This window comes from Suricata suricatta, chromosome 12, assembly GCF_006229205.1.
Source record: "Suricata suricatta isolate VVHF042 chromosome 12, meerkat_22Aug2017_6uvM2_HiC, whole genome shotgun sequence".
Taxonomy (NCBI): domain Eukaryota; kingdom Metazoa; phylum Chordata; class Mammalia; order Carnivora; family Herpestidae; genus Suricata; species Suricata suricatta.
In genome coordinates this window covers 15,867,662-15,938,348 of record NC_043711.1, presented here as the reverse complement: position 1 = coordinate 15,938,348, position 70,687 = coordinate 15,867,662, and the positions used below count along the sequence as shown (strand labels likewise).

The 70,687-nt window shown below is 47.1% G+C and overlaps 2 protein-coding genes across 2 annotated transcripts; one reads left to right on the top strand and one right to left on the bottom strand.

Moving 5' to 3' along the window:
- Window positions 1-18,907: 18,907 nt before the first annotated feature.
- On the bottom strand, window positions 18,908-22,511 carry TDGF1 (teratocarcinoma-derived growth factor 1). The gene is made up of 6 exons (XM_029918679.1): window positions 22,390-22,511; window positions 21,582-21,637; window positions 21,358-21,495; window positions 20,825-20,939; window positions 20,618-20,727; window positions 18,908-19,451 (listed from the first exon to the last, which is right to left on the bottom strand). Exons 1-6 carry the CDS (start codon window positions 22,422-22,424, stop codon window positions 19,336-19,338), a joined length of 570 nt encoding a protein of 189 aa, XP_029774539.1. The 5' UTR covers window positions 22,425-22,511; the 3' UTR covers window positions 18,908-19,335.
- A 14,275-nt stretch (window positions 22,512-36,786) lies between these two features.
- Window positions 36,787-67,827, top strand: LRRC2 (leucine rich repeat containing 2). Its single transcript, XM_029918073.1, has 9 exons — window positions 36,787-36,903; window positions 45,721-45,864; window positions 53,999-54,206; window positions 57,254-57,410; window positions 58,155-58,291; window positions 58,505-58,650; window positions 60,140-60,295; window positions 64,243-64,379; window positions 67,334-67,827. Exons 2-9 carry the CDS (start codon window positions 45,740-45,742, stop codon window positions 67,381-67,383), a joined length of 1,116 nt encoding a protein of 371 aa, XP_029773933.1. The 5' UTR covers window positions 36,787-36,903; window positions 45,721-45,739; the 3' UTR covers window positions 67,384-67,827.
- The last annotated feature ends 2,860 nt before the right edge of the window (window positions 67,828-70,687 follow it).

Here is a 70,687-nt window from a genome sequence, read left to right as displayed (position 1 = left end):
TGGGTGGTTCAGTTGATTAAGCGTCTGACTCTCGATTTCAGCTAAGGTCATGATCTCACAGTTCCATGAGTTCAAGCCCCCGCACGGGGCTCTGCACTGACAGCGTGGGAACCTGCTTAGGAATCTCTCTCCCTCTCTTTCTGCCCCTCTCGTGCATTCTCTCTCTCTTGATATAAATAAATGAACTTAAAAAAAAAACAGCTGGCAAACATCCACACACAGAAATGCTGTAGGATAATAAAAAGGAACAAGCCATTGATACACTCAGTAATTTGGATGAATCGCAAAGGTATCATGCAGAGTGGGAGGAGCCTCAACAGACTATATGATTCCATTCATAGGACATTCTTGAAAAGACAAAATTATAATGGCCTGGGATTGGAGAAAGAAGGAGAGAGGCATTGGTACGAGGGAACTTCAGGGGTTGATGGGAATTGTTCTGTGTCCTGGCACACCTGTACGTTCGATAAATTCATAGAACCAAAATGCACACGAGTCATTTTTTGCTGTATGTTAAGATAAAAATTAAAAAATTGTAAAATAGGACATCATTATCTTTAGTAAAATGTATCTTGGGACGCCTGGGTGGCTCAGTTGGTTAGGAGTCGGACTTCAGCTCAGGTCATGATCTCACCGTTTGTGGGTTTGAGCCCCACATCGGGCTCTGTGCTGACAGCTGGGAGCCTGGAGCCTGCTTTGGATTCTGGGTCTCCCTCTCTCTGCCCCTCCTCTGCTCACGCTCTCTTTCTCTTTCAAAAATAAACATTGAAAGTTTTTTAAAAATGTATCTTGACTTTTTGCTGATTTGATACGATTCAGTCATCAATTATTTAAGCTTATTGACTGTCCCTGAAACACCACGGAGCCCTGACAACTTAATTGTCCCGTAAATCAGCAGCACAGGCACCGCCTACAAGTTGCTGCAAATGCAGAATTCATCAAGACCAAGATTTGAATCAAAAACTGCATTTTCACGAAATCCCCAGATGATTCAAGTGCGTATTAAAGTTTCAGAAGCTCTGCCTCAGAATTACAAAGCCCCAAATGTAGCACATGCTTTCAAGCATCAGCTTCTGAAAAACCCACTGCGGTTGAGCACCTCTGTTTAAATATTCCTCAGATACCATATGTTTGCACTCATAGGTCTAACAGGAGAACAGGAGAAACCTAACAGAGGACCATGGGGAAGGGAAGGGGGAAAGAGAGTTGGAGAGAGCGAGGGACACAAATCATGAGAGACCATTGAATACTGAAAACGAACCGAGGACTGAGGGGGAGGGGAGGCGGGAAGGGGGTGACGGTCATGGAGGGGGGCACTTGTGGGGAGAAGCACTGGGTGTTATATGGAAACCAATTTGACAATAAACTATTATAAATTAAAAAAATATTCCTCGAGGGTATCGGTTATGGCACTGGCACTGATTCCTGGCTTTCTCTAGAGTTTAGCTCATTTTGAAAGCATCATTTAAATATATAGCTTAGATATGGAAAAGCCCCATTAGGATGTCTGTTTTTCCCAAGCAGATGCAAGGTAGGAGGTTCAAAGGGAAAGATAGACCGGGGGGCTGAAAATGACAGGTTTTATAAGGGGTATATCCATTTCACTTGCCCCAGAGAAGTGCAAGATGGACATGCATCCTCCGGCACAATCAAGTTCAACATCGTTTACCTTGGAGATGAATCTGCTGCTGTCTCAATCGGGTAGAAAGAAGGGCAAATATTGCAGCTCTGAGGGTCACAGAGGCCACAGCCTGGTCCTGGAGCCTCAGGGTCCCTACCCTTTATATGCCGAGTGGAGGAGTTACAGAAAGGCCTCAACCTTTCAAGGTTATGTGCACCAAATTAGTAGCAGAATCACCAAGGTCTCATTCCAGGGACACGGTGGCCTCCTTCCTGGTGAAAAATAGTCCCTGTCGCCTGCTCCCCCGGCCCACTCCAGCACAAGTGGCTTCTGCCCTGGCAGGCCCCACAGGGACCATGACTTGGCTTGAAGCAGAGTTATTGTCCAGAACATGTTCTGGATTATCCCTGAGCCCAAACCTTGCTGTGCCTCAGGCAGAGCTGCCCTCCACTCCTCGGAGGGTGACAGAGCCTGAGATGGCGTGACAAGTCACACTTTGAGGTCACTTTACAGAGCGACTTAGAGAGGCGTGTTGTCCTTGGGAGCTGCTAATCCATGCATGGCGCTTGGTGACAGCTTTTTACGATCTGCTTGGTTTCTCCCCAGGGACAGCAGGGACTGGCCACCGGGCAGCTATCTTCCAGTAAAGGGCACCCCAACCGGGAAGGGCTACTCGGCTGAAAGGGACCTTCACGCCATTTCGAGGTGTGTCTTTGGGTGAAACATCTGGAATCGCCCCTGCCTCAGAACAGGGTCAGGTCACCGTTTAACCCAACTGGGTCACTAATAGGCATGCGTATGACTTAGTTATCAGAGTCACAGTGCCAAAGCTCAACCCTTTGCTGTGAATCTTCAGAAAGTGAAGCAAAAAAAGAAAGAAGAAAGATAGAAAACAAGAAAGCGAAGCTGGTGGCATGGCTGACATTGAGCCTATGGAGCTGTTTCAGGAAGGTTTTCCAGATGCACGCGGATGCCCGAGGGAGCCGCAGCAGTGGGACTTTTCATGGGGACAGAGGGACCCGAAAGCCACTCTTCAAAGCACCAGCTCTTCACAATGACATCAGGAGAACACTGATATCACCAAAGCACATTTAAAGATAAAATTACCCATGTTCCAGGGTGCCTGTTCAGTCGGTTGAGCGTCCGATTCTTGGTTTCCCGCTCAGGCCATGATCTCACAGTTTCATGAGTTCGAGCCCTGCATTGAGCTCTTCGCCGGGAGCACAGAGCCGGCTTGGGATGCTCTCTCTGTCCCTCTCTCTGTGCCTCTCTCTCTCTCTCTCAAAATAAATAAATAAACTTTAAAAACAGTACCTATTTTCCTTGTTGTATGTTTCTGCTGGTAAGTGTACAATGCAAGCAGAGAAGGAGAGAATGGATAACAAGGCTAGTAAGATATTTCCACTTCACTTTTTAAAAAATGTTTAAATTTATTTTTTATATATAATTTATTGTCAAGTTAGCTAACATACAGTGTGCAGTGTGCTCTAGGTTTTGGGGGTAGATTCCCGTGATTCATTGCTTACATACAACACCCAGAGCTCATCCCAACAAGTGCCCTCCTCGATGCCCATCACCCATCTTCCCTCTCCCCTGCGCCCCCTACTGTCCACCCGCAGTTTGTTTTCTGTATTTAAGAGTCTCTTGTGGCTTGCCTCCTTCTCTGTGGACTGTATTATGCTAAGTGAAATAAGTCAGTCAGAGAAAGAAAGATATCGTAGGTTTTCACTCATATGTGGAAATTTAGAAACTTAACAGAAGATTATGGGCGAAGGGTAAAAATCATTTCTACTGCACTTATTAAAAATTTTTTTTAATGTTTTAATTTATCTTTGAGAGAGAGAGAGAGAGAGAGAGAAAGAGACAGACAGACAGAGCATGAGTGAGGGAGAGGCAGAGAGATAGGGAGACACAGAATCCAAGTCAGGCTCCAGGCTCCGAGCTGTCACCACAGAGCCCAATGCAGGGCTTGAACTTGTGAACCACGAGATCATGACTTGAGCCAAAGCTGGACTATCAACCAACTGAGCCACCTAGGTGCCCTCTACTGCACTTTAAAAAATACCCCTTTCCTCTTTTAAAAAAATATCCACAGTGGAACTGAATATTTCATAGGTGAGAGATGATCTTGAAGGATTTGTTTTCCACCACCGGGTGCTGGCAAAGCCTTTCTGGTTACATGAGGTTCATCAAACGTTATCGAAGCCATTTGCACGTCCTTTAAGTAAAACTTACTAAGTTAACCCCTCCCCGGGCTCACAGCAATCTGAAAGCCTATTTAATCCCCTAGCATGGAATTTCGAAGTATCCATAGTTTATGTCAAAGAACAGACATTTGTGATTTTCCCAACTCCACCAAACTTTGCATGGACAACCTTCTGAATTTCCAAACTTTCATTCTGTCGTTCGTAATTTGTTTAAGGGACGGATCTCCTCCTACTCAATCAGATTCTTCATTCGAGTGAAACCCTATATCTTTTTTAGAAGGGAGGGTGTGCCTAGGACCCATGCCGTATACAGACTTTCTCTGGGAAGTTTAAGAAGACTTCAGAGATGGGATGAAACTGATCTTTGGCGGGGAGGGGGACACTGATTCTGGCCATGTGTGCGTTTGGAGCCAAGGTCACTCACTTGGACCTGTCACTGATGTATTTTCTCATGTTTTAGGGTTTATGGTCATGTGGGAGAGAAAGAGAGATCCTTAGGGCCAGGTTCTTTCTGCTCTAATACTGGTTTTATTCATATTATAGGCTAAGAAACATTTGAAGTTGTATTTAACAAGGTTCACAGCATAAAAGGGGCCTGGGAATGACAGGGCACCACTATTTTTCCAATTTAGCATCTGTGTGTGTGTGTGTGTGTGTGTGTGTGTGTGTGTGTGTGTGTTTGCAAAGTTTTGCATTTGTTTCTTTGGGGCCTTAATTTCAAATTGTTCTGGTTCACTGGAGTTAGTGACCCCAGCACTGGGCTCCTCTTACTGACTTACAGGGAACCCACTGGAGGTGAGGGTTTTGAGGAAAGGAGGGGCGGCCTCCTGGCCCCCACCTAGTCCTGGAGGACCCCCATTCCTTCTCGGATGCCTGCACTCAGCTGGAGCGGAGCCCCTTGTGGCTTCCTGGACACAACACGTGGTTGACTTTTCTAGAACCGATCGATATTTCTGGCTCTCCTCCCTTTTCTGGACTTGCCCGCAGCTGGGCAGAGCCAGGGAACAAGCCTGAGCCAAAGGCCTGGGAAAGAAGGCACACTTGAGGCTTCGTGGCCAGAGCCCCTGCGGGCGGGGCTGAGACTCTCCAGCTCGCCCCTCCCAGGCCGCCACCCCTGAAGCCCAGGTGGACGCGGAGATGCCGGGGCGTTGTGTTTGACGCTGGGCGGCCCTGGCACGTTGCCGGTACCGTCCGTGGGGGGGTTTGGGAACTGCTCTTGTCTGTCTCAGAGATTTTGGTATTGCCTCCCTGCGGCATCACAGCCTGTGGTGACGCCCACGTGCAGACGTCCCGGGTGACTGTCGGCGACGGGCGGCCCTGGCTGAGCGTGCGTACGGTTTGCGCTGTGGCTCACTCTGCAAACTGCTCTCTCCCCTGCTGAGAAGGAGAAAGTGCTTTGTACAGAGAGAGGAGGGGCTTCTGATCATCACAGCACAGCTGCTCATTTCTGACCCTGGAGCCACTGTCCACTTCTTCCTTGTGACCGAACCTTGGTTTCGCTTGGGTAATTGTCTCCCGTCCCTTGGGGGCTGCTCGAACAAAGTTCATGGACGGGGGTGGGAGGCGCTTATAGATGGCAGAAATTTATGTCTCATGGTTCAGGAGGCTGACGTCCGAGATTGGGGCGCCTGCATGGTTGAGGGGCCCCCCTCCCAGGTGGCGGACGGCTGACTACCTATTGTAGGATGGTTGCTTGTTTCCAGGTTTTGGCTACTATGACAAGTAAAGCTGCGGTGAGCACTGCGTGCAGTCTTTTTTTGTGCGAACTGAAGTTTTCATTTCTCTGGGATAAACACCCAAACACCCAAGAGTTTGATTGTCGGGTCATGTGTAAGTTTCGGTTTGCAGGGAATAGCCGAGAGGTTTTCCAGAAGGGCTATGCCATTTTTTATTCCCACCCCGCAGGTATTTTACTCATCATCTTCACTTGTCATATTTTGTTTTCTTTCTAAAACTTTTTTTTGTTTTGAAGTAATCTCACGCTTAATAGAAAAGTTGTAAGAACAGCACAGAGGATTCCCCATATCCTTCCGAGAGTAACCAAATATCACTACATTTGCTATAGTATTTCCTACATCTCTGTCTCTATCATCTGTCTGTCTATGTACCATCTACCTCTCTCTATCATCTATCTACCTATCTATCTATTATCATCTATCTATCATCACTTCTCTACTTATTATCATCTCCTTTCTGAACTGTTTGAAAGTATTCTGCAAACAGGGGCACCTGGGTGGCTGAGTTGTTTAGGCATCTGACTTCCTCTCAGGTCATGATGTCACAGTTTGTGAGTTCAAGCCCCATGCCGGGCTCTGTGCTGACAGCTCCGAGCCTGGAGCCTGCTTCTGATTCTGTGTCTCTCTCTCTCTCTCTTTCTCTCTGCCCTTCCTTGTCTCGTGCTCTGTATCTCTCTCACACAAAAATAAATAAATATTAAAAGAATAAAAAAAGAAAAAGTACGTTGCAAACATAACACCCTTTTACTTCTAAATACTTTATATCTTGGTGAGCCTTTCCTAAGAACAAAAACACTTACGTAACCATCATCTAGTGGTCAAAATTAGGAAATTTGACAATTATTATCTAATACACAAATGTTTTTCAATTTTTTTCCATGCATTTTAGAGCAATTCCCCCCCCCATGGAATCCCGTCTCAGATTGTACACTCTGCATGCACTTTTCTTGTCTCTTGAATCTGTTCATCTAGAACATTTCCTCCGATTTTTTGTTTCTTTGTTTTTGTTTTGGCTTTTTGTGACATTGACAAGACTATAGGCCTGGGTGTTTGTAGAACGCCTCATTTGCTATTTGGTTTTGTTTCATGGTCTTTCTTCTGAATGCTCCCTAGAGCGCACGCCCTTCCCTGCACCAGCGCGCAGCGCTTCACACACGGCACATCAGTTACGAGAAGTGTGATAATGCTTCGTGGCCAGAAGGAGTGTCAAACTGGTAAGAAGATAGAGTGCTTCGACTTCAGCAGAGGAGGCTGATTTTTGGCTAGAGAGGAAGGGGAAGATTACCTTCCGTTCTGGTTTTCCACTGACAGCCTTGCACGCAGCTGCCATCCTGTTTTACACACATGGAAACCAAGGCTGAGAGACTGGGTGGTGTGCCTCGGGCCCACGCTGTGAATGGCCGAGCTGACGCTCAAATCTGGGTCGTTCTGACCTTGGAATGGGCGAGTGCTCTTGAAGCCAGTGTGTTTGTATCTGGTAGAGATTGACCCATATGTTGGGCGCATAAGATATAAATTGTAGGTATCCACCTAAATCTTGATTAACTGTGTAATTGGAGCCACGTTTGACTAAGACATGTCAACACGCCTGGTTATCATTTTAACAGGAAGGACATAGGGGATTCAAAGGTAAATCTTTGATACTTAAATATAAAATATGTAGGGCCAATGTGGTCAGTTAAAAAACAGATGAACGGGGCACCTGGGTGGCTCAGTCAGTTAGGCATCTGAATTTGGCTCAGGTCATGATCTCACGGTTCGGTTCGTGGGTTTGAGCCCAACATCGGGCTCTGTGCTGACAGCTCAGAGCCTGGAGGCTGCTTCAGATTCTGTATCTCCCTCTCTCTCTAACCCTCCCCTGTTCAAACTGTCTCTCTCTGTCTCTCAAACATAAAACAAACAAACAAACAAACAAACAAACAAAACCGTAAGACTGTGCTCTAAAGAAGAGAAGAGGTGCAGACTTGTCGGGGCCTGGGCTGGTGTCTCTCTGGCCTGACCTTTCCCACTCCTTATGCATGTGATCCACGTCCCATTACCTTCGGATAAGCTGTCCCTGCTGGACAGGGAGGGATGCCAGAGCACAGACTTTCCTGGATTACCGTCCCCTTCTCACCTGCTTTCCCGGTCATTCTCTGAAGACAAGTGAGAACAGAGAAGACCGTCCAGCAGTGCCATGGGGAGGATTATTTTGAGAGAGGACTTTCTGGGGTCTTTACAGATACTAAGAATGGGCTGCTGAGCCCAGTCACATGTGGCCAATCACGTCCTCGCAGGTTCAAGGATACAGCCAGGGAGGGGCAGTGGTGGCCACAGAGCCAACGGCTCTCTGGCCAGTCCCACGGCCAGCCTCGGGGAGGAGGGGTCAGGCTGAAGTGACAGTGCGAGGGGACTCCTTCCCACTCCTCCTCCAGGACACAGGTGAGTGAGTGAGACCATGGCTGCAGGGTACCAGGCCCTGACGCCCTGCCTCTGGAGGACAGCTGGTGATGTGTGGGTGCCACGGGCAGCAGGGGGTGCCAGCAGGGGGACAGATGGACCTCCGCTGTTTGGTCAGGACCCTGTGCTCTCAAGGCTCCTCCCCAGGCCAGTAGCCTAGGGGCATCCTGGGGCCTGACCCTCTCCTGATGACCCAGGTCTGTGCCAGGAGCAGGTGGGGGTGATGAACGGGCAGGCGGGAGAGTCCAGAGTTAATCCTGGCTGGTCTTACAGCCTTAGAAACGCCTTTCGTTCTCCAGGGAAATGGGGGTGTCAAGGTCATCTCCAGCTTGAATACACAGTGGTGTCAGTGTTCTTAACCTTGGGTTAAGAACGGGCTTCATGGGGTCTGGAAAGCCCTTGTATGGACACACAGACGTACATTTTTTCCCAAGTAAAGGCCTTAGCCTCCTTACATCTGCAAAGGGCACAGTGACAATGACACTTGCAGAGCGTGCACTCTAGGCCAAGTACTGTTCTTGCTCTGCATCAGGCCTCACATCAGCCCTCAGGGGCACAGAGAGGGTAAGCAATTTGCCCTGGGTTACACAGTGGGCATGGGGGCTCTAAAGGCCAAGCTCTTGACCTTCATGCTACATGTGGGTACCGAATGACCCTTCCCGAGGGAATCCGACAAAACCCCTGGTGTGTATCCTTGTCACCATTCTAGGCATTTGTACAAATAGATGTAGACTTAAGGCTTTTTAGGTATACATGAAATGTTACATGTGCATGTTCTGCTTCAAGTTCTTCCCGTGTCTGTGCGTGCAGATTGAGGCTCTCCTCATAACAGGTGCATGGCGTGCTCATTATGCATTTCTACACTTTGTTTAATCATCCTCTGACTTACAAGCACTTAGATTATTTACAGAGTTTTGCCTTTAAGAATGAGGTCACCTTCTATGCACACCTTTACATGCACACGCCATTCTTTCAATGGGATAAAATCAAAGTGTTGCCACTTAAATCAGGGACAGGTCCTGCCTGGTTGGCCTGACAAAGGTTCTAGGATCTTATGTTCTCACCACAAACTTCTACGAGGGTCTGCTTTTATAATTTAAAAAATATATTATTTTTAAAATTAAAAAATTTTTTAATGTTTATTTGTTTTTGAAAGAGAGAGAGAGGCAGAACACGAATAGGAGAGGGGCAGAGAGAGAGGGAGACAACAGAATCCGAAGCAGGCTCCAGGCTCTGAGCTGTCAGCACAGAGCCTGATGCGGGGCTCGAACCCATGAACCATGAGATCATGACCTGTGACCTGAAGTTGTCTGCTTAACCGACTGAGTCATGCAAGCGCCCCAGTCTGTGAGGTTCTAATTTAAAATATCTGGGGAGGATAGAGGGTGTCAGGAACTTCTGTAATTTGTCTTTATTTCCCATTCATTGCAAGGCAGAGGGGAGGTGGGCAGGAGCACCCCGAGTGCCTGCAGGGGGATACTCCTGTCCCAAAGAATAAAGAGAAGGCCAGAGGCACCACACCGCCTGGGAAAGGTACCGGGGTGGTGAGATGGGTAGGCTGGTTGATTTGTGTTCCTCATCTTACATGTGCAATATGCCTGGTTCTATATTTGTGAGCTCATGCATTTTATTCACATTTGCCTCTTAAAGACTGGTTTGCAGGGCGCCTGGGTGGCTCTGTTGGCTAAGCATCCAACCTCCCCTCAGGTCATGATCTCATAGTTTGTGGGTTCGAGCCCCGTGTTTGGCTTTGTGCTGACAGCTCCGAGCCTGGAGCCTGTCTTCCGATTCTGTGTGTGTGTCTCTCTCTCTGCTCCTCCCTCACTCATGCTCTGTTACTCTCTTAAAAATTTTTAAAAAATAGATTATACTTCAAAAAAACAAAAGACTGGTTTTCTGCACAGTGCAGATAAAGCTAGGCCAGCAGACTTAACCAAGTCCATGGCAACGCCAGGCACGCTCCACCGGTTTCTTCCCACTCTCACGCATGTCCTATCAGGCAGGGTCTTCTTATCGTCCCTCTGCAGGTGACAGCAGCTGCACAGGTGATACCTGAGTCACTCAGCTCAAAAGCAGGGGTGGAACTAAGCCTCAGAGGCCGGGCTTGCCCTGCCCTCCAGACCCTGGCTTCCTGACTCCTCACCTTGTGCTTGGACCTGGACCTCTCCCAGGACGCCCAGTCACTGCAGTACTGTTGCCATGACAGCAGCTGCTGGAGAGGGTGTGTGGCGGCTATGTGTGTGACCTTTGGCCCCTTGCCGTCCCCTTGCCCCCCCCCCCCCCCCCCCCCCCCCCCCCCCCCCCCCCCCCGGCTTGCTGAGGGCTCTGATGTGGTCAGCAGCTCTAACCGTTTTATGATGAACAAACCGCTGGAAGCTGGCTTGAAGAAGTGAGATCTCCAGACACGAAACCTTGAAATGTAACAAGATAAGGCAGGTTCACTCACTGACGTGGTGTTTTTTTAATTAAAAAAAAATATTTTATTTTTTGAAAGAGAGCATAAGCAGGGTAGGGATGGCGGGGGTGGGGGTGGACAGAGGATCCGAAGGGAGCTCTGCACACACAGGCTGACAGCACAGAGCCCCGAGGCAGGGCTCGAACTCATGAGCCACGAGATCATGACCTGAGCTGAAGTCAGACATTCAACCGACTGAGCCCCCCAGGCACCCCATTCGCTTACTCGTTTAATAAGGATTTGCCGATCACCTGTGAGGTGCTAGGCTTATTTCTAGACACAGCACACAGGATAGGAGACCTGAGCCCTCACGAAGCTTCAGTCCTGATGGAGGGGACACAGACAACCACAAAGTGTGGTATTTCCTGTAGTTGGCACAGACAAGACCCTGGGAGGGAAGGTGTCTCAGAGGAGTGACCTGAGAGCGGTCAGGGGTCCCTGAGAAGATAACATCTCAATAGAGCCCCAAGTGGCTAGGAAGGGTCCTCACCGAGGGGAACCCCCACCCAGTCCAAGCGGATAGCCCACAGTCAGGAGCTGAGTTCAGGGAAGGAGTGACTGGAGTCAGTGCACCACCCGCCTGGTTGACAGGAGACAGGCCTGGTCCTCACCTTCCCCCCAGAGAAGAACAAGCCCCGCCCCCACCTGCCCCGGGGGCACTGGCTTTGACAGGTGCAAACGCTGTTTTTAGGCAAGAGCGACAGAACATGAGATACCCCTGAAGTAGGGAAATCTTCTATCGGTTTTTAGTCCAAAAATTTCCCGAGGTGAGGGCCGGCCACAGGAGAGCCCACGGGTCAGCCACAGCCACGTCAGATGTCCTGCGGTGGAGCCCAGCGAACCGGCGCTGGGCACCCGACGGGCTGCCCAGAGGGGCTGAACCCAAGTCACCGAACACAGCTGAGTGTGTGTCGAACTCTGAAACATGTAACTAACATAACTGCAAAAGAATAAATAAATAAAGGGAAGGAAAAAGAAAGAATAAACTTGCTTAATAACCCAATTATTATGAGAATCTAATCTGCCTATTTTCTTTTTAAAAAATTTTTAATGTTTATTTATTTTTGAGGTGGGGGGCAGAGAGAGGAGACACAGAATCTTCAAGGCAGGCTCCAGGCTCTGAGCTGTCAGCACAAAGCCAGATGTGGGGCTCGAACTCATGAACCGTGAGATCATGACCTGAAGTCTGACACTTAACCAACTGAGCCACCCGGGTGCCCCAAATCTGCCTATTTTCTAGAGCCATTGCTTTGGAACCAGGGCACGGGTTCAATGCCACCCGGTGAGTTGGTGGGGGGTGTTCAGCACTGACGTAGGAGAAAGGCAGTGGAGAAGTGGTTGGAAGAGGCTTACGGGGAAGCACTGTGCTTGGACCTGCCCTGGACTTCCTTTCAAAACAGTTGCTGGGCATCACTTACACACCCACAACGCACCCCAGGAGACCACGATGACCAGCTCGCTCAGGCCCTCGTTCTGCCTTCGGGCCAGGAGCTCAGGCCGTTCGGCGCTTGCGAGCACTGGGTGAGGCTGAGGCTTGTTTTTAGGCCGGCGGAGTCCAAACCCACTGTGCTGGGCAGAAGACCAACGTCCAGCGGGCCAGCTCTTGGCAGCTTGAGAAGGTGTGTCTGCGGTTCCCTGCTCTCCTCCATCTCTTTAAAGACCCTGCTTTCTTTCTACTCCTTTTCCCAGCAGAGGCCCGACCAAGAAGGAGGGCTCTCTGCCTGAGTGCCAGGAAGGGCTTGCTCCTTCAGTAAAAGTCTCCTGAGCTAATGCGTGCCCTCCGGCAGCATGTATGAATGAGTGGATGTATGTGTGCATATAGTGACCTGTTTATGGTTCTGGAACTTCTTTCGGCCATTTCTTTTTTTTTAATGTTTATTTATTTTTGAGAGAGAGAGCACGCACGCACAAGCAGAGGAGGGGCAGAGAGGGAAAGAGACACAGAATCCGAAGCAGGCTCCAGGCTCTGAGCTGTCAGCACAGAGCCCCAATGCAGGGCTTGAACTTACAAACCATGAGATCACGACCTGAGCCAAAGTCGGACGCTTAACAGACTGAGGCACCCACGCTCCCCTTCTTTTGGCCATCTCTAGTGGGTGGTGAAGACAACTCACTTCCCAGGGAGGGTGCCCGCCCCAGTGAGGCGCAGAAGCCAGGGGAAGAGCCACATCCCTTTCAAAAAACGTCAACCAACTGCCCACCAGGCAGTTTCTAGGAAGGAGGCTGGGGACCTGGAACTAGGGGGTCGGTGGGAGGAGGGTCGGAGCAGGTCCAAATCTTCCCAGTAGGTAGGTGTGATGTGCGCTCTCTGCAGAGGGCGCACAAGGCCACTGTAGTTCTCCTAAGAAGCCATATAGTGCACAGCTGAATTCAGAACTAGCTCAAGAGCTGCTCAGAGTGACCTTGGCCCGGAAGAGGATGGGCTTCCCCGAATCTCCCAGGCTGGAGGGAAGGGCAGGGGGCGGGGAGTCAGGCAGGAAGGAGGAGGGCACAGCATAGTTGCTTCCTGTTTGGGGCTTTTAGGAGCTCACAGAATTGCAAATCTATGGGTCATTATTCCCCTTTGTGGACTTAACCTCCTCCTTCCCCTGCCCAGAGAGGGAGATGTCTTTTTTTTTTAATTTTAAAAAATGTTTTATTTAGTTTTGAGACAGAGAGAGAGACAGAGCATGAGCAGGGAGGGGCAGAGAGAGAGGGAGATACAGAATTTGAAGCAAGCTCCAGGTTCTGAGCCGTCAGCACAGAGCCGGATGCGGGGCTCGAACCCACGAACGTGAGATCGTGACCTGAGCCGAAGTTGGAGGCTTAACCGACTGAGCCACCCAGGTGCCCCAAGAGGGAGATGTCTTGGACTTGGGTGGTAAAGCCCTTGGGGAGATTGCACCTGGGCAGACTGAGTCTGGCTAGGTGGTGTTCGCTGTCGGCCACTTGGAGTGGGGAGAGAAGGGAAGGGTCCCCTGGCAGCAGATGTATTTGTGCAGCTTGTGGTCCCTGAGATCCTCTGGAGAGGGAAATACCTTTTACCCAAATACCTCCAAGTACTAGGGAGAATCCAATGTCTGGCTCTTCACAAAACCTAATGAGATTTGGGTTTTCTTTTTCATGGCATCAGTTTTGTTTTGATGGGCTAGCCTGGTGAATCCAAAAGTCAATATTTTTTGAAGATAAAAATCCTATAATAATGATTGTCAAATTTTCTGATTGACATTGACTACGTGCCGATTCATCTAGTCTGTAGTCCCTTTCTTCCTTTTTTCCTTCCTTCCTTCCTTCCTTCCTTCCTTCCTTCCTTCCTTCCTTCCTTCCTTCCTTCCTCTCTTTCTTTCCATTTAAAAAAGAGACTGAATGATTTGGGATTAGGTAATTTCTCACTTTGAATTGCCAGTGTTGGTCTCCACTATGTAGAGGGTTCCTGTAGGGAACAGAGTGGGAGGGGGATCAGGGGGGAGGGGGATCGGTGCACAGTTAATCACATCATGCACTCAGCGGAAGAAATAACTGTGTCTCTTAGAGGTGCTGTACCACTTAAGAGAAGAATGTGAGCTCCCCGTTCTGCATTCATTTCTCCATGTATCTTTTTTCTTTTTCCAGATGAGGGTTGACCTAGCAGACGATGCTGGCCAAGTGGGCCCAGAAACTCCGGGACTCCGGAGGCTCCCAGAGCTGGGGAAAGTACCAGGCCATGTGAGGACACCCTTGGCCAAATGGCACTCTGCATGGTTCTTCCTTTCTTTGTCATCTTCCCCCCAAGGTGGGATGGAGCAGATGGTGTCAGGAAGTGCTGATTGTCTTATAAAGTATAACTGCTGCTGAGAAAGGGAAGGGTAAGGAAGGGCTCCCTGCTTGCCTTCCTTCCCCTCTTCTTTTCCTCCCTCCTCCCTCCCTTTCTTCTTCTGTCCTTTCTTGCTCTGTCCACAGCTCTCTGGAGCAGCTCTATGTCCCCGCGGCTGGCACACAGGTGCTGAGGATACTCAGGGACCAGTGTGGGGGGCGATAGATGTGAAAACAAATCAGCGTGGTGGAATGCGCTGGAATGTCTGAGAGGCCCGTAGTGGCAGGGGTTCAGCCCCCTGCAGAGGTGGGGTGGGGGTGGGTGAGAGAGGAAAATTGGGAGGGGGTTGGGAAGCTCTAGACCACATCTCACCTCCCAGAGGCATGACACTGAGATTACACAGGGCCAGCTCCTGGAGGAGCTCAGGAGGTGGGGGTGGGGGGTGGGTGTTGCATTTTGAAAGTTCATGACCACTTCTGAAGGCTTATCAAAAATCTATGCCAGCTTTTAGAATATGCAATTTATTCTTGCTGGGCTCCTTGAGCAGCCCATGAGGTTGTTAGTTCTGGGATGGCCAGTGGGGCCCAGGACGTTTTCCTGTTGTGCAGAAGGGGTTACCTCTACTGATTACACCGGGGTTCAAACCAGTTGCCTCCTGACTTATCTGTCACACTTACTATGGCTGGCACCCTTCTGGAAGCTTCTTCCACCTTGAAGTCTTCTCAGGGGTTGCTGCTTCTCCCTCCACCTGGTCCTTAGATGCTCCTCAGGGCTTCCCTTGGCCCTGCCCTTGGCCCTTTCCTTAGCAAAGAGCTGGTGGCCGTGCCTCACCTTGTCCTTGAGCTGCTCTTCAGTGTCCTTGGCTCTAGTTGCCTTCCCAGGGCCTTCCCTTTCTCTCCTGTTAAGCTTCCTTACTAAACAGGGTTAGTGTTCTTTCATGCCTTTTTTATTTTAAGCTTCAAAGGAATACATGCGTCTAGTTTGCAAAATCGGTGCAGCTGAATACTCTTCCAACGCTGGTGCAACATAGGGCCAAAGGATTCTGTTAGTTTTGGAAACTTTTTAAAGTGAAGCTTAAAAAAATAAAAAAACCCAGCACCTGGTGATTCAGTCTGTTAAGCGTCTGACCTCAGCTCAGGTCATGATCTCACAGTTCCTGAGCTCGAGCCCAGCATGGGGCTTTCAGCTGTCAGCACAGAGCCCGCTTTGGATCCTCTGTCCCATTCTGCCTCTGCCCCTTCCCAACTTATGCTCTCTCTCTCAAAATAAATAAATAAACTAAAAAAAAAAAGCAACCCAAGGCCACACAGTGAGGCCTCATGTATCTGTGTTGTCTGAAGTCACCTGGAGGCCCCCCGTAACCCCGGCTCTGAGAGGCTGTGTTTCTGCTGCCCCTTTAATAGCCTAGTGAAGAAAGAGATGAGAATTGGCACTCTTGCCGGGGTGGGGGGCACTCAGGACGGAGGGGGTCTTCTCGCAGGAAAAGTGTGGAGTCATCAGACTCCATGAATTCCCTGTCCTCTTTTCTTCTTGTTTTGTTTCTGGTTGTTTTAGGGCTTCGTTGCAGGGACAGAGGGATCCCTAGAGGAGTGTACTGGCTAATAATTGGGACTAGCTCACCGTCCCTGATGAATGTCTCAGCTGTGAGAAGGAGTAAGGAAATGACCCATCTATTGTTGAATGATTATTTGCTGAATATCGCCAGCGAAGTCCTGAGGTGACATGAAAATAACATGAGTCAGTAAGATCAATAATTATGGACCACTGGACTTATAAGTAAGGAAGAGCTCAGGCGCCTGGGTGGCTAGGTCGGTTAAGCATCTGACTTCGGCTCAGGTCATGATCTCACGGTTGGTGGGTTCAAGTCCCATGCCGGGCTCTGTGCTGACAGCTTGGAGCCTGAAGTCTGCTTTGGATTCTGTGTCTCTGTCTCTCTGCTCCTCCCCTGCTTGTACTCTGTCTCTCTTTCTCTCTCTTAAAAAAAAATTAAGTAGGGAAAAGCCAATTATTTACAGTTACTGAAGCAGCTAGACTGACTCAGTGTTGAGTGGGTGCATCTGGAGAAGGCAGTGGGGTGTGGGAAGGCAGGATTCCCTGGGGTATGAATCAGAAAGGAGTGTTGGCTCATAGCTGTGTCTTACTGGGAATTGCCTTTGAAGGGAACCACCTAGAACCAGGAGATGCTTCCTCCCCAGGACAGAACACCTAACAGTAGGCTGCCGTGGGGGGTCCAAAGCCCAGGTGATTCACTGGGCCACGTCTTGGTCTTCCCTACCCAACTAGATGGTCAGTGGGCAAATACCGAAGCCACAGGCAAGAAGGGCATGGAGGTCAGGGACAAAGGTCAAGTCCCTCCACCAGGTGAGCCCCATAATGCAGCAGCTGTGCTAGCCCAGGGCAAGGGGATGTAGAATGGGCGGGGAAGGAAGTAGAGGGCTGCGTTAATCAGCTGTGCACCTGAGCTTGGAGACTGCAGTCTGTTCCACTAGTCCTTCTCTTTCCGTTCCCCCAGGACCAGTCGGAATCCTGGAGGAAATGGCATCAACAGCACCAGGGGCTGGTTGCGATGGATGCCTGGATTCCCTCCTCAGGACCACGAAGGACTCCTATTCCCCCAGATGCTGGGCGCATTGCCTGGAACTGCCCTCATCACGTGGGCACTTGGCTTTGAAAAGCCTGTATGGTTTTTGAAGGTAGATTCTAGTCTTTTGTATCCCCGGGAGCACCATTCCCCTAAACGTACATCTGGTTCATGATTTTAGATGGCTACGGGTGAACGCTATGATTCATTATGACTGCTTTTGAATTTCAAGACTTGTGTAAATTATCCAGGACTGCACAATTCCCTCCTGGTAGAAGACCTGTGATATTCCTCAGACACTTCCGGGTATCCAAGAACAAAGGAAAGGGGTTTAAGTGTTGGCCGTGCTGATGTGGGAAACTAAGGCAAGTGAAAAATGAAATTCCCTTTCAATGAAATTCATTCTTAATGAAAGTGACCTCCCTCCAGGAGCTTCGCTGCCTCCACTTTCCTGGGGGCAAAAGAGAATCTTGGCTTCACATTATCCTGATCCCTCATGATCTGTAAGTCTACTTTAACATATAAAAATTTCTTTGGGAACTTCCTTTATCTCAACTCCCTCAAGCTATATGCTGGGAATCACACTCCAAGCTTATGGTTGCCTGATAAACATCTGAAGGGTCTCATGACTGAGGTTTTACTAAAAGTAGTAAATGGTGTTTTCCTAACACCTAGCCTCAAAGGCCTGGAAACCTTGCTTCCAAAATACCTTAGAGACTGACTCTACCCCTAACCGCCTCCCAGCTTGAGGGTATCTGATCAGTTACCCGTCACAGCCCTGGTGCAGCACTTCCTGCCCACGGGGCCTGTCCCTGTGCTTTAATAAAATCACTTTTTTGCACTAGAGACGTCTTCAAGAATATTTTCTTGGTCATCGGTTCTGGACCCCACCACCACCCCAAATCCCCATCAGTGGGGATGGTTGCCTAGCAGTGTGAGAGTACTGAATGCCACTGAATTTTGCAATTAAAAATGGTCGAGATGCTAACTTTTATGTTATATATATTTTAAAAAAGGAGTTACTATAAAAAATGATAAAAGAATGATGTGGCTCAGAACGAGGTGGCACGTGACACCCAAGTTTGGGAGACACTGTCCCAGCGTCACCTGCATGTGGTTACAGGTTATTTGCATGCAAGTGAGAAGCCTTTTTCAATATTCTGAAGTTGCCTTTTTTTTTTTTTTTTTTTAATTTCCACTTCTGGGCAAAAACGCTCTGGTAAACAAGCAGGAAGAAAGAGGATTGTGACCTTTGTCGAGAACTTCTGTGGTGTAAGGACTCGCCCAGGTGCACGGACTGGGACACCGGGTCCCTTGGCCATCATGTGGCTCGACTACCCTTCCACACCGGACAGCTCACCCCCATGCTGAGGTCTCTGGGGTGCCCTGGGCAGCTTCCTGCACACCCCATTTCATCTTCCAGCCATTGGGCACTGCAAAGAAAGAAATATCCACCCCTTTGGGATTTTGTATCTGCAAGGGCATCAAGGTCGAGAAGCGTGAGTTGGGGACCAGGCAGTCCCTAAACAGTGGAAGCCAGTGTCCTTCACAGCACAGCACACACAGCAAAGCCAGAAACAACACTGGGTCTGAGCCCTTGGCTCAATTTTGAGTGTGAAGTAGTCACAGCGTTCCCCGTGAAAGCAGATGCAGCACTCCATCGCTGTGGACAACACAGAAGTGTGGAGGGAAAAAAACCCCACCACCGCAAAGCACCTGTCAGCACCACTTAGAAATAAGCACGCTTCACCTTTTGGTCCGCAGATTTCCCATGTTTACTGGGCATACTCACACACACGATGTATTTGGAAAATGGGTTTTGCAATACATTTACAGGTGGTTTTACCACCTGGTTTGTGACTAAATACATATATTGTGAACATTTTCTTTTTACAACAGTTAAAATACTTGCCAAGTATAGAGAAAACGTAATTTATTATTATTATTTTTAAATGTTTATTTATTTTTGAGAGGGAGAGACAGAGCACAAGCAGGGGAGGGGCAGGGAGGGAGACACAGAATCTGAAGCCGGCTCTAGGCTCTGAGCTGTCAGCACTGAGCCCCAAGGGGGGGGCTTGAAACCACAAATTGTGAGATCATGACCTGAGCCAAGGCTGGACACTCAACCAACTGAGCCACCCAGGTGCCTCTAAAGATAAGCTCTTGATTGATTTTGACCAACTCTCCTCCTCAGTTTAGCCTCGGTTCCACATTAGGAGTGGCCTTCAATAATCTGAAGATAGAATTAATTGTTTAAAGCACAATAAGAAGAAACCTTTGGTAGAGAAACATGTATCAAGAAACAGAACTTGGCCACAACGTAGGTATGGCTGGCTTTTTTAAAAGAAGTTTTTTGGAGAGGAGAGGGAAGAGGAAAGTAGTTGGGACTTTAAGAAAATGTTAGGGACCGTGATGAAAATCCATCCGCCATTTCAAGGCAACTAACAAATGATCATCTTCCAGTTAAGACATTAGAGCGACAGCCTTTACGGGTTACGGAAAATATCACAGAAGCCAGTGTCCGTTAACAGTAACTCTGTATAGCAAGGCAGATGCCAGCTAGTGAAAAAGTGATGGCTGAAGACAGTGTTAGTTCTGGAGTCCTGGAAACCAGAAAGTGCTCATCCACCACGTGGCCATCTGGAAGGTAAGGACACTTAATCATTAAAGGAAATCCCTCAGGAGTTGATCCTGCACACGTAGCATATCTACATTGGTCAAATATCAGTTGGGACCCCCCGTCTGACGAGTACAGTGTGCTTCTGGGACGAGGGGCACCGATTATGTGGAACTGAGACTCCCCTGAGAGACCTTCATTCACCACAAGTCGACATGGGTTTCCTGTTGACTTGGTTCTCCCTGGACACGGGCTCTCCCACCTGGAAATGTACCCTAGCCGGTGACAATGGCAGGGACGCAGCAGAACTTGGTCAGGTAGGTGTTGATGATAAGGAGACAGTACATTTTGGGCAAGTTCCAGGAAAAAACTATGGCCTCCATCCATCCATGCTCACCAAACGCCTATCTCAGGCCTGCATCCGGAACGTAAATGGAAAAGCCCCAATCCCCATCTGGGTCGGAGTTCCCATCTTGCACTCAAGGGAAGCCTTTGCCTTCATTTCATTTCTGGACTTGACCATTTGCAGTTTCTAACATCTACATGGCCAAAATATGGGAGGCCTCTGAACTTGGGTGCACCTAGAAATCTGACTCAGGTCAGGGCGAGGAGAGAACCTTCTCAACTCTTGCTCTCCCCTGGGCCCCTACCCTTCTTGTTACTGTTTTCCTCAAATCAGGACAAATCAGCAAGACACGGTTGAGACCATTCACCAGGAGATCCATGCCGAGGACTTTGAGGATCCCTGAGGTTCCCGGGCAGCAAGAGTGAGGCCGAGCCTCTGGTGGAATTGAAGGGCATGAACTGGAGTCGGGCGGGCACTCACTGAGTTGTCTGCCCGGAGCTTGCCTGGGTCTCCCTGCCCGCAGGAAGGGGACATGGAGGGCACCTCTTGGTGTTTAAGAGGCCAAGCTGTTGCTTGCTTACTTTTCTCAGTAGAAGCCCACATACTATAATGTCCAACAGGCTTGAAATAACCGTCCACCTCGAAGGTGACATTTCTGAGGCAGTAAGTATAAATAGAAAGGACGCACACGTGCCCACCCCATCTGGGGTCCTCGATGCTTTCCACAAGCAGCACTTGGGCTGCTAGGATCTAGCAAGCCATGAGGTAAGAGGAGAGACCCTGTTAACCAGATAGCCACAGGCAACTAACTTGAAAAGGCAAGAGAAGGGATTATGTGCTCACCACACCCCGGCAGAAATGTCTGAGGAAAGCAGTGAAGCCGGCCACGCCAGCATTTGCACATGGAGCATCGCTTGGGCAACCAGGTGCCATGGGGCACGGACTCACAGTTCCTGAAAAGGAACAGAATAGGTGAGGCATGTGGGCTTTCCCCCTCACCTCTTTCCCCCTCCATGCCCACCACCCCCACCCCTTTAATGGCTTGCTTACTCTTTGCGTGAATCATGCTCACAGTTCCGGCCATAGAAGGACGGCGGGCAGGCACAGAAGGACCCCAGCATGCAGGTTCCCCCGTTCAGACAGCAGGTTTTGTTTAGCTCCTTACCTGGAAGGTAAGAAGGGGGCTGAGAGGATGGGGGAACTGAAAAGCTGAGGTCCTGGAAAAGCAAAGGGTAATACAGGGCTTGGTATCCCCAGTGCCTGGAGATGTCTAAACATTGTGACTCTTACAACATACGACTCTGCTTTTTTTGATGTTACTTTGCTATTTGCACCTCTGAGCAGAGAAAGCTTTTTTTTCGTGCTCAGGCCAGGGGTGGTTCCCAGAGAATCTGGGGGAAACCGAGTCCCAGGGAGGTGAAGCATACACTGTTGGTCTGGTCTCCAGAGTCGAGACCAGTCCGACCATCCGCCCGGCTCCAGAATCAGGTGGCCGCTCAGGAGAAAGAGCGTCAGAAAGATAGAAAGCACGGAGGACAGGGACAGGGCCAGCACCCTGCATATCTAAGGCAGGTAGGTCTTACTGTCCTGGATTCCCAGGGCCGACACCAGCTGCAAAGATCGATGACGAATGGCAGGCTCCTCCCGGGACCGAATGCCGTCATCTCTTAAGGCGGGGTCTTCCTGAGAGGGACGTGCAAGTTCACGGGGGTGGCCCAACCCTGAAGGACAAAATCAGCTTGGCGGTGACCGTATTTCCGACCTCGTGAAAATTGCTACTGATCAAAATAACAAATCGTCCCCTCACCGGCTGTGACGAATTCCAGTTCAAATGCTTTGGAAATGACCACGATCAAAATCACACTGGGAAGCGGAAATCAAACAGCCATTAGCAAAACAAAGCAGATCAAACTCGTCGCGTTAATACCTGGGCTTTCTCAACACAAGGACAAGACCGCAGAGCACTGGGGAGAAGCCAGAGAGCACCAGCTTTGCTTCTCTTTCCTTTCTGGTTAAAAGGCTAATTCACAAAACAGTATAAAGAAGGATGGGACTAAAAGCCGCCTAAAAGCCAATTCTTTCCAATACGTATTATGACTTTTTAGGCTCGGTCCTCAGACACATAATCTTAAGTAGGTGAAAATCTCTTGGCTTTGATTTCACGCATGATGCTGTAACACTGTGTAATTGACGAATCACATCTCACAAACCATTTCATTTAAACCAGTCACTTGGAAGACTCTAAGGTTTAAACAAATCCCCCCACCCCATCGTTCTTCAGGGTTTTGCAAATATTGAATCCGTCTGTGACTTTCAACTTCTCAGAAGCGGAGTTTCATGGGGTTGTGACACTGATCTTTCTTACACAGGAGAGGAAAGCCCTAGTCATTTCAGCACCATTACCCCGACTGAAAATGCTCAAAGCCAACAGCAACGCTGGATGGAACTCTTAAGTGTGAAGTTCCAGATCTCTCGGGAAAAACTGCATCACCCCTGGCAGCTGTTTTAAGGTTTGCGCAGGATGAAGTCAAACGACCCAGAGGCGGCGCAGACCATTATTCCTGAAGCTGGTAAGCTCTAGGGATCAAAAGTTCACATTCAAGATGGGTTCATACCTGCACGAGAAGCGATCCATCTTCCTGCGGTCCATAGCTCCTAACACGTTAGGGGGGGCAATGTTAGCATGGCTTTAATTCCGTCGTTGCTAACACACCTAAAGGAAAACCCTGATTTCCTGAAGTGAAAACAGGAGTTTAGAAAGAAGGGTATCCTGGAGGAGAAGGACACTTGGCGGAGAAAGAAGTTCTTAGGAGAAGCAGGAGCCAGGACGTCCGGTCCTGAGGAATGCTTTGACCTAAGCCAGGTGTCAGCCTGGCTGGGGACTCTCCTTCCTCAACAACAACACAGGGCGCCAGGGAGGGCCCTCAGGTGGGCGTGGAGGCGGAGACCCAAGCCCATTACCATGGTAACCTCTGCGGGGCAGAGGTAGGAGGCGGCGAAGCCTAGGGACAAAGGAAAAGGTGGGGTCTTATAAGCTGCTTAACTAGCCCTTCTGTCTCTATACTTGGTTGCCATTTAAAAATATCAGATTTACTCTTAAAAACAACAACAACAACAACAAATCAATTATTCTGTCCAGTGGGAGATTCCAGATTGGAGTGGTGGGGAGTGATGGCTTTAATCAGGAAACCCTAAACACCTTGGACGGGCTCTCAAGGAGCTTGGCATTTAATTGTCAAATTTCACCTGAAACCTGCTTTCATCTTTGTTCCCCCCCCCACCCCGCAAAAAGGTGTGTTGAGCGCAGTGCTTTGCCCTGGCCATACTCAGGTGGCCGAGTTGGGTGAGTCTCCACCAGCGGGTGGAGAAAGGCTAAGAAGCCCTCCAAGCGGGAAGTTCAGTGTCGCCAGGGGTCCCTGGGGGTTCTTGACCCCCTGCGGTGAGTGTAAATTCCGGGCAGCTAGAATGGTGAGTGGCATCTCCACCTGACTCCCTGTGACACTAGAGATAACCCCCCACCCCAATTCCGTGTCCTGTGTTACCCCACTGGCCGTTATTTGGTGGTTCCTCGGAGCCGCTGTGGTGGAGAGGCGCGCCCAGAGTCCCTACCTCACATCTTTGTGCCCCGGATGATGCCATTCGTTACTAAATACATCCAAGGTCATGGGTAGTTTCTAAATATCCTTTAATTCTAATTTCTAAAGGAAAAGCCCGCCGTTTGCCTAATGTTGTGATCACACAGGTGTGAGGCTTTTCTGTGCCTCTGTTTTTCACCCTTCTCTGTCCACTGAGTTCACACCGTGGCAGGAGTGGCATTGAGGCCATTGCAGCATCAGGGTCCCCAGTGCGCACAGGTGCTGAAGGGCACTCTCGTTTGCTTCCACACCCGCCTCTTGGGGGAATAACATTTAACATAATTTTTACGGGGCGGGAGCACCCCATCAGACCAAGGGTTGGTTGAAGCCCATTCACATGACTGGCTATTTAGTTCCTTCTTAGCTTCAAGCTCACTGTATGGCCTTTTGACTTGTTAAATGCTTGGGAGGGGGGGAGTTTCACTGAGGACGGGGACTCAGCTTGAAGCTCCGGGAGCTGGATGTGGGGGAGGGCAGAGATTAGGAGAATGCTCATCACCCAACCCCGGGACCTGCAAGGAAACAAAGAAAGTGCTAAGAAAGTACAGACGGGCACACCTCCTGCTATCTCACTAGGTTTCACGGTGCTTTGCAGACGTTGCCTTTTTCCTTAAAACCAATTGAACAAATTTTAAACAAATTTGTTTTAAATTTGAACAAACTGAATACATTTTAAACAAATTGCAACCCTGCATGGGCCAGTGTTCCTCCCACCCCTCTCGGTCATTCTCTCTCCCCTCGGGCCTCCCTGTTCCCTGAGACACAACAATATTGACATCAGGACCATCAGTAACCCTACAGTGGCCTCTCAGTGTTCAAGGGAAGGGACGAGTCCAGTGTCTTCCCTTCAAATCAAAAGCCTAGTGAGGAAGGCGCGTCCAAAGCCGAGACAGGCTGAGAGCTGAGCCTCTTGCCCAACAGTCAGCCGAGATGTGAAAGCGAAGGGAAGAAGGGAAAGTTCTTGAAGGAGAAGGAAAGGGGCTCCTTCAGTGGACACATGAATGGTGAGAAAGCCAAACAGCCTCGTTGGCGATACGGAGAAAGCTTTTCCAGCCAGGAGATTCCTAGCCCTGGAACGGCCTGGTTAAAGGCTGGGCGCTTCCAAATCATTTTCCAAGAAGGTTGCACCAGTCTCCACGCCCTCTTGGTTCCCTTCCCTCCGTATCCTTTGTCCTCGCCAGCTGGCTCCAGAAATCATCTTAATTTTTACCAAGGCTGCATGCAAAACGGTATCTTGTACGCATTTACATCATCTCCCAGGTTTACTAGATGTTGTGTGTCTTTCTCTGTGAGCTGCCAGGTAGTTCTTAGAATGAACTTGAACTGGCTTCTTTCTTGCCATTTGCTCTGGGAAGCCCTTTGCTGACTGCAGCCCTCCCTTCCCTGGCTTCCGGTTAGCCCGAGGCGGCCCCGCTGCTGGAGTTGACCTCGTCTTACTAACACTGTACTGTGTGCTGCTTATTTTCAGGTCTTTCGCCCACCCTTCCCCCCATGCCTTCTCCCACAGGCTAGGAGGCCCAGAAACCTGGTCGGCCCAGCATCGCTGCTACCCGGCCCCTTGCGCAGCGGCACCTGGGCTGCCTTCCATCTGGCAAATCTTACCCCACCTGCCCAGTCCCTGGCGGACGGAAACACAGCTCAGCCATAGCTTTGGAAAAGGGGGTGGGTTAAGGGCAAGGTGTCGGAGAGGCTCCGCAGGAAGACAGCTTGCTTTCCTTCTCCAGCCAGGAAATACAACAAAGAATGCCCCCTCCCCCAAACGGTGAAGGAAAGGAAAAGAAATCCCAAGTGCTCCACACCTTGCTGATTCTGGGCAACTTATTCGGGGACAGCTCACCGTATATAAGACAAGATAACCTTGATGTGCTTGCTGGACGTCCGATTCAGACTTTTAGATATGGTTGCAATTAAGAATTCTTTCCCACCCAAACTGTTCTCCTTCTAATCAAATTCAACAAACATTTACTGACCGGCTACTGTGTGCTGAGCACAGTGGGGGAGACAGAGATCTCCTGCTCCCTAATCACCAGACAAGCCCAGAAATCTATGCCAAGTGCCATTTTAGACCAAGAAAGAAAAGTCTGATGGAGAGGGAGAAGTCACTTCCTGAAGCCCCGCCGGCCGAGTCAGGGCTCCAGCAAAGTGATGGGGTCACAAGACCTGGAGAATCTCATTTAAAAGTGCTTCCTAAGTGGATTTTGTATTTGATTACATCCGGGCACTCTTCACAGCTTTCAATGGTTTTGAAATGGACTAAAAGCAAGCGGAAGCCAAAGGCTGAAATGCAAATCCCAAGCCGGAAGCCAAAGGCCGAAATGCAAATCCCAAGCCGTATCAGAAATGGATTAAAGTGAGGTTTCCTGTGTGCAAATGACCCTGGGCACTTTGAAGTGTGTCCATCTCTGGAAGCCGTGGAGCCAGGGTGGACTTCTGACCTGTGGTAATTGTGATCCATGATCCATGGAAGTTGCGTTAACCTAGTGGGTTTGTGAGAATTTGTTACACAGCAATATAGAATGAATGCAAACACTTTCAAACTTTTTAATTGAAGCATATCATGCACTCATAAACAGGTACAAAAAATAAGGGTGATAAGTTAATAAATGGTTCCAAAGTACCACATAACCACTACCCAGGTCAAGAATAAGAAAATTACTTGGGGCGCCTGGGTGGCTCGGTCGGTTAAGCATCTGACTTCGGCTCAGGTCATGATCTCATGGTTCATGGGTTCAAGCTGCGTGTCGGGCTCTGTGCTGACAGCTCAGAGCCTGGAGCCTGCTTCGGATTCTGTGTCTCCCTCTCCCTCTGCCCCTCCTCCACTCTTGCTCTGTTTCTCTCAAAAATAATAAATAAAACATTTTTAAAAAAGGAATCATTTGTTCACATGTTGTGAGTTTTTTTTTAAATGTTTTATTCTGTTCCCTTATTCTGTTTGGTTAGTCTCTTTATTTTTTTTGTAGCACACACACACAGAGACACACACACACACACAAAATATATATGTATTATTCACCAGTAACTAGACAATCCAAAATAATCAGGAGATAAACTATGGGACTTGATAAATGTTCTGAGCATAACTGAGTTGTCCCCACGCTTCTATGTTGAAGTCCTAGCTCGTCCTACCTCAGAAATGACTGTTGGAAATAGGGCCGTTGGCGAGGTAGTTAAGGTAAAATGATTTCACACGAATGGGCCCTAACCCAGTATGACTGGTGTCCTTGTAAGGAGAGAAGGTTAGGGCAGAGGTGTCTGCACACACAGAGGGAGGACCATGTGAGGACCCAGCGAGAGGACGCCCATCTGCAAGGCAAGAAGAGAAGCTTCAGAAGAAACCAGACGCGCTGACGCCTTGATCTTGGACCTCTAGCCTCCAGAACTGTGAGAGAAGACGTATCTGTTGTTTAAGCCACTCGGTCTGCGGTATTGGCTATGGCGGCCTCAGCAAACTTACATAATAAGTAAATTTCACACGGGTATTGGATACAAGGTCAACAGTGAGAAGTCTGCCACCTGGAACAGGGCCTCCACTCCACCATGCTGACAACCTGACCTTGGACTTCCGGCTTCCAGAGCTGTGAGAAATGGATTTCTGCTGTGTACACGGCACCCCGTCTACAGTGCTTTATTACAGCAGTCTGAGCAGACGGAGACAGTGTGTGAACGGACACGCCCACGATAAACCTGCCGGCGTAAGGCCACAGGGGACTTAGAAAGACAGCACAGGACTAACTGGATTCTCTGGGCTAGAGCAAGGCTGCAGTGAATTCAAGATTTTTCCCCCATCTCTATTTCTGAATATTTATTTACCTTTTTCCTTATCCACTCATGAAAATCACCAGATCTCAAGTCCATGGTCTTATTCGGTCTCTAGATAAGCCATTCAGGTGTCCTGGAGCGGATTTCCCCTTTGAGCTCTAAACAAGCTAAGGGGTAGATTGATCAAGATTTGGCTTTGATGTGGACCTTGTTTATGAAGGAGTATTTGTAGATTTCTTTGTGTCTGTGTTCTAGGTCACCCTGTGCCAGCACCTAAGGCCATACTTCTTGGAGTTTCTCAAGAAATATGTTTAATGCAGGTGGAAGGAAGAAGGTGCGTGCATGCCCCTGGGCACATTTAACCTGCTTTGAAGAGGTTACTAACCCCCAGCTTCGTCATCCTGCATCATCCCCATGAAATTGGCCTATGAACACCTACCTCACAGAGACGCCGACTACAGGCTTCTTCCGTTTTATATGCTACCTTATCTCTTATCTTTATAAGGTAAAACACCGACTATGCGGCTGTGTAGGTGGCTCAGCCAGTTAAGCATCTGACTCTTGATTTCGGTTCAGGTCATGATCTCATGGTCATGGGATTGAGCCCCATGTCGGGCTCTGTGTTGAAATCACAGAACCTGGTTGGGATTCTCTGTCTCCCTTTCTCTCTGCCCCTCCCCTGAGTCTGCTCTCCCTCTCTCTCTCTCTCTTTCTGCCTCCCCTCCAAATAAAATAAATAAATAATATTAAGAAAAAAGATAACACCTACTAGAGTTGTGGCATATTTAGGCATTTGACAAATGACAAGGTCTTTCTATCTCTCTTCTCTTCCTCTCCATCAATGTTCCCCCGTTTATTCATCCTTCACTCCCACCACGTGCCAGGTAATGAGTGACGTGTGAGGACTATCAAGATTTAAACAGATGATGGTTCTTATCCTCAGGCCCTCAGTCAAGAGTAAATGGACATGTAATTGTGTTTCATCAACATTAGGGGGTCTGTGCTGCTGGTGCAGCGGTGGGAGGAAGAAGTGAGGGGCCATTTTTCTAGGAAGGGGGAGGACTCAGAGAATGGGACAGGTACTCGCAGAGCAAAGGCACGAAAGCATGACTGGGCCTGGCCGAAGGAGGAAACAGGAAGGGGTGAGGTGGCAGCTGGTGACGGTGAAGTGGCAAGGTGAGGCCCGTAGGGGGCGAGCCCTAGAGACTGGGCACACCATGAATTTTGCCTTTCGATGTAGCACTATGAAGAATCAAGCAGGAGAGCGACCTGAGCAGACCTGGGCATGTGCGGGAGGGTCCCTTTGGCATCAGAGGGACATAGTGCTGGTAACAGAAGCTCTTGCAGGTGAAGGCTGCAATAGAACAGCCGGGAAACACGGAGACCTTGAGTGATGCTCGGCGGTGCGCCTGGAGAAGTGGCGGGACATGGCTGAGGGCATGGCCAAGAGAGAGGTCCGCAGGGTCTGCTGGGATTCAGTGGGGTGGGGGAGGGGTGGTTACACGTTTTGAGGACAATGTGCAGTTTCTAGTTTACTAAGTGCTTAGAAAAAAGAGATTCAGGACGCCTGAGTGGCTCAGTCAGGTAAGCATCTGACTTCTGATTTTGGCTCAGGGCGTGATCTCATGGTTTGTGAGTTTGAGCCCTGCATCAGTCTCCATGCTCACAATGCAGAGCCGGCTTGGGCTTCCCTCTCTTTCTCTCTCTCTCTCTGCCCCTCCCCTGCTTTCTCTTTCAAAAATAAATAAATAAACTTTAAAAAACAAAGAAAAAAGAGATTCAGGTCTAAAATAAGCACAAACAGGCTCTGGACACTGTATAGTATATCAGAAAAGTCGCTGGTGTTGTGTGTTACGGCCTGAGTCCAGGGCCCGTGTTCACCTGAGAACAGGGAATCCTTGGGCCTCATAGCCTGGTCAGTGACATGATCAGAGTAGTGCCTCTCTGCCAGTGTTGAGGCCAGTGTCGTGGCCAGCATGGGGCCAGACAACAAAATGCTGAAAGTCGTTTCTGCCACATTAAAGACAGTAGTACATTTTATCTCCTGTTTTGTTTCTGGTATTGACCAAGGTTAGATATGTTATAAAGCACCTAGAACTGTGCCTGGCATATAGTAGGCACCCCAGAAGTGTGAGCAATAATGTGTGCGTGTGTGTTGTTGTTTTGTTTTGACTTTGTGGATGTGGGTTTCCTTTTAATCTTATAATGTTGTACCAACGTTTAAAAAAGTGAAGAAGGTAAACAAAAAGAGCTGCATCTACGGTTGTAGCAGCACACACAGGAGGCTGGCATTCTTGATAATTACAGATTGGCTGAGTGCAAACCACCAAAGCGGTCCTGGGTTTCTGGAGAGCCGATGCATCGGCGAAGTTCTCCTCCAGGGGGCGCTGGTCAGCAACACGGACTGCCTGGGGACCACCGGGATGTGTGGGTCTCGTCAGAGCTGCAGATGATGTTACTCCCTGCGGTGGACCTGGCAGGACAAATCTGAGTTCTGGCCTCTTGCAGTTGAATAATTGTATTTGTGAAAGAAGTTTGGCCTCCTCCTAGAGAAACACTAACTCCATGAAGGTCTTCAAGAGGACGCCACACTCTGATCCTGGGTTCTCAGCGCTGTCTGTGGCCCATCTGGGTGGGGAGGGGAGCAGCCATCAGGATGGCCCGCTGGGGTCACCCACGTCTAGGCTCTGTTCCGCGGGGGAGGGTAGCCCAATAGAAACGCCATGCCAGCCTCCTGTGTGATTTCAGGTTTCCTGGCTAGCCACCTTAGCAAAGAGAACCGGGTAAAATTAACTTTCATGGGGCGCCGGGGTGGCTCAGTCGGTTGACCGTCCGACTCGATTTCAGCTCAAGCCATGCTCTTACGTTTCATGAGATCGAGCCTCGCTGTCCACACAGAGCCTGCTTCGGATTCTCTCTCTCCCCTTTCTCTGCCCTTCTCCCACTCATTCTCTCTCTCTCAAAATAAATAAATAAACATTAAAAAACCTTTCATAATATATTTTAATTTTACCCAATCTATCCCAGAGAGTATCATTTGATCACGTAGTTAATATAAATTGCTATAACATGAGGGCCAGGGCAGCCCTCCTCAGCCCAGGGTGCTGTGCTTGAGGCTTTTAGGGTCCAGGCTCGTGAACGGCAAGTCGGGGGCCCTCACCACACACCCCTACATCAGTAGAAGCATGTAGTAATGGTCGCTGACATAGAATGAGACAGTTTATACCATTTTGGGGGTTTTCATCCTTCTATCATTATGTCACGACACGAGAATGACAGGCTTGTGACACCAGGGATTTACTTGGAAGAAGGCTTTGCGGTACGTGTGACTCAGTGTTCCCACAGAATGGCGGTGAGGAGAGCGCTCGGTCCCCGGGGATGCCTGGGTGGGCTCGTGTGTGGGGCCGCCTCAGAGGGGCAGATGTGCAGGCCTCCCCGCGGAGACGCTGAAGCTGGGGGCCGAATAGCACGCGCAAGCCTTGGGCTCTGAGGAAGCAGCTGCGGTCGATAACACTGAGACCACGTAAGTGGGGCGTCCGGGTGGTTCAGTCAGTTAAGTGTCCGACTTTGGCTCAGGTCATGATCTTGCAGTTTGTGAGTTCAAGCCCCGAGTCGTTAGGCTCTGTGCTGACAGCTCAGAGCCTGGAGCCTGCTTCAGATTCTGTATTTCCCTCTCTCTCTGCCCCTCCTTAACTTGTGCTCTGTCTCTGTTTCTCTCTCAAAAATAAATAGATATTAAAAAAAAAAACCACCTTGGGGCGTCTGGGTGGCTCAGTCAGTTAAACATCCAGCTTCGGCTCAGGTCATGATCTCACAGTTTGTGGGTTCGAGCCCTGTGTCAGGCTCTGTGCTGACAGCTCAGAGCCTGGAGCCTGCTTTGGATTCTGTGTCTCCCTCTCTCTCTGCCCCTTCCCTCCTCATGCTCTGTCTCATTCTGTCTCAAAAATGAATAAAAAAACATTAAGAAAAAAATACCATGCAAGAGTCGGGGACTTAGGGGGACACTGGGGGGTGAGCATCACAGGGCACAGTCCTGCATGCTGCCCCTGGGAAGCTCAGACAGCGGAAGTTCTTTTTGGACACAGCCGAGCGATACGGCCATCGGCACACATAGAGTGAGATACAATAATACCCATTCCTCATTAACCTAAGTGCATTTTGTGTTTTCAAATACTTCCTGATTCATATCGCTGCCTGTGAGTCAGAAGCTCTGTGGAACATGCTGGAATACAGGCCACTGGACCTCACCCCAGACTTACTGAGTCAGAGCCTCCCAGCGGGGAGGGTCCACCGAAGCCAAGCCCCCAAGGAGCCAGTCCCGGCGACCACTGCGCCAGACGGCACTGATTCCAGGTCCTTAAGGGCCACTTGTGGCGTGGTGCCTCAAGGCCAGCGGCTTATTAGAGAGACAGGCTCTCGGGCTTTCCCTGGCCTCCTGCGTCAGACTCTGCATTTCGGTAAGGCCCGAGGTGGTTTGGGCAGAGGGTTGCCAGATAAAATACGGGACACCCAGTCATATTTAAATTTCAGATAAACCACACATAATTTTTAAGTATGAGTCATGCAATATTAGAAACATCCATAAAATTAAAAATGACTTGTGGTTTGTCCAAAATTCAAATGTAACTTGAAAGTATTTTTATTTGCTAAATTCCTCAGTCCTGGTTGGGTGCACATTATAGACTGAGGAGCCTGGGCTGAACGGTGGCCTTCTTCTCGAATCCTGGCATCATAAAGGAGGCCCATTGGGAGCGCCTGGGTGGCTCGGGTGGTTAAGTGTCCAACTTCGGCTCAGGTTACGATCTCACAGTTCATGAATTCAAGTCCCACGTCAGGCTCCGTGCTGACAGCTGAGCCTAGAGCCTGCTTCTGATTCTGTGTCTCCCTCTCTCCCCTGCTCATGCTCTGTCTTTGTCTCTCTCTCAAAAATAGATAAAAAGAAAAAAGAAAATAAAGGAAGCCCATTGTATTTGAATGTATTTGGGGGGACAATATTTTTCTACTTATATATCATTGAACTTTTGAATATGTAGCCGTCTTCTAAATTGAAAAGGTATTTAAGTAGTGGTTGAACTGAAACTACCTTTTTGATTTATATTCTTTGGTTCAGAATAGCATAAACAAAAAAAAAACCAAAGGAAATAATTACTAAATAGGTAACTTACATTATTTATCAAAAGAGAAAGATACTATGCAATTTCTAAGTAATAAGAAACATATACAACACTTGATTGGTATGATTTAATATTGTCACAAAGATTTGGGGCACCTGGGTGACTTAGTCGAACGTCCGACTTTGGCTCAGGTCATGATTTCATGGTTTGTGGGTTCCAGCCCTGAATTGGGTTCTTTGCTGTCAGCCCAGAACCCGCTTTGGATCCTTTGTTGTGGGGAGCTGCCAGAAGGGCTGCCGGAAGAAAAGACACGTGCCTTGACCTGCAAGATCAGCCACCCGCACAGCTGAGCTGCGTTATCACCTTCAGCTGAGGCCTTCTTGTTTACCTCCCAAGCCTTTCTTGTTAGCCTCTCGGGAGGCCTGCTGACGCTGCAGTCCTGGCCCTCGTTTCCTAGCAACTAATTCATGTCAACTGCCCGCCTTCTACCCTATATAAGACATGCGTGGTCTCTCAATAAAAAAAAAAAAAAGAGAGTGGCTAGATCGGAAACGCTGTTTGGCCTCCACTCTCTGTGCTCCCTGTCCTGTCCTAGTCTTACTCCCTCTCTCGGGAACCTGCATTGACTGACCCAGCCCGCTAAAACGCTTTGTCTTCTCTCTCTCTGCCTTCCCCCGCCCCCCGCTCATGTGCGCACGCTCTCTTTCAAATATAAATAAAACATTGAAAAAGTATATTGTAACAAAGATTTATCTGATTCTCACCAACTTGATATACAATTTAAAATGATAATTTATTGGGGTGCCTGGGTGGCTCAGTCAGTTAAGGGTTCAACTTCGGCTCAAGTCATGATCTCATGGTTCCTAGGTTTGAACCCTGCATAGGACTCTGCTGCTAGCTCAGAGCCTGAAGCCTGTTTGGGATTCTGTGTCTTCCTCTCTCTCTCCCCCTCCCTCACTCACACTCTGTCTCTCTCTCAAAAATAAACATTAAAAATTTTTAGTGTTAATTAAAAATGCTTTTTTGCCTAGTAAAATAAAAAACTTAAAAAGTTTTTATTCCAATATAGGAAACATGCAGTATTATATTAGTTTCAGATGTACAATATACTGATTCAACAATTCTATACATCATTACTCAGTGCTCATCATAAGTGTACTTTTTAAAAAATTTTTAAGTGTTTGAGAGAGAGAAAGAGAGAGAGAGCGAGAGACCATGAGCTGGGTAGAGGCAGAGAGAGGGGAAGACACACAGTCCTAAGCAGGGTCCAGGCTAAGCTTTCAGCAAAGGGCCTGATGTGGGGCTTGAACTCACTAACCATGAGATCACCACCTGAGCCAAAGTCAGTTGCACAACCGACTGAGCCACCCAGGCATCCTATAAGTGTCCTCTTGGTCCCCTGTCACTTATTTCCCCCATCCCCTCACGTGTCTCCCCACTGGTGACCATCAGTGTGTCCTCTATAGTTAAGAGTCTCTTTTTTCTAAATTGTATTTACTAATTTATTTATATTTTAATTTACATCCAAGTTAGCATATAGTGCAATCATGATTTTAGGAGTAGATTCTAAATTATTATTATTTTTTAATGTTTTATTATTTTTGAGACAGGGATTCAGAGCATGAACAGGGAGGGGCAGAGAGAGAGAGAGGGAGACACAGAATCGGAAGCAGGCTTCAGGCTCTGAGCGGTTAGCACAGAGCCCGACGCGGGGCTCGAACCCAGGAACGTGAGATCATGACCTGAGCCCAAGTCGGAGGCTTAACCGACTGAGCCACCCAGGCTCCCCAGGAGTAGATTCTAGTGGTAAGAGTCTATTTCTTGATTTTTCTCTCTCTCTTTTTCCCTTTGCTCATTTGTTTTGTTTCTTAAATTCCACACATGAGTGAAATGATACCGTATATTTCTTTCTCTGACTGACTAATTTCTCTTAGCATGTTATTCTCTAGATCCGTGTCATTGCAAATGGCAAAATTTCATTCTTTTTTTGGTGACTGAATAATATTGCATTGTATGTGTGTGTATGTATATACGTGTGTGTGTGTGTGTGTGTGTGTATGTATTATATATATACACACACCGCTGCTTCTCTCTCCATTTTTCTATCCATGGATACTTGGGCTCCTTCCATACTTGGGCTGTCGTAAATAATGCTGCTGCAAACACAGGGGGTATCTATCCCTTTGAATTAGTGTTTTTGTATTTTTTGGGGTAAATATCCAGTAGTGTGATTACTGGACCTTAGGGTAGCCTGTTTCTAATGCTTTGAGGAAACTCCTCGCTGTTCTGCAGAGCAGCTGCACCAGTTTGCATTCCCACCAACACTGCACGAGGGCTCCCCCTTCTCTGTGTCCTCACCAACACCTGTTGTTTTCTGTGTTTTTGATTTTAGCCATTAGGGCAGGTATGAGGTGGTATCTCATTGTAGTTTTGGTTTGTATTTCCCTGATGGTCAGTGATGTTGAGCATCTTTTCATGTGTCTGTTGGCCTTCTAGTTGTCTTCTTTGGAAAAGTGTCTGTTCATGTCTTCCGCTCATTTTTAATTGGATTATTTGTTTTTTAGGGGTGTTGAGTTTCTCAGGTCTTTGTATATTTTGAATACTGACCCATTATTGGATATGTCATTTCGAAATATCTTCTCCCATTTCATAGGTTGTCTTATAGTTTTTTGATGGTTTCTTTCACGGTGCAGAAGCTTTTTATTTTGATGAGGTCCCAATAGTTTATTTTTGCTTTTGTTTCCCTTGCCTTCCTTTTTTGAAAAATTTTGCTACAGCTGATGTCAGAGAAATTACTGCCTGTGCTCTCTTCTAGGATTTTTATGGTAGGTTTTATGGCCTGTAGGTCTTTAACCCATTTTGAGTTTATTTTTGTGTATGGTGTGAGACAGTGGTCCAGTCTCGTTCTTCTGCATGTTGCTGCCAGTTTTCCCAACACTACTTATTGAAGACACTGTCTTTTTCTCATTGCATATTCTTTCCTGCTTTGTTGAAGACTAATTGACCATATAACTGTGGGCTTATTTCTGGTCTTTCTATACTGTTCCATTGATCTGTGTGTCTGCTTTTGTGCCGGCACCATACTGTTTTGATGAGTACTGCTTTGTACTTAACTTGAAGTCTGGGATTGTGATGCCTCCAGCTTTGCTTTTCTTTTTCAAGATTGCTTTGGCTATTTGGAGTCCTTTGTGGTTCCATGCAAATTTTAAGATTGTTTGTTCTTGTTCTGTGAAAAATGCTGTTGGTCTTTGATAGGGATTACATTAATAAAAGGATAATTAAAATTTTAAGTGTTTATTTAGTTTTGAGAGAGAGAGAGAGAGAGAGAGAGAGAGACAGAGAGAGACAGAGAGAGACAGAGAGACAGAGAGACAGAGTGTGAGCAGGGGAGGGGCAGAGAGAGGGAGACAGAATCTGAAGCAGGCTCCAGGCTCTGAGCTGTCAGCACAGAGCCTGATGTGGGGCTCGAACCCACAAACCATGAGATCATGACCTGAGCTGAAGTTGGATGTTCAAGCCAGGCAAGCACCTCAATAAAATGATAATTTAATTATAAATGCTAACAGATAGAAAATGTTCCACACAGAAAATAGTCCTTTCAAAACCTAACTATTCTGTAATTAGAGTTCTCATGTCTATATTAGGCAAAAGGTGTTTTTCTATTTAGAATGAAGGTGTATGGAGAGTATGTGGCCATGAAGCGGGGGTTATATGGACCCCTTGGAACAGGCAGGGGTGGAGGGATATGGGGGTGGAAGATGGAGTGAGGGGCAAGCAATTCCTGATTAGCTGATTGTCAAATCATCACAATGTTGGATCCCAGCAAACCGTCTTTGCCCAATTAGTATGATCACCAAAGAGAACCCAACTTCACATATGTTTTAGGACATTTACTTACTTATTTTTTTTTTAAGTTTATTTATTTTGAGAGAGGGAGAAAGAGAGCATGAGCAGGGGAGGGGTAAACAGAGAGGGGGAGAGAGAGAATCCCAAGCAGGCTCCACACCATCAGCACCGAGCCCGACGTGGGACTTGAACTCAAAAACCCTGAGATCATGACCTGAGCTGAAACCAAGACTCCGGCGCTTAGCCGACTGAGCTGCGGAGGCACCCCTATTTTAGGAAATTTACAAGAAAACAAAGGGAAATCCAGATCTCTGAGATCTGTGGCTTCAAACATGGAAAACAGTACATTCCGGAGTCCTCTGGCTTTCTGATCCCACGTTGCATTTGGTTCTTAGCTGGGAGGGCTGAGAACACGGGGCCCTGGCCCTGCTCCTCTGGCCTGTTGGCTGACGCACTTCAGGATTCCCAGCATGGAAACGGCCGTGCCGTAATCCTGGGTTATAAGGCTCGGATTGGCCAGCTTGTCATTTGCTCCGGGCCAAGCGCTCCCCTCTGAACTGTGTTTTGTCTCATGCCGGGCTGAGTCACATAGAATAGATAGATAGTTTATCAGCACATGTCCCACAGATCATATTATCAGCGGACAAATATAGCCCGTTAGCGCACGGGGCCGGAGGCGGCAGTGCGTGTGGCCGCCGGGGGTGTCAGCAAAGTCCACAGCCTGGACTCCACCGGGCAGGCAGCGGGCAGGGGCCGGGGCTGTGTCGCACTTGTGGTAGGTGGCCGTCATGGGGGTGGGGACGTGGGGGAAGTGGGGACGAGGGGGCTTGTGCACCTGCGGGCGGGAGGCTGGGGGGTCGTGCCTTTGTGTTTCTGTCTTTCCCACTGTGTCATGCATGGCACGGCCCTGGTAAACATCCCCAGTGGAGAATAAGGTGGGGGGTTATGCATTTATCTGCATTTTAGGGCAAGAAGTGGAACTGAATGGAGAAGGAGAGAGTGTGGCAGAGGCGAGCAGTGTCGGGAAAGCCTGCTGCTCCGGCAGGGGGTCCCTAAGATTCCTGCTCCTGGTTAGTGAATTTTTCCCGGGAAACGGCCCTGGTGCCTGAGGCTGAGCCCAAAACGTCCAAAGTGCTGTCCAGGGGAGATAAATCAACTTTGTTTATATCTTCGGTGCCCTGAAAGGGATGATGGACATCTGGGGCACGTTGTGTGGGTAGGGACTCTTTGCTCCTGGGGATTGTCTGCCCCCACCTCGGAGAGAGAAAATGAGGGCGGGAAAGTGATCAGAGACCCAGAGGAGAACCATCTGTGAGCCGCTTAGCTGTGCTGGCCACTCTTCTCCGCCAAATCCTCTCCGGAAACTCAGGGGCTGGGCCCGATCTCTCAGAAAACCTCCGAGAACCATGCCCGGTGCACGAGAATCCACCGGTGCTCACGGACCCCTTGTGTGTATCTTACATTGAACAGGTGATGATGTCCGTCTTCAATTCTTCTCTTTTTTTTCCTTTAAGTAACTGACATTCTGTAGCTTTACTGGGTGCCAGATACTCTCTCTAGCACTTGACACAAATTATCACACGTTATCCAGTCGCCAGTCCCGTGAGCTGGGTGCCCTTGTCACAGCCCTGTTCAGATAAGTGAACCAGGGCGCAGAGAGGGTAGGTGACTGTCTCACAGGACGCGCAGGCATAAATGGAAGAGGCGAGACCCCAGCCCAGGCAGGCTGACTCTGACACCTCCTCTTAGTCCTGTTAGTCCTATCCTCTGAGCTTCTGCCTCCCTGCCTGGCTTTGCTGGTTTAACAAATTACCATAAAAACACCGGGTGCTCCCAGGGAAGCTCTGACTCTGTGACATAAAATGTCATTTAATTCAGAATTTGGCTGAAATATCGTGACTATCCTGACCTCGCTTGAATATTTAGCCTTTAATAACCCTACTATTTTCTATCCAAAAACTCACTCTGGGTTCTGGCTCTGGGGTCTTAGGTGAGGCTAGAATGGGATTTGTGGGACACTAACGCCCCTTGTCGGCCATGTTACTAACCCCCCTCTACGTTGGGATCGCCATGAATTCCCCCTGGTTGTGGCCATTCCCTGAGCTCGGGCGAGGCTGGCGGTGGGTGTCTTGTGCCCATGGTGGATGTATGGGGAAGAATGGTGTGGAGGGTCTGGAGCTGGTTTGCCCGAGGGGAAAAGGGGGCTCGGGGTTCTGAAGAGCAGGTGGGCCTCTGTCCCCATGGTCATTTAGGTGACCCCCCAACCTCAGCTCTGTCCCTGTCTCCCTACATCCTTCCACTCTCCCAGCCTGGCAGAGCAAGCACCCAGAATGGCTGGGCACCTGCATGGTGGGCTTTGTTGGGTCTCCTACCCCAGGGCCTTAGTACCTTAGACTCTCAGAGATGTGAACCCTCTCCCCAACTCCCCACCCCCTTCTCCCCTTCTCTGACCAGAAGGGAGAGGACCAGGTGACCAGAAAGTCCCCGCTCCTGCCTGGAACGCTGGCATTCGTCTTCTGAGTGGGGACCGAGTTGTAATGCCAGGGGACGTGTTTTTTCCAGTCATGCCCTCTGGCTCAGACAGTGGGTGGTTCTGTAAAGTGATTCTCATGTACCTGGGTTGCAGAGGGAGCAGACAGTTACTCAGGCAAACCTGCACATATGGGCCCCTTCTCCTTCCTCAGGGCCCCTCTGGGACTTCCCCGAACCCCACTCTCCACACGCACTTGAGGGCACCCCACCTAATCTGCCTCCACAGCGTCGGTTCAGCCACCATTGCCAGATCCCCACACTGCACTGAAATCTATCTCTCTGCGCATGTCTCCTCCTCTCCAGATGGAGAGCTCAGACGCAGAGACATTCATCTCTCTGCACTTGATGAGTGCCCATAAAGGCCAGTTACTTGGGGTTCCCAGGAATCAGAGAGCAGAAACACACAGCAAGCAAACTGGCTCGATATGCAGGGTTTCTGTGTTGGGTCCAGAAGCAGGAGCTCCAGGGCCACCATCAGTCACCTGGTGACCGCTCTGGGCGCGTGCCTGACTCGGAGCCCACATGTGGGGCTTCTCCAGTGGCTGCTCCTGTCAGTAAACTGTGGCCCTTCTCAGCGCAGTCTCTGGACAAAATATATAATTAAACCCGACAGCAAGCATTTCAGCTTGCATTGTGTCCTCTGATGAAATAAGCAACAGCCGAGGGAGAAGATCTAGCTTAGATGAAGAGGCCACGAAGGCCACGCCAAGGAGAGAACACGGAGTTCAAGGTGTGGGGTGCAGGGGAGCCATGTGGATGAGGGAAGAGGGTCCAGGCAGAGGCACCGAGGAGGAGAGCTGTGGAGGGTGGACCATGCCAGGGCCCTGTGGGGGGCTGGGATCTTCCCCTTCATCCCAAAGGGGAGTCTCTGGAACACTTGAGCCGGGTGGCTGCGTGATCTCATCTTCATCGGAAAATGACTCTCATTATTGTGTGACGAATGGATTGGACGTGGGTGAGTGGGAAGCTGGGGCGCCAGCTGTGAGGCTTTCGCACGCCTGAGGCCAGCTGTGACTCTAATTGGCGGTGAGAAATGCATGCCTTCTAAGACTTGGGTGATAAATTGGATGCGTGAATGAATGTGTGTGTTTGTGTATGAGTTCATGCCCACGTGGCAGGCAGGGTGAGGACACAGAAGGCATAAAGGAGTGATCTCCAGGTAACGATGGAGTCAAGGTGAGGAACTAAGGCATCCAGGGATGGATAGGTTCTAAGGGAGGAACTTTGGAAAAGAATTGTGTTTCTTTGAGAAATGTGTGAGACATCCGAGTGGATAGGTCAAGGGAGCAGTGCGATGTAGGCACCAGATGTCGCTATCGATGGAGACGGATTCTTTTAAGTGGCTCTTACTTTACGGTGCACTGTATTAATTATTTGTTGCTGCGTAAGAAATCACCCTGACACTTAACAGCCTCATGCAACAAGGATACTGTCTCCATCTCTGAGGGCCAGGAATGGCCTAGCGGAGCGGTCCTGGCTCAGGGTCTGTGACGAAGTTGCACGTAAAGTGTCTTCTGAGGCTGCTGCCATCTGAAGGCTCAACCGGGGCTGGAGGATCCGCTTCTGGACCGTTTCTGCTCACGTGGCTGCTGGCAGCGGGTCTCTGCTCCTTTCTGTATGAAGCTTCTCTATATGGCTGCTCAGCATCCTGGTGACGTGACGTGACTTCCCCCGTGAGCTCGAGAGAGCAGTGCCTGGTGGGACTGAGTCTCAGAAGCCACATGCCATCACTTTTACTGCATTGTATTCATTAGAAATGAGTCATTGAGTCCAACCCATGCTCAAGGGGGAGAGGAATTAAGCTCAACCCCCCCTTTAAAGTTTATTTATTTACTTTGAGAGAGCATAAGAGAATGCAAGTGGTGGGGGGGAGAGGGTCAGGGAGAGAGAGAGAGAGAGAGAGAGAGAGAATCCCAAACAGACTCCATGCTATCAGTGCAGAACCCGACGTGAAGCTTGAACTCACGAACTGTGAGATCATGACCTGAGCCCAGGTCAAGAGTCAGATGCTTAACTGACTGAGCCACCCAGGTGCCCCAAGCCCTACCCTTAAAATTTTTTTAATGTTATTTTTTATTTTTGAGAGAGAGAGAGAGACAGAGAGACAGAGAGACAGAGAGAGAGACAGAGAGAGAGAGAGAGAGAGAGAGAGAGAGAGAGAGAGAGAGAGAGAAAGCACAAGTTGGGGAGGGACAGAGAGAGAGAGAGAAACACACACAGAATCCAAAGCAGGCTCCAGGCTCTGAGCCATCAGCACAGAGCCTAACACAGGGCTTAAACTCACAGACTGCAAGATCATGACCTGAGCCAAAGTCGGATGCTTCAGTGACTGAGCCACCCGGATGCCCCAAGCTCTACCTTTTTAAAGGAAAGAATGTCAGAGAATCTGTGGGTACAATTTAAAGCCATCACATCTACAGAACAAAATATTTTATTGTTTGCTGAGGCTGGCAGGCGCAGACGGGGCTGGGACCTGTTTTTGGACCAGGCTGGAGTTCTCCCTCCCCACTCTCTCTATTCCCCTTCATTCTCAGTGCCTGTCTGCCTGGCTGGCTGTGTGATGCTGCTGCCCGAGGCCCACACTCGTTGCCACCTATAGGTTGGAGATTCTGCTGTTGGCGTAACTGCCAGGCACCCAGCAGTGGAATTAGGGGTTGGTGACTTAGCAAGTCCACCCAGCCTCCAGCCACCTACTCAACTTGAGCGGATGCAGAGGAGAGAAGGACATACCAGCATCCAGGAGTCACAGGAGCGGAGAGTGAAACTGACCACGGCAGGTCCCTGTCCCTGTCCTTCTGGTCCTTCTGTGCGCTTGCCTGCCGGGGGCCTTTCCCTTCTGGGCCAGTGGCTCTTGTCCTGAGAACGTCTCCAGCAGGTGGCACCTGATCACAAAGCATGGACGCAAGCTCAGGGCTCGGGCAAGCCCTTGGCCCCCTCAGCTGGGAGGGGCAGGCCAGGAGTTTTGTCTTTTGTTATGTAAGTGCCTGCACAGTATCTTCCATTTTGCCGTGGGTGGCAAAGCCTACAATATTTGCTGTCTTGCCCTTTCCTGAAAAGGTTTGCTGACCCTTGCCATAAAGTGAAAGGCTTTTCCAGGAGGGCTTTTCCTCTCCCCCACGAATCCCACCTTTGAGAGTCTCTGATGTTTGACATTTTCACTCAGGACCCAGGATATCAAGCGCTGGAAAAAAGGAACTTGACGACACTCTGTCCCAGTGTCTTTCTGTTGCCATGAGTGACGTCACAGTTATCTCCACTCTCTTCTAGTCACATGAGTTTTCTTCTCTGGAAGATGCCCTGTGGCTTCGGACTGGGCAGCCCAAATCTAGGGATCTGTGTTCCCTTGTGATTCTGTTGTAACTGTGCAAAGCCCGATCTCCAGCAGGGAACTGGAATCAGGTGTCTCCTTGAATCCAAGAATCTTTGCTGTAAAACTCAGTGAGGAATCAGGCTAAAGCCCTGCATTTCTTATGGCGCCTCAGGAAGTCTGCTTGGATGTTGAGTTTTCTCTAGGAGGATATGGCTTTATTTGAAATGAGGGTCTCCCAGACTGGATCCAGTAGAGGTGAATTTTTCTCTGTGCTGCTGCTTTGGTATAGTATACCATGGTGCGATTTCTATAGTTCTGGAGAAAGTTAATGCTTAGTAAATGACATTTTATGTATTTGTGTGAAAGGTTGTGTTGACTAGAACTCACCCTACAAAGAAGAGATTAGCTTTGTAAATTTGCCAGGGGACTGGCTCTCTCTTCCTGAATGTGCTGCATCAGTCCCGGTGCACCTGCTCTGCAAAGTGGCTTTGTTCCTGGATGGAAGGTCCCCTACCTGCCCTGCAATCACTCATGGGCTTCTGTGGTAAAACCACTTCTCTGATCTGGCACCCATCTGTAGAGCTACTCTCTTAAGGGTTAACTCTGAACCTAGGGAGACCTAGGTATAGCCCTGTCCTGCATCAGACACCAGGGGCGGGCTGGACATGGCATTCAGGCATTGGTATTTCTCAGCTTCCTTGGATTTCACGTTCTGCGTAGACCTCTAGCAAACGTGGTCATCTCTTACTGTTCTTAGAGCCTCTACATTTTGTTACACACATTTGCAAATAGAACGTTTCACAGGCAGGACCTTGACTTAAAATCCCAGCCCATTCAAAACCCTCCTAACTGAAGACTAGACCCTCCTTCACGACTTTGCAAGATGCAGGGGAAATGGTGAACATGGTTAGATGACAGATAGGGTATGCTCTTTCCCACTAAAATACTGACACTAACATTGATTTACAACCATTTAAAAATAGAACCCAAAGGCATCAAGAAGAGACCGCTCCGGAGTGCCTGGGTGGCTCAGTCGGTTAAGCGTCTGACTTTGGCTCAGGTCATGATCTCGTGGTTTATGCCTGCATCAGGCTCTGTGCTGACTGCTCAAAGCCTGGAGCCTGCTTAGGATTCTGTGTCTCTCTCTGAGCTGTCAGCACAGAGCCTGACGCAGGGCTTAAACCCACGGACTATGAGATCATGACCTGAGCCGAAGTCGGATGCTTAACTGAGTGAACCACCCAGGTGCCCCTGGGATTCTCTTTTCAAGCTTGACTCTTGATTTCAGGGTTGTGAGTTCAAGCCCCACATTGGGTATGGAGCCCACCAAAAAAAAAAAAAAGATTCTATCTACAAAATCTCACATCAAATATAACCATATACATACTTAGGCTAAAAGTAAAAGGCTAGAATTGAGAAAGTGAAAAAACAACTCAGAAAATGGGAGAAAGGTTTTGCAAATCATCTCTCTGACGAAGGACCTGTGTTTAGAATATATAAAGAAGTATTTATTACAAGGCAACAATAAAAAGACAGATGGCTCAATTTAAAAATTGGCAAAGGATCTGAAGAGACGTTTCTCCCAGGAAAGTATAAAGATGGCCAGCAAGCACATAAAAAGGTGTTCAATCAACATCATTAGCTGTCAGGCAAATGGAAGTCAAAACAACCAGACACCACTTCCCACCCCCGGAGGCGGCCCTGATGAAAGGAAACAGAAGAACAAGAGTGGATGTGGAGACGCTGGAGCCTCACACCTGGCTTCTGGGGCCGTAAGATGATGAAACCGCTTTTGAAAACAGTCCGGCAGTTCCTAAAAAGGTTAAGCACACAGTTATCAGCTGACCCTCCCAAACGCCACCCCTGTGTAGTTACCTAAGAGAACTGAAAACATACGATCACACAAGCGCATGCGCCGTTTGCACCTGAATCAGAAATCTCCTGTGGGTAAAAGGGTTTTAAGGGAGGCAAAAGGCAGTCCCAGATATCAGCACTGAAGGGAAAGACGGAAATGAATTGGGGCCAGCGTTTTCAGTTCATTAGACGGACATTATGGCTTCCCGGCGCCTGGCTATCCAAACAGGAGCTGGGCCCCTGCTCAGACTGGCAAGCCATTTATGGCGAGGACACAGCTGAGTCAGAATAAATATTTGGTTTTGTGTCCCCACTGACTGCCATTTAGCAGCATCTGCAACTGGAGCAGAGTATTCAACAGCCCTGCTATTTGCCAACTGATACGCTCTGTGTGTGTGTGTGTGTGTGTACGTGACCAAATCAGGAAATGGGTATAACCAGATTTCAATGCCGTTAAGTAGGAGAAATTTAAAACAATAACTAGGAAGTTATTAGGTAAGGGAGATAAGAGTAGTTTAGTGGAATGAACATTGAAATGTACTTTGATATCCTGATAATTTTTTTTTCTTGCAGTGAGCAAAGAATCACTTAAAGGAAATGGTAAAAAATGAGATGGGAACATAAGCAGGAGAGAGAGAGAGCTCCTTGGGGGCCTGAGAAAAGCAATCTGGATGCGGATCATACTCATATCTCAGTGATTCATTCAACAAATATTTTTGGTGGGGGCCTGCTATGTGTCAGCCACTGTGCTAGGTCTCACCTCCGTGTAAGGGCCAAGATGTATCTGAGTTTGACTTTCCTTGCACTTGGAAGACCACATCAACAGAGATTGGAGGGCTCACATTGGAGGGGAACCTCATAGGACGCGTCTGGTGATGTGTTGTGGGTTCAGTCCCTTCTGGGAAAGCAGCCATGCTTGGTGCAAGGAATTGTTTTGTTATTTAATGGTGGCTGGTGTGTAGCCTCAGGCAACCAGGAGAGAGAGAGAGTGTGTGTGTGTGTGTGTGTGTGTGTGTGTGTGTGTGTGTGTTCAGATTAACTCACGAACTTACCCTTGAGTATGTTATAACCTGCAGGAAGATTAGATGCTAGAAAATTCAATAGAGCTCAGAATCTTGAAGCTAAGGAATGAATGCCCAGGGGCTTTAGGAACCCATAATTCAGCTAGAGTCACACAAGAGTGTGACCTTCTAGAGGAGAGGCTCGCAGAGTGAGTGTTGAACTTGACTTACCCAGAGTATGATCAGGCTTTAAGAACATTAGCAAACTGCCACCCTGGAAGTAACAGGGCATTTCCTTGTGGCTTAAGAGAACGGATTCATTCATGTTTCATTAAATTTTTTTTTTAATTTTAGAAAGAGAGAGAGAGAGAGAGTGTGTGTGTGTGTGTGTGTGTGTCTGTGTGTGTTTGAGTGGGGGAGAGGGACAGAGGGGGTGGGAGAGAGAGAGAGAGAGAAAGAGAATCTCAAGCAGATTCCACACCCAGTGTGGGGCTCAATCCCACTACCCTGAAATCATGACCTGAGCTGAAGTCCAGAGTTGGACACTCAACCGACTGAGCCACCCAGGAGCCCCATTCATGTTTCATTTTATTTTTTTATTTTAAAGTGTATTTACTTTTGAGAGAGAGAGAGAAAGAGAGAGAGAAAGCATGAGTGGGGGCGGAATAGAGAGAGGGAGACACAGAATCTGAAGCAGGTTCAAGGTTCTGAGCTGTCAGCACAGAGCCCGATGCAGGGCTTGAACCCACAGACCACGAGATCATGACCTGAGTCCAAGTTGGCCACTTAACCATCGGAGCCACCCAGGCACCCGTCATGTTTCATTTTAAAGTTCATGCTAAAACTATTTGCTTCTGTGTTTACAAAGCTGACATAATGTATGTTTCTTAACTAGGTAATTTCACACTCCTGAAATGGGACACAAAGTGGTCGTGTTTGACATTTCTGTCGTCAGAGCCTTGTGGGAAACTCGTGTCAAGAAGCACAAAGCCTGGCAGAAGAAGGAGGCAGAAAGGCTTGAGAAAAGCGCTTTGGAAAAGTATGTGTTTTCTGTCCTTGCCTGTGGCTTCTCTAGTGGTTGGAGACTCGGCAGGCAGCATGGCGGAGAGGGGTGCCTTTCTTCTGGGAATCCTCAGTCAGTGACTCTTGGTTGTGGGCCCGCAGAGCCGTCACACTGCTGCCTGGCTAGTGAACGTTCGATTCCCATAATAGTCGCACCCAGTGTCATAAGGACCCACATACATTCCAGTCCGTGGATGACATAGTAAACTGTGCAGTGAACTTTGTGGACGGCTGTCTGCTGCTCTCCACACCTGGGCAGCCCATGTGACAATGCCCTGGGGCAGCTCAAGGCCACTGCCCGTCATGCACTTGAGCCCTCACCTGTTGAACCAAATGCTCTATAAGTCACTGTATTGATGCATTTTTACTCCGATCGAGATGATATGATTTAACTAACCTTGTCGACTCATGAAGTCTGAGGAAAAGAGAGTTCCTTGTATATGAAATGAAGCTGTGTGCTTTGGAAAAACTACATTTATGATAAAGATGAGCCACACAAGGGACTCTGCACTGTGCAAATTGGAAAGGTTGCATATGCGGGTGGCTTTGCGTGTCTGTGGTTTATTCCCCACGAAGGAACCCAAAACGGGGGTCCCGGCTGATGCGTCAAGGGTGTGACTTACCTAAGAAAGGCAGAATGGGATTCTGACCGGCAGACTGATTTTCGGAGGAGGTCCATGACCCTATCTCAAGTTGGCAGGTAGCAATATATTTCTATGCTTGAGGCTAAAACCCAAAATGTGTAAGGTGTGAATATCTCTCTGTCCTGGGCTTTCCATTTTTACGACCTATCTGGATGTGACGAGCACCGATTCCGACCAGGCTCGATGATTCAGCTGTGACTATAAGCCTCACCACTGCCCCAGGTAGATATCATTATCCCCGGTCTGAAGACACGGCAGTTGGGGTCCAAGTGACTTTCCCAGGTTGATACGGCTGGTCAGTGGAGGGTTTGGCCAAGCTCTTCCCCCTGCATCGTGCTGTAATGTCCTTTTCACTGGCACTCATCCGAGGTTATCCACTATGATGTGGATCTTGAACTTAAGAATTGGCACCTCAGAACTGGCATCAATGGGTCCGAGTGATCTATACTAGCATGAAGTATCTACACTAGCATGAACTACACAAGGTCCCTGGGCCCTGTGAGCCCAGAGTGACCCTCGGTTCTATTCCTCTCCTCGCTCCTCCTCCTTGCTAGCATCTAGGGTTACCCTAGGGTAGGACCACTTGCTGAATGGGGACCCAAGCCCTGGGGGCTTCGAGGAAAGTGTCTGTTGCTGATGTAACCCCGCGAGGATTCTAGGAGCAGGAAGCATCTGCAGAGACCTGGGGTCCACAAGCTCCTCTCTTAGCTGCTTTTAGAGTGGTGTTTGCCCCTTGGACTCTATTGTTCAACCTGGGGCTAAAATGCCTTCTTGAGCCTTCACGATCGGCTTTGAATTGGGCTTGGTGTCATTGGGCTTGTGCCGTGTCTTATCTTGTTCTAAGAACAAAAATCCTCTTAGGGATCTGTTAGGCTTCTCTAGCTCAAGATAAAAAAAAAAAAAGAGTCATCAAATTGGCTGGGCAGGTGAGGAGGAAGTGGCGATGGTGGAGGAAGGAATGTGGGTGTTCAAGCAGGAAGGTTCTTAGTTTCCCAAGACCTGCAAAAAAGGTAGTAAATTTACCTTTTTTTTGCAGATATTTCGAGTTTCCATAATGTGATTCATACTGTGATTGTTAATACTCTTTGAAGGTTAATCTTAATTACTTAAGATCTGTTTCCTGTGGGGATATTAATATATTGAAAAACTGATGAATGCCTTATCACAAAAGACAATTATCTGGTGAATTTAATTTTATGAAAACAGGCAAAACTCTCCAGTTTGCTCTGTGACCTCCCTTCATGGCACTTCATTTTGTAAGACTGTATTTGTTCCATGAAGCACGTATCAAAACTTTAAAGTTGTAGGTAGAGATATAATACAGAATATCATTCTACTTGAAAGAAACTCAATCATTGAGGGAGAGAAATAGAGCCACTGTAAGGTTCTGAATGATGATTTTCTCATCCACCGAGGCCCTTTGCCATCCAGGCTAGGATTGTGGGTTCATTTGCTAAGGGAAGAGCATTTTATTTGCACATTTATTGATTTAATTAGCAGAACTCTAATGGCCTCATTTTTGTCTAGGATTAGAAGTTCTATTAAAATTGACTCAAGGGGAAGGTTATTCAATTATATGGGTGATAAAGTATAAAGACAATGACAGTTTATTGATCTCATTTGATCTTTTTTTCCCATTTGATGTTCTTTTTAATTGAGGTGTAGCTGGTGCACTTCACATTAGCTTCAGGTGCACAACGTAGTGATTCGACAACTCTATACCTTACGGGAGACAGTTTACTTATTTTAATTACTCTCAAGGAAGAGAATGGAATTTTAAAAAGTTTATATGCTCATCTTGACTCTCACTAAAAAGCAGCATAGTCTTATGAGATTTCAGAAGGAACGAGACATAAAATATTTAAAAAGAAATCCAAAAAAGATTTGGTATATGTTTATTTTTTAAAGTTTATTTATTTATTTTGAGAGTGAGCGAGAGAGAAATGGCACAAGTGGGATAGGAACAGAGAGAAAGAGCGCACAAGAGAGAATCCCAAGCAGGGTCCCCACTGTCGGCACAGATCCCAATGTGGGGCTAGAACTCACGAACTGTGAGATTGTGACCTGAGCCGAAATCAAGAGCTGGATGCTTAACCACCTGAACCACCTAGGCCCCCCATGGTATATGATTACTTTAATGAGGTGTGTCTAATATCCTTTTTTTCTCCACTTTATGTTGGTTGTACCGAAAGATGTGAGCTAGTTACATTGGTTTGTAATTTGTGATATAGGAAGGATGTGTTCTTTATGGCTTAGTGGGCATCATTTCATTACATTGGCAAGGAATCTTTTTAGGTTTGGTCTAAGAAATGAGGCTAGAAAAGCTGGAGACGTCAGCCTGAAAAGTACTTGGTGAACACAAGATCCCACGGGGGTTATTCTGTTGGTCTTTGACAATTGGGGGGGATTCCTTCTATTCGTTCATGGAGCATGTCTTAGACCCAGGGTCTGCCCCACATCCCTGACTGCTACAATCAGATCTAGATCTGTGATCAGGTATTTGGATATCTTTTTATCATATGGTATTAAAATATTTACATCATGCAGAAGAGCTAATCATGAAAAGTAACAATCCCAAGCCAATCCCATCACTTTTTCCCAGTATTAAATTCATCTCTATGTGCTGATATTCTTAAATTGATCACTTTTATTATATTATATGTAGACTTTGTAGATCCCGAAGCCCTATGTGCTTGCTTGTCAAGTACTTATCTTCAGTACAGTGACTAGGATCTGGGTAAGGTGGTATCTTGGCCACCCAGGGCCATCAGCAAAATACTTTTCTCAAACGCTCCCTTTTCTCCCAGCTTAATGGCAAGCTTGAAACTCCAGTGATATCTAAAGTGGTTTCAGAAGACCAAAAAAGTCTACACAGAGACCTTGAGAGCCAGCCCTGCAGAAATCCAGGAACAAAAGTTCCGGGCAGACACAATAGCAATGTGAATACGGAGGCATGCATTGGTGTGGGTGTTCAAGGGAGAGCAAGGGGCCAGCGTGTGGGCCAGAAAAAGCAAGTGATGGTGCAGTATGGATGTGGCCACGCAGGCAAGGCAATGGCACAGACCCGTAGGACTTTGTTGGTGCAGTGGGCCATTGCTTTGCTGTGTGAGATGAGGAGCCAGGGACATGGGGATGGGCTTATTTGAACCGCTGGGTGAGTTTAGACCATAGAGGGGAAAACAGTGCTGCCTGCAAGATGATGGTGACATGGGCAAGAATGGAAGTGGTGAGGCGTGGCTGGATTCTCGTAGAGTAGATTACAGATCTTGACGGATTTGCTATGAGGTATGAACAAAGCACAGAGCCAATGATGAGCCTGAGGTTTTTAGCCAGAGCCTCTGGAAGGCTTTTATGGCTTTTAAGGGGGAAGAGTCAGGTGTTGGGGTGAAGATCAGGAGTGTGGTCTGGAACATGTTAATTGTGGGACACCTTTTAGACATCCAGGGAAGGCAAAGAGGCCAGATTCAGTGAGGAAGTCTTGGCTAGAGAAATAGAACTGGTCATGATCGGCATACAGATGTATGTAAAGCCATGAGGCTGGGAGATAGGCAACGAATGAGTGTAGAGAGAGACGGGAAGAGGCCCAAGGGCTGGCTGGATGTTGGGCCCTTGGGGCTTGGGAGATTGGGAAGAGGTAGGTGGGGGGAGGGGGGTGGGGGAGGCAGCCCAGCCACTGGAGGGGAAGGAGTGGCATCAGCAGAGAGAGGGGTTCTGGGAACCAAGTGGACATTCAGGCTTCACGGGGGAGGAAGGGCTATTGCAGATTGGTCAGAGAAGACGAGGACTGGATTTGACCATGGGGTCTAGCAAAGTGGAGGTCATGATGACCTTGGGAATAGTTTCCAAAGAACAGTGATGGTGAGTGAGGAGGGTTCAACCGAGAACGGGGGGTGGGGTGGGAAAGGAGGATTGAGCCAGCGCAGCTCTTTCATGGGGTTGGCCTGATGGAAGACGCGAGGTTGTGGGAATGGGGTGGGGGTGCCCTTTAAGCTGGGAGAGGTAACCATGTGCGCATGCGCTGATGGGAAGGCTCTCCCAAAGTGAAACACTGAGAACTCCTGCAGAAAGTTCTTGAGTCTGTGAGGGCTGGGTTTAGCCCGGAAGGGGGTGGGGGCTGGGGTTGGCCCCAGCGAAGATCTGGGAGAGTTCTTCCAGACAAGCATGAAGGTAAGGCGGAAGCCACAGGAACAAGTGCAAGCAGGTGGCGTGGATGTGGCACTGGGATTTCGAGGGGTTCTGTTCCGTTTCATTTCTCTCCTCCCTCTCTGAGCCAGAAGCTCTGAGACCGAGGATGGGGTAGGCAGTGGGGAAGGTTTGCTTGAAAGGAAGATGTACCAGAGTCACCTAGGGCCCCGGGGCAAAGGGACAGCTGACAAGTGGTGGCTGCTGGGCAGCAGTGAGGAGCCTCAGGGGACAAGAGTCACGATCAAACAAGGCCAGTTTGCAAGGCTGTGAATCTTCCTCTGGGCTCACTGGGTGGGTGTAGGTGCGGGGCAGGGGAGAAGCCGATGCTACTAAGCTGGACTTTGTCCAAGTGCACAGTAAAGAGCAAGGGAGGGTCAAGGGGGTTGAGGAGGGATGCAGAAGGTGATTAAAGTGAGGACCATGACATTTATTTTATAAAAGTTTTATCGATGAGTGTAACTGATATGCAATAAACTATATGTATTTAAAGTAGATAATTTGAAAAGTTTGACCCACGTATAAGTCCTTAAAACCATCCCCACAATCCAGATATGATCATATTGTCGCCTTATAAGCCTCTTCCTCACTCTGGGTGATTCTTTCCTCTCATTTCCTGTCCCCAGGGCCCAGGCAGTCGCTCCTTCCTGCCACTGTAGATTATTTTGAATTTATTATATTCCATATAAATGGAATCACTTTATATAAATGGAATATATATAAATCCAGACTTTTTTGGCTTGGATTCTTTCATTCAGCCTAATGACCCTGAGATTCTTTTTTTTTTTTTTTTTTTTTTAGTGTTTTTATTTCTGAGAGGGAGAGAGACAGAGCCTGAGCAGGGGAGGGGCGGAGAGAGAGAAAGACACAGAATTCGAAGCAGGCTCCAGGCTCTGAGCTGTCAGCACAGAGCCCGATGAGGGGCTCGAACTCAGGAACCCCGAGATCATGACCTGAGTCAATGTTGGATGCCTAAGTAACTGAGCCACCCAGGTGCCCTGACACTGATAGCCATTCCTGTTGTAGTGTGTATCAATAGTACGTTTCTTTTTATTGCCAAGGACTACTCTATTGTATGGATAAATGAGTTTGTCCAGCCATTCACCTGTGAAGGTGTATAAGGGGTTATTTTTGGTTTGGGGCTATAAAGCTAATACGTACATATGCCCATGTCTTTGTATGGCTATATGCTTTCCTCTCTCTTATATAAATGCCTAGGGCTGGAATGTCTGGATCATATGGTACATATATGATCTTTATAAAATCCATTGTGGGGGTGCCTGGATGGCTTAGTTACTTAAGCATTTGACTTTTTAAAATTTTTTAATGTTTTTATTTATTTTTGAAAGAGAGAGACAGACAGAGCACAGGCAGGGGAGGGGCAGAGAGAGAGGGAGACACAGAATCTGAAGCAGCTCCAGGCTCTGAGCTGTCAGCACAGAGCCCAACGTGGGGCTCGAGCTCGTGAACCACAAGATCATATGACCTGAGCTGAAGTCAGACACTTAACTGACTGAGCCACCCAGGTGTCCCAAGCATCTGACTCTTGATTTCAGCTCAGGTCATGATCTCACGGTTGTGAGATTGAGTCCTGCGTCAGGGTCTGTGCTGGGCATGGAGCCTGCTTAAGACTCTCTCTCCCTCTGCCCCTCACCCTACTTCCTGCACACATGCACCCTCTCCCCAAAATATCCTGCCAAAATATCCATTGGGATCTAGGGGGTGATTGGGATCAGTTGGTGACTGGCAGGGTCTGGCTGTGTCCCCAGCCACTCACCCCCACATGTAGCACTCCTGGGGAATTACTGACATTTATTTTTTATTTTTATTTAAAAATTCTTTTTAATGTTTATTATTTTTGAGAGAGAGCCAGACAGAGACAGAGTGTGAGTGGGGGAGGGACAAAGAGAGAGGGAGACACAGAATCTGAAGCAGGCTCCAGGCTCTGAGTTGTCAGCACAGAGCCTGCCACGGGGCTTGAACCCATGAGCGGTGAGATCATGACCTGAGCTGAAGTTGGGCGCTTAACTGACTGAGCCACCCAGGTGCCCTGGGAATTACTGACATTTAATGACACATTAGCCCTGCTCCCAAGCTCTGCTAATGCTCCTCACATTTGACTGGAGGAAAGACTCAGTCTATGAAGCTCTTACTAGAATATTTCAACACCTGTGATTCCTTTAAAAAGTATGGTCCCAGCTCTGAATCAGGGGCCTTTTGCTGGCTCTGCACCGTCCCCAGGGCTGTGGTTTCCCCACTTACTCTTTCTCTAGGATTTGCACATCACGTTTGGTCAGAAGCAGGCACTTATGATCTTATGAAGCGAGGAACTGATGCGGAATGCCTGGTGGGTCAAACAAAGCCCCGGCAGGACTGAGAGCAGCTGAAACAACATACATAAATGAGGAGGTGATCATGACTCTGACCCTGCCGGTCCCAGTCCAAGGAGGGATTAGGGGAAGAGGTCTGGGCTTCCTCTCCCACCTCACCACACCCCTGCCCAACTTTTGAAACCCCGAATGCTCAGAGGGCACCCAACTTGTGATAAAGGTTAATCTTTAAAAAAGGCCAAGTCTTCACATTGCTGCAAATATAAAAGGAATGTGTGTTAAAAATTCCGTTTTTCTCTTGGTTAAGCAAATGGGCAAGCAGTAAGGTGCTACAGTCAGGTCAGAGGAGAGTCCAGTGGACACATGCATTTGGATGGCAGGAAAATTGAAATGCACCCGCACACAGAGCAGACTGTCTGTCTCTAGAGGTGGGGGAGTGTCGTCCCCCCACCGGACAGAAGTGATTTGTGCGCCTGTAGTCGAGTATTGTTTGTGTTGCTGTCAGTTTTCGACAAGTTCACCTTGATCTCTTTGGAGTCATCAAAACCTGTCAGGTATCTCACAAACCTGGCTGCCTGTGTAGTTCAAACCAGATGACCTTGAATGATCAGCATATTCTTTTTGCCCTGCATTAAAAAAAAAAACAAAAAACTTGGGCTAGCATCACATAATATCAGAGGAAATTTAATGAACCAAATGCATAGGTAAATGTGGTAGAAATTTTAGGAATTCCTTCTTACCCACCTTCTCTACTTTTTAATCAGAGTCGCTGAAAATTCACATCTCCGAGGGTTTAGGGTCCCCCTATGTTCCTGCAGCAGAGGAAATGAGAGAGGAGGTTGGGGGCTTGGGGGGAGGGCTGAGGGTTGGGCAGGGTTCTTAAGTCTGCCTCGGCTGGGGAGGTGAGTGCGGTCCCCCGGAGAGTGACTGTGCCTTCTGCCGCCCGCCTGTGCAGGATAAAGGAAGAATGGAATTTCGTGGCTGAGTGCCGGAGGAAGGGCATCCCCCAGGCTGCGTACTGCAAGAATGGCTTCGTAGACACCAGCATGAGGCTTCTGGAAAAGATCGAAAAGAACTGTCTCACCAGGCAGAGTTTACTTTCCAAGGAGAGAGACAAACGGACCAGTGCGTTTGTGTTTGAACTTTCAGGGGAGCAGTGGACGGTGAGTGCAGCGAGGAAGTGCCCGCTGTGCAATGCACGCTGCCAAGCTGAGCTCAGGGTGTTGTTCGTGGCCTTGACCCTGATCCAGAGGCCTTGCCTCTAGAGAACTTTCCTAAGGATGGGGAGGAAACTGTTGGGCACTGAACCAGGTTTTCACATCCCTTCCTTTGTGCTAGGCCATGCCTTCCTGCCGGAGAAGGCAGCAGGATCCCCTAGGGTCCCTCAGAGGCTGGCAGGGGCTGGTCCCGGGGGAAGTGGGCCCTCCCCTGGATGGCACAGCCTTTAAAATGTTTAATCCTGACAGCTCTCCCCGAGACATTAAAATCGCTTTGCCTTAAAAAAATTTTTTTTAATGATTATTTTTGAGAGAGAGAGAGAGAGAGAGAGCAAGTGGAAGAGGGTCAGAGAGAGAGGGAGACACTGAATCCAAAGCAGGCTCCTGGCTCCAAGCTGTCAGCACAGAACCCACACAGGGGGCTTGAACTCACAAACCATGAGTTTGCACTGCATTTTGCCTTTTCTTTCTTCCTTCCTTCCTTCCTTCCTTCCTTCCTTCCTTCCTTCCTTCCTTCCTTTCTTTCTTTCTTTCTTTCTTTCTTTCTTTCTTTCTTTCTTTCTTTTCTTTCTTTCTTTAGAGAGAGAGAGAGACATTGTGAGCAGGGGAGGGTCAGAGGGAAAGAGGAAGACACAGAATCTGAAGACATGCCCCAAGCTCTGAGCTCATTGTCAGCACAGAGCCCGATGCGGGGCTCGAACCCATGAACTGCGAGATCATGACCTGAGCCAAAGTCGGACGCTTAACCGACTGAGCCACCCACATACCCCACCTTTTATTATTATTTTTTTTAATAAACTGACTTTCACCTAACATCTCCCAGGGGCTGGTGACTTTGCTCAAGCGTCAGGGTGTGCAGAGCAGCAAAGGGATTTCAGCAGACCCTTTAGCTGACTGAGATTCTGAGGCCAGGACAAAGATGCCCCCTTTCTTTCTCTGGCGTTTACGGTGGCTTCCTGCTCCCTCCGCCCCAGACCTGATGCTTTGCTCAGAGAGGCATCTCCGGGGCTTGCCCGTATCTGACGTTTGCAAGCAGCACCTCTGTGTGTGCCAGGGCAGGGGAACCCTGGCTGCAGTCCCTTTCTGGGGGACAGGGTTCTCTGGGACCTGCCCTCCATCTCTTTTTATCCCCCCAACTGCTAGCTGAGGGGGCTCTGGGCCAAGAGACTAAATTTTGGAGGGTGATCCTGGGGCCATCCTTTATTGGCCATGTGACCTGGGGCAGTTTACTCCACTTTTATATATTTTATCTCCTCCCCAGTAAGACGGTGCTAATGCTTCCATTGACCCCACTGACGGCTGTTGTGGGGGCAAAATGAGCAGATTTCTTAGTGGCTCTGCCCTCTGACACTGTCAACCTTAGTGTTCTTTCTCCTGTGTCTCCATCATCAAGATCAGTGGGTAGTGGGTACTCGTCTGGATTTCTTTTCTTTTTTTAATGTTTATTTATTTATTTTGAGAGAGAGAGAGAGAGAGAGAGAGAAAGAGAGCAAGCAAGAGCAGAGAGAGGGAGAGAATCCCAAGCAGGCTCCGCCCATGCTGTCAGTGCAGAGCCCGACGTGGGGCTGGAACTCACATACCATGAGATCATGACCCAAGCCAAAGTCAGATGCTTAACTGACTGAGCCACCCAGGCATCTCTCCTCTGGATTTCTAATTAAATACTACTGGAATATCATTCCCAGGAGCTATCATCAGACTTGGTCCTGGTCTAAGTGCTTAGCCCACAGGGGTTACCCCAGAGCACTTGAGCCAGGGGAGGCGTCCAATGCTGCTGGGTTCTTCCATCACTGGAGAAATGAAAGCCCAGGGAGGTGGTGTGCCTGGAAAATGGCAGAGCCTGGCCCAGAATTCAGGTGCTCTTTCCTATCATAGACTCATAAAAACATTTAGAAATGTGGCACAGAAAATATGAGCTGTTGGTCAAGTGACTACATAGGAAGGGAAAGGTAGCACACATTTTAAAATCTAATGAACAGACAGATTCTGCTTTCGGAAACTGTTAAATTCGTGTGTTGTAAATAAATCATGTATGTCGTGGTTATGGGGGGAGCCTGGCTGTCTGTGTTCATTCACCAGGCATTTGATTTTAGTGCCATCATGAATCCATGGCAGATTTGAAGTCGGGCTAATCTGCTATTGCGAAATAATGACAAATTCGGAGTCTTTTTGTTTTTTAAGTTTATTTGGGGGGCGCCTGGGTGGCTCAGTCGGTTAAGCGTCCAACTTCAGCTCAGTCTTGATATTACGGTTTGTGGGTTTGAGCCCCGTGTCTGGCTCTGTGCTGACAGCTTGGAGCCTAGAGCCTGCTCTGTCTCTGTCTCTCTCAAATAAATAAACATGATTAAAACTGTTTAAATATTAACAACAATTTTAATCATGTTTATTTATTTTCAGAGAGAGAAAGATGGAGTGGGAGCAAGGGGGAGGGCAGAGAGAGAGGTGTACACAATCTGAAGCAGGCTCCAGGCTCTGAGCAGTTAGCACAGAGCCTGATGCAGGGCTTGAACTCACGAACTGTGAGATCATGACCTGAGCCAAAGTCAGACGCTTAACTCAGGTACCCCTAAAAAAATTTTTTTAAGATTCCAGTTTATTTGAGAGAGAGAGAGAGAGAGAGAGAGAGAGAGAGAGCGAGCGAGCAAACAAGCAGGGGAGGGGCAGAGAGGGACAGAGAGAATCTCAAGCAGGTTCCACATTGTCCTCGCAGAGCCCGGCTTGAGGCTCGATCCCACGAACTGTGAAACTGATACCTGAGCTGAACTCTAGAGTCAGAGATTTAACTGACTGAGCCACCCAGGTGCCACCCGAGCGTCTTAAAAGTGGCTTTGTGGAGTGGCTGTTGAGCTGGCGAAGGTCGGGCCTAGCGCTCTTTTGCGTGCTCTCTCGTCTTCTGTATTGATGCCCTGATGTACTTGACTTTGGGCATGCTGCCCTTCCGCTCCAGCACATTGAGGAACTAGTTGTGACTGATGTCATTCATTTTATTTTAGGAGCTCCCCGATGCGTTGAAGGAGCAGACACACCTGAAAGAATGGCATATTAGCAATACCCTGATTCAAATCATTCCTACCTATATTGAGCTGTTTCAGGCCATGAGAATTCTGGATCTGCCAAAAAACCAAATCTCCCGTCTTCCAGCTGAAATTGGTATGTTCCCTAGCGGAAGCCTTTGACATTCTGGTCTGGTGAGTGGACAGCTGGCGGGCAGGCAGCATGGCACTCCAGGAAACTGCTGAATGAGTCTGTTTCTGGTGTCCCCAGAGCCGGTGGCTTGTTTGCAGCGTCCCCTGGGGGCAGCGACACTACCATCCCACTGCGGGACTCAGCACCGACAGATACTGGCCAATTATTCAGAAACTAGAAGTGTTATGAGTGACCAATGCTGTGTCTAGGAACTTTGTGTTTATTTTCTTTTAGTTTGAGAAAGACAAGCGTACAGTGACATGTTCATTGTAAACATAAACTACAACTAGTTGGTCCCACAGATTAATGAGTTCGTTGATGAGTTTAGTGTAGGCTATTAGGTCATTTTGATCAATATTTTATACATTTCTATCATTTCTCAGTTCTGCTGCAGTGCCTGGAAATGAAGACCTCGATGGTCATTACTGCTTCTCTTTCTCTTGGGGTGTGAGGGGTGGGGGTCTGGGGCTGCCTGTAGTTTGATGAAGGATTAAATAGAGAATAAGTGAAAAATGCTCACCAAGGACCCACATGCTCAGGATAAAAGGGGAGCTGACATTTCATAAAGTGCTTAAAAAACAAAGACAAAATTATGTTTCCTGTCTCCCCCATCATCATGTATACAAATGTTTTGTATCTTTGTCTTGTTTTTGCTGTTAAAAAACCTTAAGGGATCTACCCCGTGATGTTTATTTGCTCTGATGACAGGTCGTTTGAAGAATCTGAGAGAACTCAATGTGAGTTTCAACCATCTGAAGAGCATTCCTCCAGAACTGGGGGACTGTGAAAATCTAGAGAAACTGGATTGTTCCGGAAATCTAGAATTAACCGAACTCCCCTTTGAAGTAAGAAAGCAATCACGTTTGCACTCCGATTGACTTGTATTTGGCTCGTGACATGGGATGATCTCTAATGCGGGGAAGACGTTTTACAAGATGGAGCCATCTTGGCTCTGTCACACTTTCCTGACATTTCAGTCACCACACCAGCAAGTAGTGGAACTTCATTCCCGCTCTTACAAAAGTAATTCGACTATACGTGTTGTTATTCCTTTCTAGTTAAGTAACTTGAAGCAAATGACATTCGTAGACATTTCGGCAAACAAGTTTGCCAGCGTCCCCATCTGTGTCCTGAGGATGCCTCACTTGCAGTGGTTCGATATCAGCACCAATAGCTTGACTGACCTGCCTCAAGATATAGACAGGTAGCTACTCGGTTCTGAAGGTGAGGTGTGCGTGCGTTGGTTACTAACGCCTTAAACACTGTTACCACTTTAAACATGAGTAACCCACGAATGGTCTTCGAAATCAATGAACTTTCTAAGGGTTTATTATTTCTGGGGACTGAATCTGGTTCTTTGTATAATAAGACAGTTTCCAGTCTGTGTCATATGTGTGGAAGCGTATCCACGTGCATTTGAACACATCTTCATTGCCTTGGTGAACTTTACTGCCGTCCTCAATAGAATGGTATCATTAACTTTCTTTTATTCCACAGAAATGGAAAAGCGTGCTTATTATGTACGGAATAGAAACCTACCACTCTACGTTTTTATACATATATGTGGGATAGGAAAATACTACTCCGGTTAGCGTATCAGTAAAGATAATTTTTATTGGTTTCGTTTATTGATTATTATACAAAATCTTTCAAACAAAATTGATACGATTTGTAAGGTGTTTCCAATTATATCCTTGTATGTCATGTTTAAAAAAAATAATCACACTGGGGTGCCAGGCTGGCTCAGTCAGTAGAACGTGTGAGTCCTGATCTCAGGGTCGTGTGTTCAAGCCCCACGTTGAGTATTAAAAAAAAACAATTACCCTGGATCATGTAAGATTCATTCATTCATTTATTTATTCATTCATCCATACATTCCACCAATCATGTTAGGCTCCGGCACGGCAGGCTCAGAGTTTAACGTGGTTTTAAATCCACAGTCTTTGTTATAAAGACATAATAAGAAGTAAGCTGTATTAGCACAGAAGCCAAAACTGGCTCAGCTCTGAAGGTCGCTCCGATAACCTTTCTCTGCTCCTGGTACCTATGGTGCATCGGCGCTTTCCAGGTTGTGGGACTAAGTGGGAATTGTTTTAGTTTGAAACCCAGGGGGGAGCTCTGTGAAATATTTGTGGGATCAGTCAAGATTTTGCAAATGAATGTAAGCAAAACCTGGGGGGTGTCACTGAGTGAGAATAAAATGGGAAATCAGTGAAACACGGCTGAAATTAGCGTAGTTTGCTCATTTCCTGTTCATTCTGCAGGCTGCTTTCCATGTTAAAGACAGGGAATATGATGGGAGAGGAATGTTGTGCTTTCAACATGTGCACAAGGAAGTATGTTTAGTCTCCGCCCAGCTCCAGGGCAGGTCCTTTCCCACGCCCTGCTGACCAAAGGGACCAAGACGGACCCTCGGACCCTTGGAGGGACATGCTGGGTGTCAGGCTCCCTCTAAGACGCACACACGTTGTGCGGTTTGCTTATCCCGCTGCTCTCTTAGGGTCTTTGACTGGCAATTAAGTCAACGAGCCTTTAAAATTCATGTCACCTGGCATGACTCTATTTAAATATTTAAGTCAGTTTATTCTCAAAAGGGTAACCTATATAAGATAAATGACCAGAATTTGTCATTCACTCTGGTTTCTCAGCTATGAACATAATCCTTATATTCTATTCCATTTTTCTCCTTTTAGGCTAGAAGAATTGCAGACCTTTATCTTGTACAAGAACGAGCTGACTTATCTTCCCTATGCCTTGCTTAACCTGAAGAAGCTCACCTTGCTAGTCGTCAGTGGGGACCGTTTGGTGGAGCTCCCCACTGCCCTGTGTGACTCGTCCACACCTTTAAAGTGAGTAGATCCCAGTAGAGACAGCCCGACACAAGGTAAGGGGTGCCTGGAGCCTGGGTGCCCTCCCAGGAACCAGATTAGATGGTTCTTGTACTCTGAGGACCTGATCCCTGTTCACAGAAGTTCTGATGCCTTTTTGCAGGATTTTGAAGGTTTGGACCCCTGGCATGGGGAGGTAGAACTTAGAGGATTTCTGGGCAAATGCTACTGCTGTTTGAAGCGTGACGAGGCATTTGTCCAGGGCTCCCTGGTCTGTTGTTGAGCTTGGAGGGTCAGTGGATCTTGAGTGTTTCCTGGTTGACAGATTCTTCTTTGGTTTCCTTAGAGGTATGTGCAAACCACCCCAAAGGAAGAAAAACCATCCATGTGAATGTGACACAAACAGATTCCAATCTGGCGTGACACATTGAATGGTCTTACTTACCTTGGAAGTGGACTTGAAAAGCCCCTGCTCTCCCTTCCATGAAGCTGACTCCAGGGCGTATCCCCTTGGCTCCGAGCTAGCATGTCCTGCCAGAATTTGAGGCTTTGGGGGTCCCTTCCCATCACCTCTATCCTGAGCCCATTTTGATCCATTTCCAGGAAGCTTTACACGAGGCCACTCCAGTGAGAGCCACTGCGGCACTGTGTCCAGAGCGTCCATCTGCCCTGAGTACCAGTTGTTGGCTAAAGCCACCATTCAAGGGGCTGTTTCCCAGGGGTGTCCAATTCTGCCAGTGTAAATGCTCACTTTTAGCTTAAATCTCTTTATCTTCCAATCTGGGCAATAAGATGCATAGCAGACAGAAATAAACAAGTTGACAGTTGCAAAGAGAGAGCCTGCGTTCACTCCTGTGTAATCACAAGCTGAACAGGGATGTGACATCTTCCCCCCACTGCCCCACCATCCTCTTTCCACCAGAATGGGTCCTCCCCTGTCCGTGGCTGTCCCAGGAATGTCGTCTGGATGAGAAGAGGCCCCCTGGTGAGAGGGGTGGCAGGACCCATCCTTAGAGCCCCTCCCGCATTCAGCTAGCTGGGAGATGGTATGGTAGCTTCATGACCAAGGGCGGATGGGAGGGGGACTTCCGGTCAGGGTAAAACTGACCTGTGTGCAGGTCACTAAAGTCATTTCAAATGATAATAATTGTAGGACTTGGAAATCTGAAAGAGTGAGATGAGAGCTCTTTGAACTAATAAAAGTGTAATTTTAAAAAACCTAGATATAAGTTTGCATTAAGATTTCTATAAATAACCTATAGAAAAATAATGGAAGGAATGATGACAATAAAAGTATTAGCCAAAAATATAAAAATCTAAAAAAGAAATCTAGAAAAAAAAGCCTAGTAAAATAGTTCTCTTCTATGAAGAAAATGACAAAGTGCTCCCAAAGGCAATTGAAGAGGTCTTGAATATATGGAAAGACATACTGTTTTGTCTGGATGAAAAGACTATAAACATATGATTTCTTATAAAAATTATACTTAAGTGTAATGTTATTCCAACCATGCCCCCAGGGTGGTTTTTTTTTTTGGAACTTGAAAAACTGATTTGAAAGTATGCCTGAAAGTCAAGAAGCTAAGAACAGCAATGATAATTTTGGAAAACAAGAGTGACAGGGCAGAATTTGCCTTCCTGAGAATTACAATGTGTTAAAATAGTGTAATAACGGGGCACCTGGGTGGCTTACTCGGTTAAGCATCCGACTCTTGATTTCAGTTCAGGTCGTGATCTCACAGTTTGCAAGATCGAGCCCTGCACCAGGCTCCATGCTGACAGTGCAGAGCCTGCTTGGGATTCTCTCTCTCTCTCTCTCTCTCTCTATCCCTCCCCCACTCACTCTCTCTCTTGAGATAAATAAACTTAAAAAACAAACTGTAATAATCAAAATAAGGTGGTGTTAGGCAGTGTACTGAATGTGACTCTAATATATGATACAGGGATTTTCATAAACCAGATAATTGTCACAAGAATATGAATTTTTCAACTTTAGAATCAAACGGCAAGCAAGATAGAAAGTTAAATATAGTTTTGGCTCAGAATGCGGATGGCATTAGTGTTAACAATGCAAAAGTAAAAGTACGCAATGTCTGTGATGTAGTTTGAATGCATCAGAAAATAAGATGGCTTCATGAGTACATGGAGGGCTGGACAGACGGATGGGCATGTGATAAGGCAAGAGCAGAAAAATCTCAAATATGGAACCTAGGTGGTGGGTATGGGGATGTTTACTGTAGAATTTTTTGACTTTTCTGAATGTTGAAAAATTTTCATAACAGGATGTTGAAAAAGTCAAAGTATAGATCATAAAAACTGAGAGATGAGTGGGTCATGGAACTGAAGAGAAGAGACGAAATAAATACCTTCACTCAATTCAACAACATTGAAATATTGGTCCCGCATAAAAGAGATTTCCAGTAGGTTAAGTAAAAATAATGATTGACTGAGGAAAGAGATTGCCTCTGGGATCTGAGAGACGGAGGTAGGGTGAGAGACCATGGCTTTAAATAAAAAGGATCCTTGTGCTAATCAAATTTTAAAACAATACAGGGGCGCCTGGGGGGCTCAGTTGATTAAGCCTCTGACTCTTGATTCAGCTCAGGTCATGATCTCACAGTTCATGAGACCCGGCCTTTGAGTCCGGCTCTGCGCTGATGGCCTGGAGCCTGCTTGGGATTCATTCTCTCCCTCTCTCTCTCTCTCTCTCTCTCTCTCTCTCTCTCTCTCTCTCTCTCTCTTCCCTTTTGCTCTGTTCTCTTTCTCTTTCAAAATGAATAAACATAAAAAAACTAAAATACAGACAGTGATTACTTTGATAAAACATTGAAGAATGAGAAAATATAGGCTTATTTATTTTTTGATAGGGAAGGATAATAAAAATTAATTCAATGAAAGAGCGTGTAAAGGAAAAGTTGAATAGATCTATCTACATAGAAATTACAGCTTTGTTGCTCTCTCCACATTTAGACATTAAATAAAATTAAAAGGAAGATGAACTAAGGAATATAGGTACTGAAATAAAACAGATGGGTGGCTTTCTCTTCCAGGTTTATAGAACTCTACAAACCAATGAGAGCAGCTAACACCCAACCCGGCAGGGCCCACAGACCAAAGACTATTTGAAGGATTTCCTTTTTGTTTTTGTTTCTTGTATTTTTAAAATTAAAAACATTTTTAATGTTTATTTTTGAGAAAGAGAGAGAGAGAGAGAGAGAGAGAGAGAGAGAGTGTGTGTGTGTGTGGGGGGGGGGGGGTGCGCGCAGGTGGGAGAGGGACCGAGAGAAAGAGAGAGGGAGACACAGAATGCAAAGCAGGCTCCAAACTGCCCGACGTGGGGCTTGAACCCACAAACTGTGAGATCATGACCTGAGCCGAAATCTGATGCTTAACCGACTGAGCTCCAATCGGGCACCCTGAGGGATTTCCTATTTTGAATTAAAATAATAACATCATCTTTCACATCAAAGCATCTTTCGAAATTATGAAAACAGATCAAATCCCATTTTAGTTTCTCTCCTCGAGCCTCTCCATCTTTTGGTAGCGATGTCTATCTTTTTGTGGGGATTTTGTCTGCTGAGTCCTTTGTAACTTAACCCCACCTTGTTTTAGAATTTGATACCACTAATTGGGAGTAATATCAAACCTACTAGGACATCATCCAGTTTAAAGGACCTGATGGCAAGCAAGTGCTAGTATCTGCCTCCCGGCCTCCTGCCCGCTGTCCTCTGCTGCTCGGTAGCTCTGATTTTCCCAGCAGGCCCTTGAGCAGGATTGCTCCCATAATCCTGTTAGATCATTCCACAGGGCAGTTCCACTGGTGATGTTAATATTATGTGGTCCGCTGTGACCTTCAAGGATAAGCAAGAACTTGCGATTTAGTACCATAAAAGTTCACTCCCGATGAGAGGAATTTTGCGGTACAAAATGCACAGGTGAAAATGTGATATTGTCCATATTTTCTTGCATAGATTTGTAAGCCTTATGGACAATCCTATTGATAATACCCAGTGTGAAGACGGTGTGGAAGTGATGGAAAGTGAGCAAGATCGTCGACACTTTGATAAAGAATTTTTGAAAGCTTATATTGAAGATCTTAAAGAAAGAGGTATGTTAATCATTTAAATTTTTTAAATGAATGTACAGAATTCCATGTGCTCACGCAACATATTTGACATGAGTCACATTGACAAAACACTAATTGGTTATCTTTCCATGTACTATATCTATCTATCTATCTATCTATATATCTATATATATAGTTTCTCTAAAATATCAGTGTTTTCCAGTGCACTTGAAAACTTCATACTGCATCAACTATTTGACAGAGATCAGGGAGCAAACTCTTAAGATGGGGCATTCCCAACTGTAGATGAGTTTTTAACTAAATGACATTGACAAAAGAGTGTCCTAGTTAATGGCAAGAAAAGGAGGGTAAGGGGGAAAGAGAGAGGGACACAAATCATGAGAGACTATTAAATACTGAAAAAGAACCCAGGGCTGAAGGGGGGGGGAGGGAGGAAGGGGGTGATGGTCATGGAGGGGGGCACTTGTGGGGAGAAGCAATGGGTGCTATATGGAAACCAATTTGAAAATAAACTGCTATATATAAAAAAAGAAAAGATTCCATTTCGAAGTCCATTTAAGTTCAACTTTAGAAAAAGCTGTGTCTTACATAAATCAAGGACCACTTACATAAAAATCATAAAAGGGAAAGTGCGAGGTGGCAGACTGGTACCAAGGTTCCTTTAGCTTTGGTTTTCCCATGGGGTGGTGACATTACAGAGGGTGGGTGGTCACAGGACCTCAGGAAAGGGTGGGAAGCCTTTTCCCCAGTGGCTGTTTGCAGAGTGTTTTCCAGAAGGTTAGAAGCGCTTCCTTCTGCCACAGGCACACAAACAGGAAAAAGGCATAAGTCACTCTTTGTTTTTCTCATCACCACCTGCTTCCTGAGTATGGATGCCCGAAAGTTCTCTCTTACTTTTCCAATTCTTTCTTGTTGGTAAGTTAGGCATGGACCTCCCAGAAAGATGTCATGTGCGTGGATTTAGGGAAGAGGTAGCCCTGGCCCCCAGGACTCTGAAAATGTGCACCTCAGTCACCCTCGGAAAATCTGCACGTGGGCTTGCTTCTCCCCCGTTCATAGACTAAAGATGATTGGTCACATTTAGATAGGGGTTTCTGGACAGGAATGAAAAATACCATTTATTTGGCAAATTAAAAATTTTTTCCACTAAAGCTCTATGCAATTACCTCTGATCTATTTGGCCCATCCCTAATCTTGAATGTTGAGATATTATGAAATAGGGGTGCCTGCGTGGCTTGGCTGGTTGAGGCGTCCAACCTCGGCTCAGGTCGTGATCTCACAGTTCATGAGTTTGAGCCCCACGATAGGCTCTGTGCTGCCAGCGCAGAGCCCGCTTCAGATCCTCTGTCTCCCTCTCTCTCTTCCCCTCCCCTACTTGCACTTCTCTCTCTCTCAAAAATAAACATTAAAAAACTTTAAAAATACAAATATTATGAAATACATTAGAAATTTCTGTGAAAAATGAAACAAATAGCAGAACCATTTATTTTGTCAAAATTTATCTTTGAGTTATATAATTTTCCTCTTCAGTAAAACTTTTTTGTTGTATTTTATTGATTTGTTCATAATTACATTTTAGAGCTATTGTTTAAAAATGCAAGAAAGAATGAGAAGAAATAGGTATTTAGCTTTGGATCTGTTGGTCAGCGATAAAGTAATTCACTTTTAAAAAGTAACTTTAGTGATGATAGATTTTTTTTTTTACTTTGATTTTTTTACACTTGATCTTAACCAAAAGGCTGAGAAGTGATACTTTAATTTTTTTAATGTTTATTTATTTTTGAGAGAGGGGGAGAGACCAATTGCGAATGGGGGAGGGGCAGAGAGAGAGGGAGATCCAGAATCTGAGGCAGGCTCCAGGCTCTGAGCTGTCAGCACAGAGCCCGATGTAGGTCTCAAACACATGAACCCTGAGATCATAACCTGAGTCAAAGTCAGATGCTTAACGGATGAGCCACCCAGGCATCTCTAGTGATGATAGCTTTTGAATTCATTCACTTATTTCTAAATAATTATAATAATTCTATCCTTCATATATTCATGTTGGTTCACATGATATTCAGTTGGTAAAAATGTAAAATGTAAAAGGTGTAAAAATGACAATTTCTTAACAGTTCAACCTATGTGTGGTTGGGCATATTTTTAAAGTTTGTTTTTTTTCCTCCTCATGGTGTCTTCCCTCTTTTCTCTCTTTCTCCCTCATACTAATGTCTGAGTCAGACCCAGAGTCTAAAGCCGTAAGGAAGAAAAGTAGCTTTAGTGAGTCACGTGACCCTCCAACCTCATATGATTCAAGCATGATGAGGAAGTGAAACTCCTCATTGGTCCTCAAGCACTGGTGACCCTAAAAATCACCTTCAGGCCCCGCCCTCAGAGATTTGGACTCACCAGGTCTGGGATAGGGCCTAGAATGTGCATTTCTAACAAGTTCCCGGTGATGGTGATGCCTTGGGTCCAGGAGCCTCACCTGGGGAGCCATTGGAATAGACCATCCTTTGACAATATTTGGCTATGAAGGCAGAGTGGGCGGTAACCAGTGGGAAGAGCAAGACTGAAAAAGGTGTACTTCCTAAGATCCTACTTGGTTTTGGAAGAGCCCAAACTTTGTTGACACACCATGTTCCCATCTACCTGGTGTCCACGGCCTCAGGTCCTTGGCCATCTCTTTCTGTCTTGTCAATTTGTATTATTTTAGGGTCATACAGGTTCCCAGAGCCTGATGTAGCTGCGTGAGTCTGCTGGAGAGATTGCCAAAGAATGAGGGCCAATCATTCCATCCTAGATCTAAAGGTTTCTAAAGCATGACTAAACATTTGTGAAGGCAAATGTCACCATTAATGGGGATAGGCAAGTGCCTTTATCTGTATACTTAACGTATGAAGTGGTAGTAACTTGTGTAGTGACATAAACCATCGTATGTAGCTACAGTTGGTGATAAAATGGGAAATGGTTGAGTCTCTTTGTTCTTGTTACAGAATCTGTTCCCAGCTATACCACCAAAGTCTCTTTCAGCCTTCAGCTTTGAGATCTTCCACCAGAAGGCTGCAGAACCTCCCTGTCCGTGGAGATGTAAATCTTGGCATTGTGGAGTAACGGTTTGTGCTTAAGGACAAAGCCTTGACACCACAGTCATAGTTAGGAAAAATGGTTTTCAAATTTCACATTTATGAATACTTCGCTCTGTGGGCTGGAGAATTGATAAACAGGCTTATTTAAGTAATATGTAAGGGTTCATTTGCATATACTTATTTCCAAATAATGCACCTTTAATATTTTAGAAAATGCATTCATTTAAAAAATTATAACTCAAAGACCAAATCTGGAAGTTGATTGCACTGATTTTAGGAATCCAGTGATAAAGAAAGGGGTTGTAAAAAGAGCATTTGTATTGGACTAGTCAAATGAGATTTTATTTTATTTTGAAAGAATTTTTTAAAATTAATGTTTTTTAATGTTTTGTTTATTTTTGAGAGAAAGAAAGAGACAGAACGCAAATGAGGGAGGGGCAGAGAGATACACACAAAACCCAAAGCAGGCTTCAGGCTCTGAGCTGTCAGCACAGAGCCTGACATGGGGCTTGAACCCACGGACCGTGAGATCATGACCTGAGCTGAAGTCCAACACTTAACCGACTGAGCCACCCAGGCACCCCTATTTTGAAAGAGTTTTTATAAGTTATTTCTTTTACTGAGAAAAGTTTTCCTTGGGTTTATACAAACTGCTATTTTCATATGTTTTAATTATGTTTTGTAAGTATAGGGTCTCGAGAGAGACTTTAGGTATAATTTGGGCATTGACGGTAGAAAGAAGAGCTGAATTGTCTGCCCATGCGTTGGGCACAAGACACCCAAAGGGTGCACTGGCAGCCCTGGCAGAGGCAGTGTGGGGGCCTGGCTGGTCCTGGGAAGCCTTATGTGGCCTGCATGGATGGTCCCCCTGCCCTGAGTGGGAACCTCGGGGGTCTTAGGACCCGCCTTAGAGGAGGGAGCAGAGGCACTACCCTCAGGGACTTCTCCAAGGTGGCTGCGCAGGGAAGCGGGAGACTAGTCCATACTGAGGAGGAGCCCCTAGCAAGGCTTCCTTGCAGATGGCACAGGAGAGCTCTGCCCGTGGCCAGGGTGCTGCAGTCCACGGGGAGCTCAGGAGACTGTTTTATGTTGGCAATGATGGGATTCATTAGAGGGCTTTGGACTCTCACAACACATCATATGATTTGGAGAAATTGTACAAATATCTATTTTTATACCATTATCTTGGGCTAAAATCAACAGGATTGTGATTTGAAGATAAGCTTTAACAAGTAGCTTTCATGACTAAGAAGGAAAAAGTGCATATTTCACATATTTATATATGAATCTACTCCTACCTGGTTTAGTTCAGTGTGGTCAAGTAGAATTTTCTGCAGTGATGGAAATGTCCTATATCTGTGCTGTCTGAATGTAGTGACCACCAGATACATGTGCTTTTTGGCTATTTGAACAATGACTGGTATAACAGGAATTTTTAATTAATTAAGGATTTTTAATTAAACTTAATTAAATTAAGTTACATTAAGGTGGCTTAATTAAATTAAGTTAAATTAAGGTGGCTACCATATTGGACACACATGTCTAGCCAGTTGGGTTTTAGGGAAGAAACGAAGGGTGATTTTCATTTTCTCCTATCAGAAGGGCTACTATGACACCCTCCATATTTTGTCCTGATAGATTTAATCATGATTCCAAGTATTTTATCCTCAACAGATGCAAAACAGGTAGAGCATTCTAGAATCACATGGTAACACTTCAGTGGAGGATTGCCTCAAGTTAAAAACAAACTCTGAGAAGTAGGTTAAGAGATGAAAAGAGTAGGAAAATGAGAAATCACTTCAAGTGAACCTCAAGCAATTGTATTTTTCTTTTTAACTCCTTAAAAATGGGAGTGAAATTTATTAACTGTACTGCTTGAATGAGTTTGAAATTTTGTTTCGTGCCAAGGTATATGTTATAGATATCCAAATAGAAAATAAATCTTCAAAGGGGGCAAATGGGAGCTTTCACGCAAATTGTCCATGACTTATGTAAAATTTATTTCAATAAAACCAGTCTTGTGTCCAAAAACCTTGTGTTGCTGTTACATATAGACAAAGGAAAAAGTACTGCACCCATATAGAATTATTTCATGTTACATAACATCCCAAACCAAATATATTGTTTGAATATGATGTTTGTAGAGACACTATTTAATCTATTCATATAAGTGTAAAAATGCAGCAAGATTATAATGTAGGATATGTATCTTAATGGAAATGCCCTAGAGATTTGAAAATTTATGTGATGCGTATGGACTGATTCATAATTTGGAAAAAGAATTTCCATTGCGGGGTATATGTATCAGCACAAAGCAATATGAATAGAGAATAAGATGTATTTCTTAGAAGAAAAATGTTCTGGTTCCAAAAGCTTATTAGTATAACCCGTTTTTCATACATTGGAGGTTAAAGGGGCAAAGACGCTCAGGTGAACTCATTCAGTAGTGCATTTTAATTACTAGCAAGGTCTGCATCACGTTTCTTTAAAAAACATCTTCTTAAATGTATATTTGAGAGGGAGAGAGAGCACACACGAGTGGGGGAGGGGCAGAGAGAGAGGGAGACACAGAATCCAAAGCAGGCTCCAGGCTCTGAGCTGTCAGCACAGAGCCCGATGCAGGGCTTGAACTTGGGAACAGTGAAATCATGATCTAGGCCCAAGTCAGACGCTTTACTGACTGATGCCCCTGCATCACATTTCTTGACTTGAGCTTTCTAGAATGACCGTTTGGCGTGCTTGCCAAACTCCAGTTTAGAGTAACTTCATGATGATGGCAAACAGAAAGGCCCAGAAATCAGTTACTGTCTTTCCTTCTCTGTGTCCTTTCCTTCCCACCTCAATGCGTCTCTTGAATCTCTCACTACTTCTAAGCAGGAAGGAAAATGTACTTTGAGGCACTGTTTTGTGGTGGGTGTAGGTTTACTCGATTCTAATTTCCTGTGTCCTAATTCTGCTCCATTCCTGATACATAGGGACAGTGAATAGTTTCCCCACCCTACTTGTCAGTAGCAATATTTGCTACCGGAGTAACTTTTGATCATGGAACAACATTTCTTAGGATTTTAAGGTACTTTCCAATTCTTTCTTGAAACTAAAGTTCTTGACTCTAGTCTTCAGCGAGCTAAATCATTCTACCCAACCCCGCCTATCTTTGGATAAGTAGAGTCTTCTGGGAGGGATACTGGCACGTGTTTCCCACCTCCTTGTGTCTGCCATCTCTTTTTTGTGCAAATATGGATTCACACATGCATGGACACT

Excerpts from the sequence above, each read along its gene's own strand:
- TDGF1 (XM_029918679.1), bottom strand. The coding sequence starts at position 22,424 with ATGGACCGCAGGAAGATGGATCGCTTCTCGTGCAG. Across the intron at positions 21,496-21,581 it reads ACTGGAATTCGTCACAGCCG|GGTTGGGCCACCCCCGTGAA; the intron begins GTGAGGGGACGA and ends TTTGTCCTTCAG. Across the intron at positions 20,940-21,357 it reads GGCCCTGGGAATCCAGGACA|GTAAGGAGCTAAACAAAACC; the intron begins GTAAGACCTACC and ends CTTACCTTCCAG.
- LRRC2 (XM_029918073.1), top strand. The coding sequence starts at position 45,740 with ATGGGACACAAAGTGGTCGTGTTTGACATTTCTGTCGTCAGAGCCTTG. Across the intron at positions 58,292-58,504 it reads TAACCGAACTCCCCTTTGAA|TTAAGTAACTTGAAGCAAAT; the intron begins GTAAGAAAGCAA and ends ATTCCTTTCTAG. Across the intron at positions 64,380-67,333 it reads TGAAGATCTTAAAGAAAGAG|AATCTGTTCCCAGCTATACC; the intron begins GTATGTTAATCA and ends TTCTTGTTACAG.